The sequence below is a fragment of the Lolium perenne genome, chromosome 4, assembly GCF_019359855.2.
Source record: "Lolium perenne isolate Kyuss_39 chromosome 4, Kyuss_2.0, whole genome shotgun sequence".
NCBI classification, from domain to species: domain Eukaryota; kingdom Viridiplantae; phylum Streptophyta; class Magnoliopsida; order Poales; family Poaceae; genus Lolium; species Lolium perenne.
The window spans coordinates 280,011,833-280,083,714 of NC_067247.2; the positions used below are offsets into that span (position 1 = coordinate 280,011,833).

Consider the following 71,882-nt stretch of genomic DNA (forward strand, 5'->3'; position numbering starts at 1 on the left):
TCGCCCGTGTCCGCCGCCGCAGTACCTCGCCGTTGAGCTTGCTCCGGCGACCAAATAGGGGCGGCGCTAGTACCGTAATGCTCACGGTGGGGTGCTCGTTCGATTGATGCTAGTGGATCGTCCGCCCGAGCCCGGGAACGGCGGCGCCGTCGCCGAATCCCGCCGGCCAGGAGCTTCCCCGGTCATCTCACCTATTTTGACCTGGTCAGCCCCACGTGGCAGCCGACTCGGCAAGAGCCCCCACCGATCATAGATCGTGGGTATATGCTGGCCGGGTACGTTTAATACTTCTGTTGTTTTAATTTCAAATTCATAAATTGCTGCAACTTTAAATTATTGTAGAAAATTCATAAAAGCTCAGAAAAATACAAATAAGATATCAAAATTTTTATAAAAGAAAAATCTATATAATAAAAATATAAAATGAAATTTATATTTTTAATAAAAATTCAATTATTTAATACTTATCATTTAAGCCTTAATTACTAATTCTAAATTCAATTAAACTTCAATAATTAAGAAAAGTTTCTAAAATAAATAAAACCAGTAAGAAAATAAAGAAAACATGAAAACTAATTTTCTTTATTTGCAATCCTATTAAATCATTATTAGGGAAATTTAAACCCTAATTAATAATTACCCTAATTAGTAAATTATTTAAAAATAATAAAAATCCAAGTGAATATTAATTTTATTTCAAAGTTATTAATAACTTCAACTTTAACATGGAGTTATTAATCATAGAATTAAATTGTTAATAGCAAACCCTAAATTCCACATGGAATGATATTATAACCCTATCATTTCATGTGACTCCTAAAACCCTAAATTAATTAGGAACCCTAGTTCCATTATTACATGTGAACCCTAATTTGCTTCTAACCTAAACCCAAGGTTAGAACAGGTGATCATGGTACTTTATTTCAAATCATAGAGCCATCATTAGCAACTAAAAGACATACCTATGTCCACATAAAATGTAGAACCCTATCACTAGCAATTTAGTATTCCATGTATGCATACCACTAAACCTAGTTGATCAAGTAGGATCAACCAAGTTTAAACCCTAGCTTCTACTGTCAAAACCATCATCTTTATTCATCCATGCTTAGCATCACACCATTGTGATGAACCCCAATCGCATCTAGGCCCAATATTTATCATTACATAACCATAGTCCACTGAACCCTACAAATACTTCATAATTATGAACCATCCTATTTAGGAGCCAATCATTCCTTACTTAGTGGAACCAATAGCCAAACCCTAGACAACCTCAACCCTAACTGATATACTTCTTATTACTTAAGAAGTATGTTCTTCAAAAGTTATTCTTTTGAAGTAAATAAAGAATCATCATCAACCCTGCTTATAAGAACCTATAAATCCTAGCTAGCCATCACCAACAAGGTATACCACCTTGATAGCCACTATTGGTAATTAAGATGTTTAGGCTTAATTGAACAATACAAGCCTAGTAGCTGATGAATCCAACTAGGTTGTGATCCATCTAATGCTTACCCCAGCAACTACAGGAAACCATAGTCAACCATAGAAACCCAACCTAATTATTATACTTGTTCTTTATCAAAGAACATGTTCTTCAAAAGTTATTCTTTTAAAGTATATGATAATCAATCATTAACCATGCCATACAGTACTAAAACTGACAACTGTTCTTTACATGTTAACATTATGCCAATTATCCTTCTTTATGTGCTCAATTGATTATTGTGCTTTATTATCTACCTGTTCATGATACCAAGTAATCACACCTGAATAAGAACCTTGTATGTGAATCACTTTAAAAGTACAACACACCCTAAACCAATCATTACAACTCACTGATCCTAAATCATCGGGATTAGGTCACGCTTAGAGCGATTGCATCTCATACTTATGCATTATTGCATCCTTGCCAATCTTTTAAACATCGTCCTTACCGGATGATGATGCTATTTCAGAATTTGGAGTTATTACGCATCGAAGACCTTGTCTGCATAATCTTGCAGCCAAGAAAGGCAAGTTCATCACTTGCTCATGTCATTTGAGTATTTCTATCAAATTACTTGCAAAGTACTATGGTTATCACTATTGCATAAAAACCAAAACCACTACTTTCATAACTATGAATATGACTATGTGGTGGGCAATGGAACCATGGATTGTGTTGATATGGTGGAGGTTCCATTGCAAGGGTTTATATCCATCTAGGATTAAACAACAAATGTCGCCAGTGATTCTTGTGCCGTAATAACCGTGTTAACCATAAGATCTGAAATGGGACAGACTAGTCAATCGTATTTCCACCTCTTGTACATCAACGGATGCGCTTACCGTAGCAGTTGTATCTTGCGGAGCAACTTGTGGGTGGGGATCCCACTCTAAGTCCCCACGGTTATGCTATGCATACCGTAGCGGTTGCGGCTTGCGGAACAACTTGAGGGTGGGGATCCCACTCTAATTCCCCACGGTAATGTGGTCTATGATGGGTTGCAGCTACCGGCGAAGGAGTTTGGTTCGATCCTGCATCATCGTTGTCGTGGTCGGGGTCCGTCCTTAAATGGTGTAAGTGGACCGACGAGGACCCAGGGTCGGGGTTTGCAACAAAGGGTGGGTGTGCGAGGTAGCGGAGGAATATGATTGACTATGACCTTATACCGGGCCTCACACCATAGGAAGTGTGGACGAGCTCGCGGCTCGGTTGGCACCAAGGTTAAGATCTCTTATGGGTAAAGCAACACACCTCTGCAGAGTGTAAAGAACCGTGACCTGTCACTCTCTGTTCCGGGATATGGAACTACGAACGCGGCCGGAAAGGAGCTCCATGAAGTTCTAGTAAACCGGTGAAGGCTGACGGACATAGTTCTTCTGAATAAAAGCAACCTTTTGAAGAAATGGTTATGAAAACCTGCATTGGTATTGGACTTTCTGGTCTAATGCTTTAGCTAGTGCATTAAACACCTCTTTCCTATAATGAACTTGTTGAGTACGCTCGTACTCATCCCACTCTTAAATCCCCTGCTTAGATATGAAGGCATCGAAGGAGGATCTACAGTACAACTCGAAGGCCGAGGAGTCAACAACTACTTCACGAGACAGGACCCTGTCAGAGGAGTCAGACACCACATCCAACAAGGAGAAAACCTAGTTGAGCCATAGAAAGAGACTAGCTTCCTAAACCTAGCTCCTACTTAGCTAGAATCTATCCATAGCCTCTATAGCTAGTCAAATACTCTACAAATAGAGTTCGTGATAGGATTAGACTACGAGTCGTTCTTCTGGAGTTTATTTGCAGATTTACCTCATTGTAAAGTAGGAGACTGTGATGATCTTATGTAACAGAGTAAATGTTGTAATTCTATAGACATGCCTTGGACCCGCATATGTTTCTGTTGTACCACTCTGAGCGATATAATACTAGTGGAACGGTGTTTCATTGGTGTTATATCAGACTTGCATACTACACCATGCAGTGGTATGCCGGGTCACCACAGCCGTCCACCCGCCGCCGCTACCCTCTCCCCATTACATGACGCCGCCGGTAGCCCCCAAGAAGATGGCCAAGAAAGTGGCCAAGAAGCCGCCGGGCAATGCGACGAAAGGGGCGAAAGCGCCGTTCGCGAAGCCGCGGAAGGCGCCGGCCCCGAAGAAGAAGCCGGAAGGATGGACCGATGATCAGTGGCATCAAGACTGTCTGCGCCGGAAGATGTCGACGGCGGAGCGGAAAGGATGGAGGGTGGCGGAATTCGGATGGGCATAAGTCGTTCGCGCTGATGCATTGCTATACCAAGCTCAAAGGGAACGAGAAATGGAGGTTGACGCGCCTGTCGCTGGCCAAGGGGAAGGACGGCATTGACCTAGACGCGCCGTTGGCAACGTCGACAGGGCGTCCTACTGGCAACAAGGCTGCCAAGGCGGCCTTGGCCGACGCCGCGTCGTGTGAGAAGACGCAGGCGTCGATCACGAAATGCCTCGCGGACGTCTCCTCGACCTTTCTCTCCCGCGACAAAAAGAACGACGAAAGGTGGGTGGAGCTGCTCAAGAGGCAAGAGGAGAAGTTGGAGCTCAAGAAACGCAGGGACGACATGTCCCTACTGAGAACGTCGACAGAGGGAATGTCTCCCCGGACGCGGGCGGCGCACAACTTCTTCAAAGGCCAGATCCTCGACGACATCGAAGCCAAAATGGCGGCGGCCGACGCGGCGGCCCAGGAAGCGGAAGCGGCAGCAACCGCGGCGCAAGAGCCGGCTGACGCGTCTTCGACTGCTATACCATCGTCGGCCTACGCGACGGCGGTGGAGCAGACGGAGCATGCACAACACCAGGCAGATCGCGACGAGGTCATCGTGATCGACGGGCCTGCGTCGACTCAGGATACGTCGCCGTCGACCAACCCCTTCTTCTAATTTAGCATGCACTATATGGTCTGTAATATGATCGCGCGCCTAGTACTTTGATCGCCGCTACTCTGATCGCGACGATTCGGCGGGAACGATCTCTTTTGAATGCAACAATTTGAATTCCTAATTGGGGACGGCGACTGGGGAGCGACGTCCCCCAAAGGCGGCACGAACAAAACACATCCCCCAAACGCTCAATCCGGCACGGTTTGGGGGACGCGGCTGGAGATGCTCTTACTGACTCGAGGTGATACTGTGTTGCACCCGACATCGAGAATGGAGACAAGCGAGTCGGTCTGTGGTGTATCTTCTTTTTCCTGCCGGACCGGCAACGGGATAGGAGTTTTGGCATTGCAGTATACGAAGAAGAGAGTTTGTACGGTTATTTTGAGGAAACACGGAGACATTAGCATCCTCTTACCTGCTAGTGCGCTACTCCCTTCGTTTCAAAATAATTGATACAGCTTTGTGTGCTACTTTCTTCGTTTCAAAGTAATTACTGCAACTTTGCCTAGATACGGTCTATATTAGTAAATAAAGTTGTGACACTTATTTTGAAACGGGGTAGTATGGTAACAGTAATGCTAACCCTTGGATCTAATTATTTTGCCAACCGAGCTAACCCCTTTTCCATTAATTGCTCAAGGGAAACAACGGGATCTTTTTACAAACAACAATTAAAGGTAGAAAGAAAAATAAGAAGATAGTGAGTTGGAGCAGTAGAAGGAAACCCGCTGAGTGTTCGATCTCGAACAGCCGGGCAAAAACCTGCTATCACTTTGAACAACTCATGGAGACAACTACAGGTCTGGGAAAGTTCAAACAAACTCGAAATATTACAAAACCAAACACGAGGGACAAAAGCATAGTTTACTGGCATTATGTCGAGTACTAGGGAACAACTCCTTCCAGGAAACCACCAGCTCAATCTCCTCGTCACTTCAGCAGCCGTTTTCATCATCTTCCTCGCTCCATCAGCTAGATTGCATTTGCCATCCCCTACATGTGAACCTTCACAATAAAGAAGGAAAGAACAGATAATGAAAACTGCCTCCACAGGGGACCTCAGCACATGTTCCTCAAAGGTGATCTTATTTCTTATTGTCCAAATGGACCAACACACTGCCGCCAAACCAACCTTATAATTTTTTTCCTCCAGGTAAAAAGGCATAAAACAACGTTATCGCTTGCTAAAAATTTCTAGGACACCTCGAAGTACCCAGCAAAGAACCCATCACACGCCAATCAATTCTAGCCACTGGACAAGTGAAAAACAGGTGTTCCAAAGTTTCAATTTGATCACAAAAGGAACAGACCGGGTTGCCAGGCCAACTTCGTTTCCTAGCATTTGATCTAGTCAGAATTGCATCCCTAAAACATTGCCACATAAAGATTTGAATTTTTAGGGGGGAGTTTAGCTTTCCAAATTAGTCTATATGAGCACCAGATAAGCTCTTCTCAAGGAAATCATAGAAAGATTTCATAGAGAACTGGCCATTTTTGTTCAAACTCCACACTATGGTATCAGGATCCACAGACAGAGAAATGAGGTCAAAACTGTGCAAAATTTCATCGCACTGGACAACAAAGTACTTAGTCGTACAGTTCTGCTGTTGGCAAATGTCAAATAGCTCAGGGTACTGATCACACAAGGGAATATCATTTTTCCAGGGGTTTCTTCCAAAAACGAATAACATCACCACTGTTCAGAATGACTTTTCTACCAACAAGGTAAGTTTCTTTCACCTGTAACAGAGACTTCCAACATGGTGAATCAGAAAACCTGGCAACCACATTAGCAACAGATTTGTTGCGTAGGTATCGAGCTTTAACAATTCTCTGCCATAACCCATCTTGGGTTTCCAATTTCCACCACCACTCAACCAGAAAACTAATGTTTTGTTTCGTCAAACCCTTAATTCCAAGGCCAACTTTTTTATTTGATCTACAGATTTTGGTCCACTCGACAGTATGATAGCTCTTTTTTCCTTTCTTCTTTTGCCAAAAAAAACTTTCTATGTTTATCAATTTTTTCCAGAAAATTCTTGTTAAAGAGAAACATAGACATAGGATAATATAGCACTGTTCACAGGCTAGCCTCTATAAGCACTTTTTCCCACCAGATGAGGTAGCTTCGCCAATCCACTATCCAGACATCCAGCTTTTTAATAATTTTTTAATCTAGAGAATCACAATCAGAATTCTTAAGGGAGGTGGACGATATGGGCCTGGAGCAAGCGCAGGCCAAGCTCGACGGTTCGGGCCAGATGAATTTGAAGAATGAAGTGACGGCAGTACCCTTTCATTAGGCAAACTGGTGGGATTAGCTCCCTTAGTGACAGCCATCAGAATGCTTTGGAAAGCGTGCAAAAAAAGAGTCGAAAAGCACAGGAGCACTCCTCAATTTATTTTGAGGCCAGACATAAGCTCAAACATATATAACAGGAGTTTCAGATTCACTGCTTTATCAGGTTCATGACTGATACAAAGCACCGTGTCGTCTACATATTGCAGCACAGCAACACCATTAGGTATCAAATCAGGTGCCAAGCCAACAAGGAGACAATTTTCTTGCTCTTTAAGCATCATTTTAGTCAAAGCTTCCGCAATGATGTTAAACCAAGTAAGAGCCGGGGGGGGGGGGGGGGGGCACCTTGCCTGACCTAGCCCGGGCCCCTTCACACTTACTGTGTGCCATCAAATAAAGGTTGTTCGATCCAAAAGAAAATCTTCTCATTAAACCCCCTTAGTTTGAGACAATCCAAAAGGCAATTCCAATCAACTATATCGTAAGCCTTCTCGAAATCCAACTTAATCACCACTCCACATTGTTTCTCAGAAATTCATGCAAAGACAGCACACCATCCAAGATATTTTTTTTTTTGATAAAAGAGTTTTGCTGGATGCAAAACAATTTCGAGGCATAAGGTTCTAATCTTATTGTCAAGGTTTTAGTTATCCATTTATAAATACAAGGCAGTAAGCAAATAGGTCTGTATTGTGAGATTTTATCAGGCCCAGAGATTTTAGGAAGCAAGGTAATAATAACCCCATAGCTCAAGCGCTTAATATCTTAGGATTCATCAAGAAACTTCTGGAAGATATGCATAATATCAGACTTGACTAAATGCCATAATGCTGCAAAAACTCAATTGGAATATTGTCAGGCCCATGTGCCTTGTGGATCTAATTCAGTTAATGGTTCTCACTGAATGGGTGCATCTTAAAATTCCTCTCCAATGACATAGCTCGCGCATACTCTGGTAGATGGGCGCTCCAGCAGGATTGTGCAAAGCCTAAAGCCTGTCGCATTGTGCCGGTACAAAAGACAACAAACTATTTGCCAGATCGTAGAGGACGTGCATGCTCTGCTGCTGGTAGTTGCCTATTATGGTCAGATCGCCCCAGGCACTAACAGCAAGGCAGGTGATGTTGCGACCAGCCTCCTCGAACTCAAACATGTAGTTCTCCCGCGGCAGGTCCAGCGTCGCGCCCTCCAAGTGCAGCACCAGCTTCGGCACATCTGGCTTGCCTTGCGGTGGCACCAAGAAGCAGAGCTGGGGCGCCGCTGTTGTCGAGTTGTACACGGGGAGCCTCGCCTGAGTGACAAAGGCGTCATGCAGGAGATTGTACACGTCTTGAGGCAGCGACGTCATGCCTGTGCCGGAGTCGATGATGGTGCCGCCCGTGCCGTCCTGCTTCAAAGCGAACACTGACTCCGGGACCTGTAGCCTCGTCGAGCCGACAGTTATGCCCTTGAGGGAGAGATAGTACGCATTCGGAGACGCGGTGTTTTGGATGAGAGGAGTGGACTGGACAACGTCGCTGGCGTTGCCGTATAGATTGGTCGGAACACCGAGCAGTACTGCGCTGGGTTCCGATCTTGTCATGGGTGTGAAACAGTGGGAGAAGTTGCCCACTTTGAGCTGCGACGGCAGGGACAGGGCACCACGGCCAAAGCCGGCGATGCCTGTCCCGTTTGACTGGAAATTTCCGTTGTTAAAGAGGCCACAACCAAAGGCCAGACCGGGCACAGATGCGCTGCTGACGCCATCAGCGGCCGCTAAGGTGAAGGTGTCGGTGTCGAGGTGGCCAGCCGTTATGGAGTTGTCGGCGTAGTCATAGACGTAGACGCAGGTTTGGTTGCCCCAGTACTGCTTGCCGCAGGAAGACCAATCCAGGTTCTGCTGGCACATGGGCTGGTGGCAAGGGAGCACAGAGAACGTGGAGGAGTTGAACGGGTCGAAGTAGGGGAGCGCTTGGTCGAAGCAGACCTGGCATGGCTGGCACTGCGTCCAAACGAGATCACTCCCTGTGTCCAGGCTGAGATGCACCGGCTGCGGCGGCGTGCCGATGGACAAGTGCACCAGGTACTCCGTGTCGGGGACGCTGTCGGCGTAAGGTCCGGGATCCACGCGCGCAGCATGGCCGGAAAGCAGGCGCATGGAACGGGCCTTGCTGCGTGCAGCCATGCGGTACAGCAGCTCCCGACTGGTGAGACCTCGGCCGGCATCGGCATGGGTGGCGTGTAGCCTCAGAGCTACTGCATCGCTATAAGAAATGGTCAGTACAAGCAACGGCAGCAAGAGAACTATTCTCCTCTGAAGCAGATTCATTTGCACCTGTTTCAACTCTTGCAAATATGGAGCAGGATACTGTCTGTTTGCATAAACTGAATTCAGGGTATCTATATATAGAGGTTTCTGGATTACAATGTTTAAGTTGTACTAATAAAGATCACGGTCATGCTAAAAAATGGCAGGTTTTTATGACATGGATTTGGTGGACATCGAGGCAAACGAGGTGTTAGAGTACGTCATGGGCCTGGGCCCGTTAGTCTTATGGTTTGCTTAGGGGTCAAGTAAGCCTTGCTTGGGAGTCAAGTAAACCTCTCTATATATGGAGAGGAGATGTATCAATCTAATCAAGCAAGAATTAAGAAGGAAATCCCTTCCCTCTTGCCCGGCCGTGGGCAAAAGGCCCCCGGCCGGCCTTCTCGCGCCCTCGCAGCCCTTTCTCTCCCTCCCAAACCCTAGCAGCCACATAACACGAGGACAACATCTAGGCCATAGGTTTGAGTTTTGAGATCTACAATTAGTGCAGTGATTTATGACTACCAGTATATGATAAATATCAGGATATAATACATGAGGAGTATTTTGCACGTAAATAAATGCTAACAAATGGATCTTTATAGCTAATAAATGATAATTCAATTCATGATAAAGTACTACCTTCGAATCTTATTCTGGATAAACTTTGACAATCATTGAAATAACATGCAAAACCATTTTTGTTTCCAACTAAAGTTAATATTTTCAAAGCAGAATTGGTAGACTTTAAGATATCTAGAATTTTGCATAGTTATATGAAATATTTGATAGTAAAAAACGTCATTTTTCTTAAATGAATTGCATGCCATTAAGTTGGCAGCACGGCATTTATGCAGTGTAGCTTAATTCTCGGTCAGTTGCAATATACCTGCAACTCATGCCCAGCATGACTTATAACGTATATTATATCTAGATGTTTTACTCAGTTGCAAACTACTTGCGACTGGACAAACTCAATTGCAACTCACAGGACATATGAATCAAGATGCAAATCCAACTACTCTAGAGGTGACCGATCTCTAAGCTAATTCTCGGTCGACCAAGAACTAGCAAAACTGTTGTTTGTCAAACATTGGCGCCCACAACCTGGCCACATTCTCTTTCAATGTTCATGTATACTTCTAAATACACACTGATGAATAGACACAACTGAACTGTACTTTCCATTTACTTGATGAAAATAAATATGTTGCTTTAGAGGTACACCTAGACCGCTAGTCCCATGTCCACTGTGGTATTTTTGGTTTGAATTTTCATAGGTTGATTCTTTTCCTTAATCAAATTTGCTATGCTGCTAGTGGTCTTCCAGCATGTTGACTGCAATCTTTACCACCTCTGTGCACGCCTGTCAACATGCACAAAAGATGTATAGGCCGTGCTTTTTGATACTATTTTTTCCTTTTGATCGCAACAAAAACAAGATACCTTTTTTTCTTTCATACCACGTTATAAACCATGTTGGTTATAAGAGCTCACACTGCATATGGCCATTGCATCAGCCAGCATTGTTTTTCGAAAGAAAAGAAAGAATGTAGAGCCAGTAAAAGGGAAGGAATCCACATATCTTCCTTCCACTTGACAACTATAGAATGGAAAAGAAAAATGTTGGGGTTTGGGATTTGGTGAAACCTTAATGCGTGATCAGACATGCAAGTTGCACCTTGAACATGTGGATTGATAGTTAACAGGATGATATGAATAAAAGTAACCTAATCTCGTCCCTTTGTTATAAGTTTTCAACAAGTCTTCAATCGTTTGCACGGACCACCTAAATGTTTGTTTGTACTAGTACAAAGTAATCTAATCTCTCTCCTTTTGAATTACTTTGGTAGCGTTCCTATTTTCACTGAATTTATGAAAACTGAAGTTTATTACCGAAGAAATCCTGAAATGCAGCAATATAACTCCAGCTTCACTATCTTGATTGGTGCCTTTTGGTTTGCACAGAAAACTAGCACACACCCTCGGCAATTTCATGAAACTGATGCCTGGCTGATTCAGTCAACAAGATAAATTCAGTTTTAGCATCCAATTTTGATGTGAACTAATTTTAAAGGTGAACGCTAGGGATCAGCCAGCTGTAGCTACAGCCGGTTATGGTACAAAAATCCCCATAAATGGTACTCCCTCCGGTTCATATTAATTGACTCCAATATAGATGTATCTAGACATCTAGATGTCTAGATACATCTATATTGGAGTCAATTAATATGAACCGGAGGGAGTACATTTTGTTGCCAAATGTAATATTTTTTCTGTGTGTATAACATTTTTGAAAATGTTACATCGCTTTGCAACGTTTCACTGCACTATATACAACATTTTCTTCTACCTTATCCAACATTAAAGAACACGTATGTAATATTGGTGCAATCTCTCAGCATAATATACACAGATTATTGTATCAATTTGACCGTATAACATTGAAAAACTTCCCCGGACCTTGATCTTCCCAACAACAATGGAGGCAGCACCATCATTGGATTTGAGCTGCCGACAAGAAACCCGCTGAGAAACATCTAGTGAATCCCCAGACCCATCTTCCCTGAGCTCAGACCACCGTCCATGGTGACATGGGCGAGCTCGGCCATGGCCGGCTCGGGAGAAGCTTGCGTCGAAGGAGACGCAAGCTCACCGCGGCAGCAGCTTGCGGCGGTGGAGGAGCATCCGCGACCGCAGGAGAGGAGGAGCAGCGGCGGCAGCCACGCGTCGGGAAATTATCGATGGTGGGCGGCTGGTCGCGGCGGCCGGTGGTCGTGGCGAAGGCTAACGCCGGGGCGAGCGTCGTGCCGTCATCGATCTCACGAGCTTGTGGCTGGATCCTGGCGGCAGAGCCTCGTCCGCAGAAGCCATCGACGACTTCCATGCCGACCACCGACGGAGCGTATGGGAGAGCGCCGCGGAGGGTGGAGGTGAAGTGTAGGACTTGGGGCGTCTGGCATCGGACGGCGGAAATCCTGGCCGCGTGGCGCGTCGGCGGGCAGCGGGGCGTGGTGTCAACACCCGGATTTTTAAGTCCAGATGCCTGTCATGCCATACATCGCAATCCCAGGAATATTGTTGTTGCGAGACATAACAGTTGAATATCATAAGTCATCATTCATTACATACCATAGTCGTCTTACAAATAGAGATCACACGATCCCATATTACACACAGAGTTGATCTAGGGATCAACATTCACCAAGTTCATAGTTTCATAGCGGAAGCGTAAAGTAGAAGGGACTCTCTAGTCCACAGGCCAACGTCTGACGTCAGAAGGCTCCCTAGTTGTCGTGGGCGTCCTGCGGGTCGCCTTCTTCAAACTGTTGCTCGTTGAATCTGGCCATTTGAATAGCCAGGGGACACGGTGAGTACTTTAAGGTACTCGCAAACTAATACTAATGTAAGGGCTAACAATTCTAGTGGGGGGTGCTAAGCTCTAGTTTATTTGGCGTAAAGCTAATTTTATTTCACAAACATTTTTGTAAACCACTCTTCATGTGCTAACTAACTCAAGTGGGAACATTAGTGTCATTCCCACAACCAGGTTGTGATTCCAAGTCAAAGTCTCCATTCAAGTTCAAAATCATAAGTCATCCTTGACATTCATAGTTTTCGAAAAGTTCGATGACGGAACAAGATGGCCTTTCCAACTCGTCCATAACCGAGGACGCGGCTATTCGAATAGGTTTAACTCTGCAGAGGTTGTACACTTGTGCCACAACAATTGCAATAGCTCGTCGGGGGTAATCGGCCCCGATTTATCGTACGCAGACGCGAACTACCAATCATAACCTTTCATTTACATACCCTAGTATAGGCACCTCTCCCCATGAGCTTGGCCTCCCAGTGAAGACAGATACCACTGGGAACCGCACAGTGGCTTGGGCCGGACATTCACCTCATTTCGCATCCTATCGTATCGTTTCTTTTGTGGTAGAGGCGACTTTCGCATAACCCCGATGATGCTTGTTTAGAGGGAACCCATACTAAGACACACAAACTTCCAGGTTAAGCCCTACCCGTATTCGTGTATTGTGGGGGTACGGTAAAATTGGAATGGTATCGCATCCGAACCCAACCATCGGTGTTTTTGTAAAATTCACCGAGTCATTCACCGGTCATATTCACCTTCAAAAATCATTCAATGGAATGCATCTCCATTCCAAGGTTTCAAGACTCCTTCAAAATCTTTCAATAGAATGACTCGTCATTCCAAGGTTTTCGAATTCATTTCAGTTCCCGATTTCCCAAATGGAGGAGTCACTTTCAAATCAAAGACTAGCATCTATGTATGAGGGGTGCTAAGTATTTTGCTTTGCTTCTAGGCTAAATTTGATACTCTTGTACTAGTCCAATACTAGCCAAGTGAATCATGAATCAAAAAGTACTTTGATAAAACCAAAGTAAAAAGGCTTGTAAAGTAAAAGCTGGAAAATTGGATCAAAAGCCTAAAGTAAAATAGGGAATGCTCGCTCATAGAGAGCTTAGCAAGTTGCAAGAGTATTATTGTGCAACCCAAAATGGTTTGCCTCAAGCTAGCTTGCATTGGTGGTAGCTTGCTAAGCGTACTACTTTAGTAAACTTCTTTACCTTGACCAAAGTTAACTATAAAAGCAACTTGTTGAGAAAACAAGTAAACCTGTAATGTATAAACTTGGGATAGGCTATGTAGGAAAAGGGTAAGATTCATGGTGCCTTGCCCCAAGAGGGCGTTGCACCTTGCAAGAATATTAGTTTGCAAACTACATATCTTAGCTTGCAAACAATATCACCTTGCAAAGGTAATTTCTATCGTTGCTAACTTGCGTTGGTAATAACTTGCAATACTATCACCTTGCCTTGGTTGAAGTGAGGGTCCAAGTTCTCTTCTCCTTCCTTGTTGTAGAAGTCCTCCTCTTCCCGATGGTCTCCGGTACTAGCGTCTAAAATACGAATACGGGTACACGATCATCATACCAAACTTACATACTAACTAATCTCATACAAGCTTCACACAACTTAACTCGTATCACACACTACTATTAAGTGAGTGGAGGTGTTCTTCCTATTTAAGAAAATAATTTTCTCTCATACTAACTTATGTGTTACTTTTAATTACTTAGAGAAATACTTTCCTCTCATATCTTATTAAGATTTAATTTCTCTTATGAACAAAATATGACCTAGGTTGACTAAAGTCAACCTCTTCATACTCATCATTTAAGAAAATGATTTAAATGAGGTTCCATACCTCATACAATTTAATACTAACTCGATAGTGATTTAATGTCACCAAATACTCAACATAAGATTATATAGACCATGGTCCATACCTCATGTTGAAATACTTGAGAACAAGATTTAAATGAGAGGGAAAGCCTCTCATAAGATTTAACACATAGTTGTAACTAGGTTAACAACTACCATTGAGGTGATTTCACATCCTCAACAATTCATTGGCTATTCTAACATTGCTTGTACTTATACCAATTATTCTATTCACACAAATACTACAATTAGGGTGCATTGGTTGTGTGGTTTGGGAAAATAATTTCATCTCCCTACATATGTAAGTGATAGTTTTCCATCTAGTGTTTGAGAAATACCTTTCTCTTATTGAAAACTTCTTAAGATTTAATTTCTCAAACAATCATGCATGAAATCATGTTGACCCAAGTCAACCATTCATCATTATCATTTGAGAAATAGATTTAAATGAGGTAGAGTACCTCATGCCATTTATTAACACTACAAATGATTTAAATCTCTAAGGAATTCATATAGATGAGTTTGGGCCAGGGGTCCAAACATCACATGAATTCATTTGAGACAAGATTCAAATGAAGCATAAGACTTCATATGAATTACTTAATAGTTTTGGACAATATCAACTTGTTAAACTAGCCATATTACCCACTACTTAAACTAGGGCATGATCATGCAAGGTGACCACACCATTTTATTTCATAAACAATTAGTGCAAGTCAAAAGTGAGCTAAAGGAGTTGGAATTTACTCAATAGCTATTTTGGTTGATTTTTAAGAATTACTCTAAATGAAAAGTCCCTGTCTTGTTATTTTTGTTAGATTAATTCTACAAAGAGATTGACCATGAGGCCGGTGGCATTGGATAGATCTTTTCCTAAGCTTTCCGTAAATATAAAATTCCCTAGATTTGGTTTAGCCAATTTGAAATGGTTAAATTTCAAAGTGGAGGCAAGATTGAAAAAGTTTGAAAAGGATTTAAATAAAATTTCCTAGGCAATTTGGCGGGAAACTAAACAAAGCCGAAATTATTTAAAACGCAGCGAAGACGAGTTGGGCCGGCCCGATGGTGCGTCCAGCAATGTCACTGACAACGGGCCCCACTAGTCACGGGTCTTACTTACCGAAACGGTACGGGGCCGAGGGGCGTAGGATCGAAGCGGATCGGACGGGCTGGGATCGTCGTCGTCGCCGACGAGAGGGCGTACGCCGGCACGGCGGCGTAGGGGGTCGACGGCGAGTGGAACGTCGGCGAGGGGCGGCGTTGATGCAGGGAGGAGGTTGTCGATGACGGCGGTGCTTCTCGAACAAGTCGCAGTCCCGGGGTGGCTTCTAGCTCCGGCGGCTTCTGCGACGGAGCACGGGCGGCGATGATGCAATTGAGTGGGCGTGGTGCGCAATGTTGAGGGAGAGAGTGCGAGGAGGATCGGGGAGAGGAGGGAGGTCGATTGGTGTGAGAATCGGAGTAGGAGGAGCGCTCCTTTTATAGGTTGCAAGATGGCGGGCGGGCACGGCAGTCGACATCGACACGGCGTTGCCGGCGATGGAGAGGGTCCGGAGGGAGCAGGGCGAGGTAGGTGGTGTCCGGTCGGTGCTAGCGAGCTAGACGGCAAGGTGGGGACGGTTGGGTTGGCGCGCGTTGCATCCAGGTTTGCGGCGGCGCCGCGGAAAATGGCGAAGGTGTCGACGGCGGCGGGTGACGCGAGGACACGGGACCGTGTCGAGCGGGTTCGGTGTGGCGGTGATGCTCGACTCGTCGCCGTGGGGTCCGGGAGGCGGCGTTCCTCGGCGTCGCACGTGGCCGAGTTGGCGGTGGACGCGCCCACGACGTCCACGGCATGGTCCCGGGCGGGCCGGGGCGCGTGTCCTCCGGCGAATGTAGTCGTTCATCTCGACAGGGGGGCAAGGCTAGGGAGGTAGAGGGAGGTGAGGTGGAGCCGAGAGACATGGGGGGCCGAGCCGAGGATGAAGGAGGAGAGGGAGCACGGCATGGCCGGCATGCCATTGGCATGGCCATGGCTAGGCCATGTCTTGCCCTTCCCTAGGGTTCTGTGGTGGTGTGAGGCAAAGAGGGGGCAAGGGGACAATATGGTGTAGGTTGGGGAGATTATGGGTAGTAGAACACTATTTCAAATAGTGTTGCATTTATGCCATATTTGTAATTTGCAATATTTGCTCAAATTTGGTTGAGTTCAAAAGGTTGACCAAATTGATAAGAGTGGGTTTGGTTTGGTTCTAAATGACCGAGAGGCAAGGAGAGGTGGTGGTGAAATTTAGGAAATTTAAAGAATGACAATTTTCACTAAGTGGAAGATTGTTCCCCTTAATTGAAAGTGCCAACTTTGGAGGAGCATAGCAATTGATCAAGAAGGATTGGGGCCAGGTGGTCTTTACAAAAAGTGTTCATCTTGATGTCCTCTTGGATGACATGCAAGGAGTTGGGAAAGTTTAGTTTGAAAAACTTGAAATGGAGAGGCTCAAAGTAGGGACCAGAATAATTATGGCAGATTTGACCATTATTGCATGTGATCCCCAATTGAGTTTGAATTTGATTTGAAAAGGGTTTCTTTGATTCCAAAAGTTGTAATATATGTTTAGTAACATTATTCAACTAATGGTGAAGGCCAAAATGGGCTAGGGTCAAGTTTTAGAAAAATGGCATAAGCCATCTGTGAGGGTTTTGTGATTTTCTCACCTTTATCCTTTCTCTTTTTATTGGCTTCAATTTGACAAGAGGGAGGTTTGTTTGATGCTAGGAGAAGTTGGATGCAAGGTTCCAACCATTTTGAGGCAAGGTTGGTGCCTAGGTCAAGAGTTGATAAATTGGCCCTATGTGTGTGTGAGGAAAATGGAATTATCCCACTATTGGGTTTCTCTCCATTTGGGTTGACTTTGTTGACTCTAATGTGATTCCTATTAGTTTAGAAATGTTTTCAAACCATTGAAACCATTCCAAAAGGTCTAGCTCAAAGATTTGTAAAATTGGCCAAAACACAGGAGAGGGAACATGTCAAATTTTCTTATTTTTGTAAGATGCTCCCCTTGCTTTACTTGAGCAAGGAGGAGGGTCAAGTTAGGGTTAGATTGGGTTCAGAGATGGTTTCACACCATTTTGGTAAAGGTAGAAGTGCATAGGACAAGAATTTGTGAAAATGGCTAGGGGTCACATATGCCTCTATGCATATGTGGCATTTGATTTTTAATAGAACTTGGCTTGACCCAAAGATGTTGTTGGGTGCTGAAATGGCATATAGGAGTGATCCAACCATTCAACTTCAAGTCTAGGGTCAAGATCCTCAATTTCACTAATTTGATATTTTGCTCTCATATGCCTCTATGGCATTATTACTCTCTTTTTGAAAACCTTGTGTTCCACATTTGGATTGCGTTGAAAAAGCACTAACTAGGGTTCAAGAAGGTTTTCCAATTCTCTACATCAAGTAGAAAGGCCTAGGGAAAGTTTTACAAAAAAGGGCCATAGGCATATCTGCCTCTTTTCTTAAATAAGATTTTTCCTTTTTATTTTATTCTTCCCAGATTGAGGACAAGAGGGGTGAGGTTGAGGGTTTAGTAACTTTGGCAAAGGTTCACCACTATTTAGCAGAAGAAAAGGGGTAAGGTTTCAGATTCACATATTAGGGCTATAGGCCCACATATGGTTTTTCCTTTATTCAGGGTTTCTCAAAATAGATCAAAGGAGTTTTGAAAAGGTTAGGGCTTAGGGTTCTTCTTATTTGATTTCTTTCTCTTTTTGTTTTTATTTGGTTTGTGATCTTTACTTGATCACTCTAGGGTTTTAGGGTGGGTCACATAAGCATACTAACACTCATCAAGGCAAGAACACAAGTAATAGATAGGAGCAATAAGCCTAATACCTTATATAAGAAAAGTTTTTGTTGGTTCTCATTTTTGGAAAAAGTAAATTCCTCTTTGCTTTGTTTTGAAATTTGGGGTGTTACAAACCCTTCCCCCTTAAACAAATCTCGTCCCGAGATTTTAAGAGGAGTTAGGTTCCTAGGAGAGATTGGGCGGTTTGATTTAGTATGAAACATACTTGTCATGTTCCGAGATGCTTCTTGTGCTTCGGCGGTCTTCAGGTGGTAGTAGCGACCGGTGCGGTTGTTCGGGTAGTTTGGAGCAAACTTTCTTCTAGTTGCGATATGGTGTCTTTCTTTGTGCGGTGCAGAGGGGTTGGCGGCGATCTTGGCAAGCTTCTTGCGGCATTCATTGGAGAAATGACCCACAGTTCCACATTCATAGCAGGTTACCATTGACTTGCTTGTTTGGGCGATGGGTACAGCATTGCTTCCCGTCCTGGGGGCATTATTGGCGGCTTTCATCGGGCACTTGTTAGAGTAATGACCAGTAACACCACATGCGTAGCAGGTCACATTGGACTTGGCTCTGGGGGCATGGTGGAGTATTGGGATGAGCCGTTCTAGTGATGCTATCTTCACGCGGAGGCGGGCAATGAGGTAGTCCTTCTTGGCGTGTTGGTGGCGAAGTGCCTTGCGCTCCATTGCAAGGATCTTGATGGCTTCGATCATCTGGCGTGCTCGGGTGTATCTGCTTGGCTTGGGCACGGGAGTTGTTGCGGGTAGGAGGGGCCATCTGAACATCGAAGTAGATAATAAGGTAAGAGGGAAACTTCTATGGTTTGTTTGAGTTAAAATTCAAGAATCGAAAACTTGAAAACTTGAGGAGTGTTGAGGGGGTAAAAAACCAGCAACACTTTTTCATTCATACCAAACATCACACATTACAAACCTAACACACCGTTGGTTTGAAGAACCATTCATTCGTTCTACGATACAAGGGGATCCTGATACAAATCACACCTACTTAAGTGCTGGAGTGATACTATTCTCTTGGGTGGACTCTTCTTCTTCACGGTTGAGGTGCTTGGCGTGAGGCGAGGGCGTTGTCCAAATCCCTGCGGGTTTTGTACCGCTCGAAGTCCCGAGGTGCTTCGTAGGGGTTCATCCTTGGTTGCGGGGGCATGGTCATTGGTTCTCCCCGGGGGTCATGTCTTGGGTAGTAGATGAAGCGAGTGTTCTTGATCTTGTCCTTATTTTGTCCACACAGACGAAAAATTGCTTCTTGCATCGCTTCGCTAGTCCTTCCTTCCAAGTGTTTCCCGTTCTGACAATCCAAATGGTTTCCCATACCGGGGCATCAAGCTTCCTTCGTAGATCGCAGAAACGTCCCACTGAGGTGGTTCTCCTGCCTTAGCCTTGAGTGGCATTCCGAAGAACTTGGGGTACGGGTGTCCGAGATAATCCACTAGTTGCTTCAACTCTTTTTCGAACTTGAGGTCGCCTTCGGGACCAAGCTGATAGGACTCCCATTGGTACGTCATCTGGGAGCAAAGAGGAGTAAATTAGAGAAGTAGTCAAGTGTGCAAATTTTTGGTGTAAGTTTGCAAAGGAAGTAGAGATTGCTCATTTTTTTTGAAAAAGGATTTCAAGGATAAGAGTAAGAACAAGTTTTCCCAAATATTCACTTCATTGGTTTTTGAAACTAAGTTTTTCAGACGTCCATTCTAACTAGGGTCTCCTAAGGTCAAACAATGGCTCGATACCAACTTGTCAACACCCGGATTTTTAAGTCCGGATGCTGTCATGCCATACATCGCAATCCTGGGAATATTGTTGTTGCGAGACATAACAGTTGAATATCATAAGTCATCATTCATTACATACCATAGTCGTCTTACAAATAGAGATCACACGATCCCATATTACACACGTAGTTGATCTAGGGATCAACATTCACCAAGTTCATAGTTTCATAGCTAAGCGTAAAGTAGAAGGGACTCTCTAGTCCACAGGCCAACGTCCGACGTCGAAGGCTCCCTAGTTGTCGTGGGCGTCTGCGGGTCGCCTTCTTCAAACCGTTGCTCGCTTGAGAATCTGCCATTTGAATAGCCGGGGGACACAAACACTCGTGAGTACTTTAAGGTACTCGCAAACTAATACTAATGTAAGGGCTAACAATTCTAGTGGGGGTGCTAAGCTCTAGTTTATTTGGCGTAAAGCTAATTTTATTTCACAAACATTTTTGTAAACCACTCTTCATGTGCTAACTAACTCAAGTGGGAACATTAGTGTCATTCCCACAACCAGGTTGTGATTCCAAGTCAAAGTCTCCATTCAAGTTCAAAATCATAAGTCATCCTTCACATTCATAGTTTTCGAAAAGTTCGATGATGACGGAACAGTATGGCCTTTCCAATCGTCCATAACCGAGGACGCGGCTATTCGAATAGGTTTAACTCTGCAGAGGTTGTACACTTGTGCCACAACAATTGCAATAGCTCGTCAGGGTAATCGGCTCCCGATTTATCGTACGCAGACGCGAACTACCAATCATAACCTTTCATTTACATACCCTAGTATAGGCACCTCTCCCCATGAGCTTGGCCTCCCGAAGACAGACGGTCGGCACAGGGAGCCGCACAGGCTTGGGCCGGACATTCACCTCATTTCGCATCCTATCGTATCGTTTCTTTTGTGGTAGAGGCAGCTTTCGGCATAACCCCGATGATGCTTGTTTAGAGGGAACCCATACTAAGACACACAAACTTCCGGTTAAGCCCTACCCGTATTCTGTATTGTGGGGGTACGGTAAAATTGGAATGGTATCGCATCCGAACCCAACCATCGTTGTTTTTGTAAAATTCACCGAGTCATTCACCTGGTCATATTCACCTTCAAAAATCATTCAATGGAATGCATCTCCATTCCAAGGTTTCAAGACTCCTTCAAAATCTTTCAATAGAATGACTCGTCATTCCAAGGTTTTCAATTCATTTCGGTTCAGTTTCCCAAATGGAGGAGTCACTTTCAAATCAGCACTAGCATCTATGTATGAGGGGTGCTAAGTATTTTGCTTTGCTTCTAGGCTAAATTTGATACTCTTGTACTAGTCCAATACTAGCCAAGTGAATCATGAATCAAAAAGTACTTTGATAAAACCAAAGTAAAAAGGCTTGTAAAGTAAAGCTGGAAAATTGGATCAAAAGCCTAAAGGAAAATAGGGGACTGCTCTGCTCATAGAGAGCTTAGCACGTTGCAAGAGTATTATTGTGCAACCCAAAATGGTTTGCCTCAAGCTAGCTTGCATTGGTGGTAGCTTGCTAATCGTACTACTTTAGTAAACTTCTTTACCTTGACCAAAGTTAACTATAAAAGCAACTTGTTGAGAAAACAAGTAAAACCGGTAATGTATAAACTTGGGATAGGCTATGTAGGAAAAGGGTAAGATTCATGGTGCCTTGCCCCAAGGGCGTTGCACCTTGCAAGAATATTAGTTTGCAAACTACATATCTTAGCTTGCAAACAATATCACCTTGCAAAGGTAATTTCTATCGATGCTAACTTGCGTTGGTAATAACTTGCAATACTATCGCCTTGCCTTGGTTGAAGTGAGGGTCCAAGTTCTCTTCTCCTTCCTTGTTGTAGAAGTCCTCCTCTTCACGATGGTCTCCGGTACTAGCGTCTAAAATACGAATACGGGGTACACGATCATCATACCAAACTTACATACTAACTAATCTCATACAAGCTTCACACAACTTAACTCGTATCACACACTACTATTAAGTGAGTGGAGGTGTTCTTCCTATTTAAGAAAATAATTTTCTCTCATACTAACTTATGTGTTACTTTTAATTACTTAGAGAAATACTTTCCTCTCATATCTTATTAAGATTTAATTTCTCTTATGAACAAAATATGACCTAGGTTGACTAAAGTCAACCTCTTCATACTCATCATTTAAGAAAATGATTTAAATGAGGTTCCATACCTCATACAATTTAATACTAACCTGATAGTGATTTAATGTCACCAAATACTCAACATAAGATTATATAGACCATGGTCCATACCTCATGTTGAAATACTTGAGAACAAGATTTAAATGAGAGGGAAAGCCTCTCATAAGATTTAACACATAGTTGTAACTAGGTTAACAACTACCATTGAGGTGATTTCACATCCTCAACAATTCATTGGCTATTCTAACATTGCTTGTACTTATACCAATTATTCTATTCACACAAATACTACAATTAGGGTGCATTGGTTGTGTGGTTTGGGAAAATAATTTCATCTCCCTACATATGTAAGTGATAGTTTTCCATCTAGTGTTTGAGAAATACCTTTCTCTTATTGAAAACTTCTTAAGATTTAATTTCTCAAACAATCATGCATGAAATCATGTTGACCCAAGTCAACCATTCATCATTATCATTTGAGAAATAGATTTAAATGAGGTAGAGTACCTCATGCCATTTATTAACACTACAAATGATTTAAATCTCTAAGGAATTCATATAGATGAGTTTGGGCCAGTGGGTCCAAACATCACATGAATTCATTTGAGACAAGATTCAAATGAAGCATAAGACTTCATATGAATTACTTAATAGTTTTGGACAATATCAACTTGTTAAACTAGCCATATTACCCACTACTTAAACTAGGGCATGATCATGCAAGGTGACCACACCATTTTATTTCATAAACAATTAGTGCAAGTCAAAAGTGAGCTAAAGGAGTTGGAATTTACTCAATAGCTATTTTGGTTGATTTTTAAGAATTACTCTAAGGCAGAAAAGTCCCTGTCTTGTTATTTTTGTTAGATTAATTCTACAAAGAGATTGACCATGAGGCCAGTGGCATTGGATAGATCTTTTCCTAAGCTTTCCAGAAATATAAAATTCCCTAGATTTGGTTTAGCCAATTTGAAATGGTTAAATTTCAAAGTGGAGGCAGATTGAAAAAGTTTGAAAAGGATTTAAATAAAATTTCCTAGATTTGTCAAGTGGAAACTAAACAGGCCGAAATTATTTAAAACGCAGCGAAGACGAGTTGGGCCGGCCAGTGGTGCGTCCAGCGCGCAGCGGGCCACTGACAACGGGCCCCACTAGTCAGCGGGTCTTACTTACCGAAACGGTACGGGGCCGAGGGGCGTAGGATCGAAGCGGATCGGACGGCCGGGGATCGTCGTCGTCGTCGACGAGAGGGCGACGCCGGCACGGCGGCGGTAGGGGGTCGACGGCGAGCCGGAACGCTGGCGAGGGGCGGCGTTGATGCAGGAGGAGGTTGTCGATGACGGCGGTGCTTCTCGAACAAGTCGCAGGTCCTGGGTGGCTTCTAGCTCCGGCGGCTTGCGACGGAGCACGGGCGGCGATGATGCAATTGAGTGGCTGTGGTGCGCAATGTTGAGGGGAGAGAGTGCGAGGAGGATCGGGAGAGGAGGGAGGTCGATTGGTGTGAGAATCGGAGGAGGAGGAGCGCTCCTTTTATAGGTTGCAAGATGGCGGCGGGGCACGGCAGTCGACATCGACACGGCGTTGCCGGCGATGGAGAGGGTCCGGAGGGAGCAGGGCGAGGTAGGTGGTGTCCGATCGGTGCTAGCGAGCCAGACGGCAAGGTGGGGGACGGTTGGGTTGGCGCGCGTTGCATCCAGGTTTGCGGCGGCGCCCGCGGGAAAATGGCGAAGGTGTCGACGGCGGCAGGTGACGCGAGGACACGGGACCGTGTCGCGGGTTCGGGTGTGGCGGTGATGCTCGACTCGTCGCCGGGGGTCCGGGGAGGCGGCGTTCCTCGGCGTCGCACGTGGCCGCAGTTGGCGGTGGACGCGCCCACGACGTCCACGGCATGGTCCCGGGCGGGCCGGGCGCGTGTCCTCCGGCGAATGTAGTCGTTCATCTCGACAGGGGGCAAGGCTAGGGAGGTAGAGGGAGGTGAGGTGGAGCCGTAGAGACATGGGGGCCGAGCCGAGGATGAAGGAGGAGAGGGAGCACGGCATGGCCGGCATGCCATTGGCATGGCCATGGCTAGGCCATGTCTTGCCCTTCCCTAGGGTTCTGTGGTGGTGTGAGGCAAAGAGGGGACAAGGGGACAATATGGTGTAGGTTGGGGGAGATTATGGGTAGTAGAACACTATTTCAAATAGTGTTGCATTTATGCCATATTTGTAATTTGCAATATTTGCTCAAATTTGGTTGAGTTCAAAAGGTTGACCAAATTGATAAGAGTGGGTTTGGTTTGGTTCTAAATGACCAGAGGCAAGGAGAGGTGGTGGTGAAATTTAGGAAATTTAAAGAATGACAATTTTCACTAAGTGGAAGATTGTTCCCCTTAATTGAAAGTGCCAACTTTGGAGGAGCATAGCACTTGATCAAGAAGGATTGGGGCCAGGTGGTCTTTACCAAAAAGTGTTCATCTTGATGTCCTCTTGGATGACATGCAAGGAGTTGGGAAAGTTTAGTTTGAAAAACTTGAAATGGAGAGGCTCAAAGTAGGGACCAGAATAATTATGGCAGATTTGACCATTATTGCATGTGATCCCCAATTGAGTTTGAATTTGATTTGAAAAGGGTTTCTTTGATTCCAAAAGTTGTAATATATGTTTAGTAACATTATTCAACTAATGGTGAAGGCCAAAATGGGCTAGGGTCAAGTTTTAGAAAAATGGCATAAGCCATCCGTGAGGGTTTTGTGATTTTCTCACCTTTATCCTTTCTCTTTTTATTGGCTTCAATTTGACAAGAGGGAGGTTTGTTTGATGCTAGGAGAAGTTGGATGCAAGGTTCCAACCATTTTGAGGCAAGGTTGGTGCCTAGGTCAAGAGTTGATAAATTGGCCCTATGTGTGTGTGAGGAAAATGGAATTATCCCACTATTGGGTTTCTCTCCATTTGGGTTGACTTTGTTGACTCTAATGTGATTCCTATTAGTTTAGAAATGTTTTCAAACCATTGAAACCATTCCAAAAGGTCTAGCTCAAAGATTTGTAAAATTGGCCAAAACACGGGAGAGGGAACATGTCAAATTTTCTTATTTTTGTAAGATGCTCCCCTTGCTTTACTTGAGCAAGGAGGAGGGTCAAGTTAGGGTTAGATTGGGTTCAGAGATGGTTTCACACCATTTTGGTAAAGGTAGAAGTGCATAGGACAAGAATTTGTGAAAATGGCTAGGGGTCACATATGCCTCTATGCATATGTGGCATTTGATTTTTAATAGAACTTGGCTTGACCCAAAGATGTTGTTGGGTGCTGAAATGGCATATAGGAGTGATCCAACCATTCAACTTCAAGTCTAGGGTCAAGATCCTCAATTTCACTAATTTGATATTTTGCTCTCATATGCCTCTATGGCATTATTACTCTCTTTTTGAAAACCTTGTGTTCCACATTTGGATTGCGTTGAAAAAGCACTAACTAGGGTTCAAGAAGGTTTTCCAATTCTCTACATCAAGTAGAAAGGCCTAGGGAAAGTTTTACAAAAAAGGGCCATAGGCATATCTGCCTCTTTTCTTAAATAAGATTTTTCCTTTTTATTTTATTCTTCCCAGATTGAGGACAAGAGGGGTGAGGTTGAGGGTTTAGTAACTTTGGCAAAGGTTCACCACTATTTAGCAGAAGAAAAGGGGTAAGGTTTCAGATTCACATATTAGGGCTATAGGCCCACATATGGTTTTTCCTTTATTCAGGGTTTCTCAAAATAGATCAAAGGAGTTTTGAAAAGGTTAGGGCTTAGGGTTCTTCTTATTTGATTTCTTTCTCTTTTTGTTTTTATTTGGTTTGTGATCTTTACTTGATCACTCTAGGGTTTTAGGGTGGGTCACATAAGCATACTAACACTCATCAAGGCAAGAACACAAGTAATAGATAGGAGCAATAAGCCTAATACCTTATATAAGAAAAGTTTTTGTTGGTTCTCATTTTTGGAAAAAGTAAATTCCTCTTTGCTTTGTTTTGAAATTTGGGGTGTTACACGTGGTCGCCATGGGGCCGATATGTTTTCGTTCTCGTTGACCATCCCTTTTCCGTTTCAGGAGAGAGAAACATGGGGAAGAAGATAGAAAAGTGAAGGCAGAATAGACAAGTGCGGCCGCGTCAAGAACCGGCTGATGCCACGTCAAGAACCGGTCGTACAATAGACTTTTCAAATTTTAAATGCACCAAATTAATTAGTTGTCTCTTTTCGAAACTTCTTGTATTCATAGATAATAACAGTAGTACAAATGACTAGGACTACATTATTTGGTGCGAAGCTGGATGATTTACCTGGATCCTTTGCTTGCTAAATAAACTGTTGAGGTGCTCATAAGTGATACCGCCCACAGGATATGTCAAACACTGAAGGTTATGTTCCACGCTCAAATCTCCACAATATGTGATCAGACCACCAAGGCGCCAACACAGCACCCAATTTTTGGTGTCTACCAAATTTATCGCCATAGATGAATCGCAATGCTTCACCAGTCTGCGAAGTGAAAGTTGTTAGAACGAATCTTGATATGTACATCTTAGTTAACAATGTATGTTGCATGTCAAGTATGTGCATGCGTGGTGACGTGAGATATGGCAGTATTGCACATAGGGATATGGCTACATGCAAGTAGTAGTTCGCTGCATGCATAGATAAATCAGGTGAGTGGTACATGGCTGGTCAAAAGTTTAGCCTATTCGTGTGGTTCCTGGAGAGATTCTAGGAAGAAGAGGCCATGGTGTTAGTGGTCGGTGTGGTGCTCATATTGTTAGCGTGTGAGTTCCTATGTTGTATGGCTATTTAAGGCGAGCAAATGAATGAGGAAAATAAGCTGTGAGGGAAAGAGACAATGTAGCCACCGTGTTCCCAAGGAGGGTCTCATGGAAAAGTCAGTATCTTCCCCTTGGTGGTGTGTGTGTATGTGTTCTTCATAGTTACTTCCGTGGTGACGTGAGATATGGCAGTTCAATACTATTACCCTTGTTAGAATATTCCACCAAGTAGTTAGCAAAGCATTGAAGAAAATTGTTCATATAAAAGCTAAGGTTAGGCATTACATACGTGGATAGCATCCTCCGTGCATGACGCGGCTTCGTCTCCCATAGAAATCGAGGGCCTCGGTGCCGATGGGATCCCCACACTGGAGGTGGCTGGAGCTACCAGAACTCACGGGGATTGAGTCGGCGGCATGCTGTCGACGATGTGGGGACTTAGAGGAGGAGAAACCCATGGCCTCCATGGTTGGCGGCGCCTGATTCCACGGCAGCGGGTGACTGGGAGGACGCATGCACCGTCGCCAGGGCTGGGGAGGACGGAGGGAAAATATCTAGTGATACCACACCTCACATGATACCATGATACCACTTCATAAAATTTAAATTGTAAGCATTAAAAAAATATGAAACAAATTTGTGGTTGTTGACAAGATGTGTGTTTACCTTCTCTATACTTTTCACATTCAAATTTAAAATACACCAAGAGAAAAAAAAAGACAAATGCTATGTGAATAGTGACATTTTGTGTTTTTGTCTTTATGTGACACTATTCATGCTTGATTTCTCATTTTTGCTTCTCTTAGGGTATCTTGAATTTGGTTATGAAAGTTACACGGTATGTAGACACACATCTTGTGAACACCCAAAATTTTGATTTTGAATTTTTTGACATTTAAAAATTAAAATTTAAAGAGTGGTATCATGGTATCAAATAAGGTGTGGTATCACTAGATATGTTCTCTGCCGAGGACGTTAACATGTACCATCATCACCACCTCTTCTCGTAGGATCTCTCACCCACATCTCCAGACTCTCTCTCCTGCCATCCTACTTGCAGCTTTGGAGATGAGCTTACAGGCAGAGTTGAGTGGATAAGAACCGTCTTGATGCAGCACCTGATGGAAGGGAAAGCGAGCACACTGTAAGAGGAAACCGTGCACATTTAGATTTTGCGAGATAATAATATGCTCCTCTTGAGAAATAAGAACCCTGCACTAGAAAATGATTTGTGCTTGCAGTCTTATCTCTGTAATAGGTGAGTTCCTAGGTTTTAGTTAAACAAAACTTTGAACTATAAGAAGTGATCTCACTTAGAGCAACAGTCGCATCATTCGACCATCATGAGTTGCAAACATACCTCAAGGGAACAAGTCCATCATGTGCAGTTTGCTTGTAATAGATGATGAAATCATGTTCAGATGAAACCCCAGATTATGAATATGTTCCCTATAAGAAAATTAAGATGTCATTAAACTAGTTATCCTAAAGCCGTCAATGATGAACTCAACAGGATCTGCATATATTGCCAAATGGAATTATTATTTGATAACCCAAAAGTAACAACTGTCATGAGAGACAGAAAGCAGAAGCATCATCAAAAGGAGGATTTCTGAAACCAATGCCCAAGGGTAACTGTACCAGATACTGTGGCTTACCAGATAGAAGGATGAGATGATGTAGAGGAAGGAATTGACCTAGCCATTCACCTCACCAATAGTCCCTGCATGAACACAATCCATCTTTGAAATGATGGAACCTATTAGCATCTCTGAGTATGATTTCCCGGGAAGTTATCTTTGCAATCAGCTTCATTGCAGCATGGCAGTCACCACACACTCTAAGGTTCTTCATGACACGAATGGGCATTCCTTCTGGGACTTTTAAAAGTCCATATGCTACAGCCTGCCTCTCACTATGATATCTCAAGCTATGAACTTTTTGCTCCTCATCAATATCATGCAGCACAAAGCTTCCGTCAGCTGAGTAACCAGATTCCATCAATAGACCATCTAGCTTCTCCAACATCTTAGTGATAATAGCATGCTCTGGGTGTGTTAATACATCACCAGATGTGAAGAGATGCACCCTCTTGTCGTACTCTATCCAACTACAGCCTGGTGACTTGTTTAAATTCCTTGAGCTAATGAACTTCCGCAACTTGGAAGCATCTTCCCACCTCCCAGTGGATGTATAAATGTGAGAGAGCAAAACATATGGTCCAGCACTCTCAGGTTCTAGCTCCAACAGCTTCCTAGCAGCAAGTTCGGCAATCTCAGCATTCTTGTGCATCCTACAGGCTCCCATCAGAGCTCCCCAGATGATAGCATCCGGTTCAGATGTCATGTTGTTAATCAAATCCAATGCTTCATCTACAAGTCCAGCTCGACCAAGCAAATCAACCATGCAAGAATAATGCTCGGCTCCTGGTCGGATGGCAGAATTCCTACACAAAGAATTAAAAAATTCCCTACCCTCTTCAACTTTCCCGGTATAGCTACAAGCAGTGAGGACCCCTATATAAGTAATTGAATCAGGTGCCATTCCCGCAAATTGCATGTCATTAAATACTCCGAGTGCTTGCTCCCCCAACCCGTGTTGAGCATAACCAGTGATCATCGAGTTCCACATCACAACATCTTTGGGCTCAAACATACTGAACACCCTATTGGCCTTATCCAAATTTCCACATTTGATGTACATCGTGATCAATGCTGACACAGCAAAGACATCCATGTCAAAGGAGCATCTCAGCATTGCAGCATGCAACTCTCTTCCAGAGTTGAGAATAGCTAGTGCCGAACACACGGTAAGGATGCTAATGACCGAAGGGTAGTTTGGACGGATACCTCTCCAGGACATGTCACGGAAGGTAGAGAGCGCCTCCACCAAGAACTCGTTCTGCTCATACGCTTTAATCATCGCACTCCACGTGCCACCATCCCTCTCTCGCATCCTCTCAAACACTGCCCTGGCAGCATCCACCTTCCCGCGCTGGCCAAACCCGACCATCATCGCGTTGCAGGCAGCCACTGGGCGGCGCTCCGGCATTGCATTGAACAGATCCTCGGCGTCCTCGACCTGGCCAGCCTGTATGTACCCGAACAGCATCGCGGTCCACGACACCTCGTTGCGATCCGGCATCACCTCGAAAAGCTTCCGCGCAAGGTTGACCTTCCCGTTCTGAGCGTATCCAGATATCATGGCAGTCCACGATACAACGTTCCTCTTGGGCATTTCATCAAACAGAACGCGTGCCTCGGCGGTCCGGCCAGCCTGGCAGTACCCGGAGAGCATGGCCGTCTGTGCGACCACGTCCTTGTCCGGCATTTCGTCGAACAGCCTGCGGGCCTCGTCAACGCGGCCGGCGTCGAGGAAGCCGCCGAGCATAACCGTGTAGGAGATGTGGTTGCGCTCGGGCATCTGGTGGAAGAGGCGGGTGGCGTCGTGGAGGAAGCCGTGGCGCACGTACCCACGCAGGAGGGAGGTGAAGGAGACGACGGAGGGGGGTACGGGGATGGAGGCGAGCGCGGCCGCGGCGTCGGGGAGGGTGTGGCGGCGGAGGGAGAAGCCGGAGATGAGCGCGTTGTAGGAGCCGAGGTCGCGGGAGGGCATGGCGCGGAAGAGGCCGAGCGCGGCGTCCGGGAGGTGGTTGCGGAAGTAGCCGGCGATGAGGGCGTTGTAGGAGGCGGTGGTGCGCAGGGGCATGGCCTCGAAGGCTGCGCGCGCGCCCTCCATGTTCCCCGCGCGCGCCAGCCAGGCGATGCGCGCGTTCGCGGCTGCCACGGCGGGTGCCGTGCTCGACGGCAGGAAGCGGACGGACGGGAGGCGCATGGCGAGCGGGCAGTGGGGATTGATCGGCGGCAGTGTACAGCCGTCAGCCACTGTAGCCAGTACGGATCGTCGTAAGCTCTGACGGCCTGTCCGGCGCGTGGCACTATTGCTCCACAGTGCCCCGCGCTTTACGGAAGATGGAGTCAGCGTGGACTTTGGGAACCCGGATCACCAACCCGGTTCCTTCCAGTGCAAGACTCGCCAGCCTCGAGTCGGTCTGAGGTACAAACCCCAGTCGGATATGGCTTGTAGAAGCCGGCCCAGCTACAGCATTGGTGGCCGTAGCAGGCCGACTAGGATCTAGAGCTGCCGGACCGGCTCGACCACGGCGGCCGCTGCTCCTCGGCCGGCCTTGCCGCCACCGGCCGGTGGTCACCGGCTGCTCCGCGTCCATTGCCCTATCCGGGTCTTCCCCGACATTAGCCCCGGCCGGCAAGGTCCTGCGTTTAGAAGGACCTAGGCAGGTTTTCCCGGCTTCTCGAATATATTTGATGGCACTTGGAGGGGCCGATCGAGAATTTCCATTCGGCCGCGCCTCATCCGGCTCGTTCTGCCGTGCTCCCCAGCCGGCCGCGTTTTACACTTGTACAATTTTTGCTTTCTCGCAAGATCTGATGGCGCCTCCGCCTTGCTGATGAATTTCGGCTCGAGTGGAACTTTTGGTCCGGCTCCGGCTTGCGGCGCGCCGGAGCCTCCGCCGCCTCGGGTCCTGCGCCCGACTTGACGGGTCTGACGCCTGGCCCGTCGGCCGGTTCGTCTGGTCACATCAATGTTCCCCCGGATCCGGTGCGGTAGTGGGCGACGTGGTGTGGCCGTTTTCGGTAACCGTCGTGGACGTGGGAGGAGTTACGGCGCAGTTACGGCGCAGTAAATCCGGCGACGTGGGAGGAGTTACGGCCCACGACCGCCACTTGGAGGCCAACCGCCCGCGTCGGGTGGCTATATATGCCGCGGGGGAGCGCCTCGAGGCGGCCACTTGCCATTTCTTCCTCCTCGCGCTCCTGCTTCCCTCTTCTGCGCGCTCGAGCTTGCTGTTGCTCCGGCGAACTTCTTCCGCTGGCGAACTCCGGCGGGCAAATCTTCACCGATCCACCGCCGCCACTCCGTCAATCCGGCGCCACGGGGCCGCGCATCTCGACGGAGCGTCCTCAGCCGCCGTTGTCGCCGCCGCGGTCGCAAGGTTCTTCCTCGCCGTTCAGCCTCTCCTGGTCATCTTCTTCCTCGTCCTCGTCAATGGCGTCCCCCAGCGGATCGTGGAGGGGCTCCTACATGCGGGAGGACGACATCGAACGCCTGGTGCGCCTCCGGCGGATCCCGCAGTCGGTCATCACGCGGGTGCCCGCCGAGGAGGTGGAGCCCAATCCGGAGCCCGGTGAGCGCGTCGTCTTCGGCGCGCATCTTGATCGCGGGCTGGGTCTGCCGGCTTCGCCGTTCTTCCGGCAATTCCTCGACCACTTCGGCCTCCAGCCGCACCACCTGCCGGCCAACGCGTGCGTCCTCCTGAGCTGCTTCGTAGCGTTCATGGAGGCTTACGCCGGCTTGTGGCCCGACATCGACTTCTGGAGCCGGCTCTTCTTCTTGAAGGCGCACCAACGACGGCCGTCGCGAGCCTGCGGCGCCGCCTCGATCTACACCCGGCCTGGTACGCCTTTCCCCAAGATCCCCACCGTCGACTCGGTGAAGAACTGGCAAATGTCATTCTTCTACGTGCGCAACGAGGGGGAGCTTGTCGACCGGATCAACCTGCCGGAGTTCAATCCGGCTCCTCCAGTCAGCCGGATCAACTGGAGCCACAACGCCCGCTCGACGGACCCGGACGCGGAGGTGAACCTTCTCTGGGACCTCCTGGGGACAGCCACCAAAGGCGGGCTGACTGCCGAAGATCTCCTCTGCACCATCGCCGAGCGCCGGGTGCTGCCGCTCCAGATGCGCACCCACAAGATCGGGCACATGTCCGGCCGGTTCGATCCGAACCGGACGTCCAAGGTGCCGCTCACCAAGGCCCAGGTGGCCAGCCGGGTGAACCACATCACCAAGGCGAACCTGGCGGAGGACTGGAGCTACGGGCTGGTGCCCTGCGACAGGAACCATCCACCGGCGCGGGTAAGCTTCGTGTCTTTGCCATTTTCCGGCTTGCGGCTGCGAGGCCGACTTCCCTTTTTCTCCTGCCGACTTCCGGCTTGTCATATGCTCATGTTTTTTCTGTCTTTCTAGGTTTTTGAGCGCCAGAACGCCGAGGACGGCGACCTGGCGACGAAGAGGTGGACGCCGGATCTCGTCGATCCGGCTGACCAAGCCGGCGACCATGCCGGCGACGACGACCTGCCGCAGGCGCCCGATCTAGGCGGCCAGGGGGAGCACAATCCGCCCCCTTCACCAGAGCACCAGGAGGAGGAGGAGCCGGCGACGTCCGGCACGGGGCCAATCCCCGCCGTGCCTCTGCGCACGAGGCCGCCAAGCACCACGGCGACTTCGGCGCCCAAGGGCACGAAGAGAGCCGGCTCCACCGCCGCCGCGGAGTCGAGGGCGAAGAAGCAGCGCCGGCAGCAGCCGAAGAAGGTCCCGGAGCAGGCCGGGTGAGTTCTCTCTCGTTTTCTTGTTTGATTCCTTTTCTTTCCTTACTTTCATGCTTACCATCTTTCTGTTTATCCGGCTAGGGCCCCTATCAAGTTTGCCCAGGCGGCGGCTCCGGCAAGCTCCGCGCGTTGCGTCGCCGCTTCCGCGCTGCAGGAGGGAGCAGACGCCACAGCCTTCCTCGCGCGCACCTACGCCGCCGCCGCTGCGATGTGGGCGTCTTCCTTTGCCGTGCCGCTGGCCTCCGCGCCCGATCGCGGCATGCGGGTCGAGCCAACGCGGCAGCCGACGCCGGACGACATGTTCCCGCGCCGGACACCTCTTCCGGACCCAGCCGCCGGGGCCGGCGGGGCATGCCGCCTTCGGGGGCCGGAGCCGGCGGGGCTGCTCCTAGGACCGGCGCCGGCAGGCCGCGCCGCTGCGGCCGGAGCCGGCAGGCCCACCGTGGTGGAGTTGGACGAGAGTCCGGAGGGGCGCCTGTGCGCCGGAGACAATCGGGCCGGCCGGGCCATCCGCTGCGCCGAGCGACGCCGCCGCCGCAGCCGACGAGGGACGAGCCGACTGTGCAGGAGCCGGCTAGGGACGAGCCGGCGCGCACGGAGGGCGCCGACTCGCGCGCGCTGGTGAGGACGGAGGGCGCAGCGGGCCCGTCTGAGGGCCTTCATGTGGCCAAGGGTGCCCGGCTGGTGGCTGTGCCGTCCGCCTCCGACTCCAGCTTTGGCTCGGCAGGAACCATGGAGAAGGCATGGCATCAGGCGAACTCCTGCGAGGTACTCAGCCGGGAGGGGCAGCCTGGCACGGCGCCCATGAAGATGCTTTTCTCCGGCTATCGCGCCAGCCTCAAGACCAAGGCCGCCGAGACCCTTGCCCAGCTGGCGACGCTGGAGGATGCTGAGAAGGTGTGTTTTCTTTTCTTCTGCGATTTTCTTGTCCTGGTAGCCCTCCGAGACGTGGGCCGGCTGCCTGAAGCCGGCTCAGGTTTCGTCTAAACAACTGATTCTTTCAGACGGTTGAGGAGCGGCGCACCCTCTTGTACAACCAGGTGGTGACCAGCTACCACCGGGCCAAGATCGAGCGGGCCGCCTTGGCTCGTGAGCTGGAGGTCGTCAAGGGTGAGCTCTACGCTTCTTCCGACTTGATGTCTTATTTTCTTTTTAATCTTGGTTGGCTGATATTTCTTTCCGGCCGCCCCGCAGCTGAAGCCGCCAAAGTCCCGCAGCTGGAGTCGGATCTCCGAGCCGCTCGCGCGTAGTGCGCCGAGAGCGAGGAGGCGGGCCGATCTGCCGCCGGCAAGCTCAAGCTGGCTGAGCAGGAGCTGACACGACTGCGCCTGCTGGAGAAGAACCACATCACCGAGCTCAACTCCCTCAGGTCGGCGGAGAAGGAGAAGGTGGATGATCTGAGCCGGCGGCTGTCGGAGGTGGAGAAGCAGCGGCTTGCGCTGCAGGAGGAGGTCACTGCCAAGTCCACAGAGCTGACGGCTACCGCCAAGCGTTGGACCGACGATTTTAGCGCGCTTGATCGCGGCTTGGCGGGTGAGTGCATCTTTATGTTCCTTCCCTTTGCCGGCTTTCGGCTGTCGACTGCCGGCTTTTGTTGGCAGCCGGCAGCAGAAACTTCTGATTTCTTCGTTATCCTCATCTTTGGGCTGGTGGCAGTCGGTTCTTGCCGGCTGCCGCCAGGCTTTTCCTTTTGGTTTAGGACTTCGAAAATTTGCATTTTTTCAGCTTATTTCGGCTTTGATGGTTTCTGACTTGCTTCTTCTTCTTGCAGCGGCCTTCCCGGAGACGCAGGAGGCGGCTTTGGCAGCCGTTGGCGTCGCGCGCGATTCCAGGAGGCGGGAAACCGGTGAGGGCAGCTCGGAGTACTTCTCCATGGAGGACCATCTGGCGTCCATGGCTGCCCGCATCGAGCCCGTCACCAAGCTCGGCTGGGAGCTGCGGAAGGCGGCCGAAGAGCTGGTGCCCATGCTGTGGCCTGGGGAGGCGGCGCCGCAAGACATCTCCGGCCTCATCTCCTCGATGGAGCAGGCGCCGGACCGCTTCCTCGATCGGAAGGAGGCGGCCACGCGCGCCGGTGCCGATATGGCGCTGTCCTTCGTCCTCTCCTGGTACAACGAGGTGGACCTGGGGCAGCTTGAGTTCCGGCGAGCCGGCGTGGAGGACAAGCTCCCAGCCGACTTCAAGGCCGCCCGCCTTGCTCGAGCCAGCACCATCGCCGACTTCGTCGACAAGACGCTCTTCGTCGCGGACCCGAACCCTCCTCCATCCGATGGAGAATACATGGATGATGAGGAGGCGGAAGATGTGCCTGAGGACGACCCGGCCGCCGGCTCCACCGATGCCCCTCCGGCTTAGATTTCTGCTTTCGGTTGTTCCTTTGCAAGACAGTTTATTAAATCCCGGGATGCGGGTGCAGATGTAAGACAATATTATCGCCTTTTAATTATGCCACACTTTAATGTGTTTGTTAACCAATTATGTGCCGAGTTGCTTTCTTTCGACTCGTTCGCTTTTTCCCATCCGCCCCACTCTTTGGCTGTGCCCTTGCCGGTCGTACGTCCGACTTGCGGTCCGTCGCCGGATCAAGAGCGGGCCGCCGGGTGAGGCCGACGATATTTCGGTCGAACGAGCTGAATTCGGCAATCCGGCACTTTTGTGAAAAGTTGCAAGTCAACTCGCTTTTACTCTTTCTCTTAGTCGTTTTTCGCGTGTCGGCTCCCTAGGCCTTACTCCCGCCAATGGACAGCCGGGTTGCGGTCCGTAGCTGGATCGGAAGCCGGCTGTCGGAAACCGGATCACGTTATCGAGCCGGCCGCGTGAGAGGGTTCAAGCCAATTGGCGAAACAAGGTAAAATACGCGAAAAACTTGTCGGAAACGGCGCTCTTGGCGCAAGCTTTTTCATAACTCACAAAAGGGATACAAGGGATACATACATTCCTCCTCTCATGTGTAAAATGGGCGGAGTAACCTGACATTCCAGGGACGTTTAGTCTCCCTCGTCAGCCTTGTCCGGCTTGTTTTTCTTAGCCTCTTGGGCATCTATGAGATAGTAGGAATCATTGCCTACTTGCCTTGCTCACGATGAAGGGACCCTCCCATGGGGATGACAGTTTATGCTTGTCCGGCTGTCCATTGGATCAGCCGGAGCACTAGGTCTCCTTCTCGGAATGCTAAGGGCTGGACCTTCCGGCTGTGATAGCGTCGGAGGCTTTCTTGGTAGATGGTAGATCTAGACTCGGCCAGCAGCCGGGCCTCTTCGACCAGGTCAACTCCATCTTCGCGAGCTTCTTTGGCTTCGGCACGTGTAGAGCTTGATCCTTGGCGCGTCGTGCTCGATATCGCCGGCAGACGGCTTCGGCCCCGTATACGAGGAAAAATGGTGTGAAGCCGACCGAGCGATTTGTCGTTGTGCGCAGCTCCACAAAGACATTGGGCAATTCTTCAATCCAGCAGCCGGCTGCTCGCTCGAGCGGCTCCACCAGCGGGGCCGGATGCCGGCTAGGACTAAGCCGTTAGCCTTTTCCACTTGTCCGTTGGACTCGGGTGTGCCACGAAGATAGGGCCATCCGGATCCCCATTTCCCGCAATAGCGAGAGAAGTTGCCTTGGGAGCAGTTGGTGCCGTTGTCGGTGATGATGGTGTGGGGGTAGCCGAATCTCACAATGATTTCCTTGAGGAATGTGACGGCTGTGGACCCGTCCAGTTTCTTGATTGGCTTGGCTTCGATCCACTTGGTGAATTTATCAATCATCACCAAGAGATGTGTCATGCCGCCTCGCGCTGTTCTGAATGGGCCCACCATATCCAAGCCCCATACGGCAAATGGCCATGTGATGGGGATGGTTTTCAAGGCGGAAGCCGGCTGGTGTCTTTGCTTTGCGAAGCGCTGACAGCCGTTGCACTTCATCACCAAATCTTCTGCGTCTACGAGCGCGGTCGGCCAAGAAAAGCCGTGCGGAAGGCTTTGGCCACTATGGCTCTGGATGAGGCGTGATGTCCGCACTCTCCTTGATGGATTTCCCGTAGGAGTTCAATCCCTTCAGCCGGCTCGACGCACCGCTGGAACACCCCACTTACGCTGCGTTTGTACAGCTGGTGGTTGATGATGGTATAGGCCTTGGCCCTTCTCTCAATCTGCCCGGCCCGGACTCTATCATCAGCAAAGACACCGTCGGTGAGGTAGGAGAGGAATTCTTGTGCCCATGAAGGTACGCATCTTATCTCGAATACGCCGACCAACAGGGCCTCTGCGTGGGAGCTTCCGGATTCGACCGCATGGTCGCCGGGTCCGGCTTGCTAGCCGGCGGGTTCGGCTTGCTAGCCCCGAGTTTGGCGATGAAGCCCCCGGGTTGGACTGAGAAGTCCCCGGGTTCGGCATGCTAGCCGGCGGGTTCGGCTTGTTAGCCCCCGACTTGGGCGATGAAGCCCCCGGGTTCGGCTGAGCAGCCCCCGGGTCAGCCGGCACGAATATTGAATCCGAGTCCGGTGACGGTATGATGGACGGCTTCTTGAGAACCGCCAAGGTGACACCCGGCGGGATGGCTTGCCGGGTTGAGCCAATCTTGGATAAGGTATCAGCCGCTTCGTTGTTTGCTCGTGGCACATGGTGGAATTCGCAGCCGTCGAAGAAGCCGGATAGCTGCTGGACATGGAAGCGGTACGAGGCCATATTGGCGTCCTTCGTGTCCCGATCGCCGATGCTTGTCGTATGACTAAGTCGGAGTCGCCGAAGCAAAGTATGCGACGCACGCCAATCTCCTTGGCCAGCTTCAGCCCATGAATGAGCGCTTCATATTCCGCCACATTGTTGGATGCGGCGAAGTGGATCTGCAGGACGTAGTCCAGCCGGTCTCCCTTGGGAGAGGTGATGACGATGCCGGCTCCCAAGCCGTTGCGCATCTTCGAGCCGTCGAAGTGCATCTTCCAATGTGTGGAATCCGGCAAGAGCGGCGGTGCACGCATCTCAGCCTGGGCCGACGAAGAAGTCCGCGAGGATCTCGCGACTTGATGGCTGTGCGTGGCTCGTAGAGGATGGTGTGGGCGGCTAGCTCCAGGGCCCACTTGGCAACCCGGCCGTTGGCATCCTTGCTGCCTATGATTTCCGCCAAAGGCGCTGTGGCAACCACCCTGATGGGATGTTCTTGAAAGTAATGCTTGAGCTTCTTGGCCGCCATGTAGACGCCGTAGGTGACCTTCTGGTAGTGGGGGTAGTTTTGCTTCGACTGGGAGAGCACTTCGCCGAGGTAATAGACCGGGCGCTGGACCAGCTTCTCTCTTTTCGGCTTCTTTGCGCTCCACCACCAGGACAACGCTAACCACTCGGTTGGTGGCTGCGATGTACAACAGCATCGGCTCCATTGAAGCCGGCGTTGCAAGGATTGGCGCGGTTGAGAGCACGCGCTTTAAGTCACGGAAGGCTTCGTCCGCCTGCGGTGACCAGACGAACTTGTCCGCCTTCTTCATTAGTTGATACGGGGGCGGTGCCTTCTCTCCCGGCCCGGTGACGAAGCGACTCAAGGAGGCCAGGCAGCCGGCAAACTTCACGGACGTCCTTGAGGCAGCTGCGGCAGTTCCATCTTCTCCAGGGCACCGATCTTGTCCGGGTTGGCTTCAATCCCTCGGCGAGAGACGAGGTAGCCGAGGAGCTGGCCGGACGGCACGCCGAATGTGCACTTGGCCGGGTTGAGCTTCATCCGGAATTTTCTCGATTGGTGAAGGTTTCTCTCAGGTCGTCAAGGAGGGTAGGCATCTCCTTGGTTTTTACAACGACATCATCCACATATGCGTGGACATTTCTGCCGATTTGATCCTGCAAATACTTTTGCATGCACCTTTGGTAGGTGGCGCCTGCATTTTTCAAGCCGAATGGCATAGTCGTGTAGCAGTAAGCCCCGTACGGGGTAATGAACGAAGTCTTTATTTGATCAGCCGGATTCAAAGGAATCGGTGGTAGCCTGAATAGGCATCTAGAAAAGACAACAATTCACAGCCCGGCGATCGAGTCTATAACTTGATCTATGCGCGGCAGGGGAAAGGGATCCTTTGGGCACGCCTTGTTCAGGCTGGTGTAGTCGATACACATGCGCCAGGAGCCGTTCTTCTTCAACACCAGGACCGGGTTCGCCAACCAGTCCGGGTGCAGCACTTCCATGATGAAGCCGGCAGCTAGGAGCCGGGCGATTTCTTCACCGATGGCCTTCCTTCGTTCTTCGGCGAAGCGCCTGAGAGGCTGCTTCACCGGCTTGGCTTCAGGCCGGACGTGGAGGTGGTGCTCAGCCAACTCCCTCGGCACACCCGGCATGTCTCTTGGAGTCCATGCGAAGATGTCCCGATTCTCACGGAGGAAGCTGGTGAGCTCGCTTTCCTATTTCTTGTTCAAGCCGGCACCGATGGTGACGAACTTGAGCCGGCTGCGCCGGGTCCAGCAGGATCTTCTTGGTGTGGTCGGCCGGCTGGAAGTGAGTCGTCCCAGCCGGGTTGCTGCGCAGCCGGCATGTCCGTCATGCGCGGCTTTGGCGAGGGCAACGGCGTCGTGGATGAGCTGCTTCTCGGTGGCGATGACCAGCGTGCGGGCTATCTTGGAGCTCTGCGTGGCGCAGTCCATGGAGCGGCGATAGTCGCCGGCTACGGTGATGACCCCTTGGGGCCGGGCAGCTTCATCTTCGGGTACCCATAGTGGGGCACCGCCATGAACTTGGTCGGGCCGGCCTGCCCAGGAGCGCGTGGTAGGGACTCACGAGGTCCACCACCTCGAACTCGATTCTTTCGGTGCGGAAGTGATCCGGCTGCCCGAACATCACCTCCAGCGTGATCCGGCCGATCGGCTGGCAGCAATGGCCTGGCACGATGCCGTGGAAGACGGTGGGGGTGGGGCGCAACTCGGCCTCCCCGGATGCCCGGCTTGCGGGCGGTGTCGCGGTAGAGGATGTTGATGCTGCTGCCGCCGTCGATGAGGACGCGCGAAAACGCACGCTGCGCCGGGTTGTGCCGATGGTGGGGTCGAGGACCATGGCGTAGCTGCCCGGCTTCGGCAGACAGCCGGTGTGTCGCGGCGATCAAAAGTGATGGCCTGCTCGACTCGCTTAGGTACCGGGGGACCGGCGGTATGACCGCGTTGACCTCGAGGGAACGGCGCTCTTGGCTCGTCCTGTCCTCGGGCTCGGAGGTGAAGATGATGTAGGTGGCGTCTTCGGCCAGATATCGGCCGCCATGGTGCACTTGGTTAGCCTCGTGGTGCTCGAGGTTGGCGTTCTCTGCGCCGGCTTGGCTGCCCGGCCCGCCGGCCGGTGGGGGCGGAGGGGAGGCGGTAGAGGTTCACCGCTTGTCGCCGCTTCATGAAGTGGCGGTCGCGGGTGGTGTGGTTGGAGGGGTTCTTGCCGCTGTGGTACTTGCACGGCGAGTCGAGCATTTGCTCAAAGGTGTACTTCGGCTTCCACTTCCGGTCTTTCTTCGGCGGCGGCTGCGCCGCCTGCCGCGTTGTTCCGCCACGGCGGCTACGTGGGCGGAGCCGCACGGCGGTCCGGCTGGTCGCTGTGACGCTTGCCGCGGTAGTTGTCCCGCCGGCTGCCATGCGAGCCGCCCTCGGCCGGCTTGTGCTCAGCCGGCCTGTTGTTGTCCCGCCTTCTTGGAGCCGGTGAAATATCAGCCGGCGCCTTGCCGGCTTCCTCTGCCCGGCGCGTACTTGTCGGCGATGGCCATCAAGGCGGCCATCGACTTGGGGTCACCGCGGCGCAACTTGTGCCACAGCATGGTGTTGGGCCGACAGCCTCCCATGAAGAAGCCGATGGCCTGGATCTCGTGCACGCCCTCGCAGGAGTTGCGCATCTCGCACCAACGCGTCGGTGCACGCGCGATCCGTCTCGTCGGGGCCCTGCTTGCACATCTCGAGCTGCCGGGCGACCCGGCCGGCGATAGGTGCCGGTGAAGTTGCTGATGAAGGCCGCTTCGAAGTCGAGCCAGCCGTTTATGCTGCCGGCTGGCAGGTTGTTGAGCCATGTGCGGGCGGAGCCGACCAGCATCAGGGGGGAGTAGCGCACGGCCCAGCGCTTGTTGCCTTTGGCGATGCCGACCGCGGTGGAGTAGTCCTGCAGCCAGTCCTCCGGCTTAGCGGTGCCGTCGTACTTGGGGGTGTCGCGGGGGAGCGTGAAGCCTTCGAGTGTGGGCTCGTTGGCGATGCGGGGCCCGAAGCACTTTGGGCCGGCTGGAGCTTCTTCTTCCGCAATGCGGGATTCGACCAGCCGGCCGAGGCGATCTCGGGCGTCGGCGGGCTCGATGCGCGGGCCCAGCCGGGAGTGTGCCGCTGGCGCGCGCCGCTTGTTTCGGAGCCGGCCGGTGATGACGGCGGGGCCCGGAGTCTTGCTCCTGGTTCCGGCTGAGGGGGCCGGCTGCGGCCGCCGCTCGCTGGTGGTGGCTTGGCCGGCCCGAGCCGTGCGTGGCCCGGGAGTCATGGCGTCGGCTTGGTCCCGGGGAGGCGGACTCGGCCGTGTCCCCGGCGCCTTCCCTGTCGTTGCTGCAGCTCCACGAGCGTGAGAAGCTCTGGGGCGTTGACATACCCGGGGTCGGCGATCTGCTGTTGGCTGCGTTAGCGCCTCGGTCACCCGCTGGTCTGCAGCGGCGTAACTCTTCGCCTTCAAGGCGGTTCAGCTCTTCCGCGGCGGCTTCGCCGCGCGCACGTTCTTGTCGGGCGTGTTGTAGACGGGGAGCTCCATGGACGGAGCCGGCGAAGGAGCGCCGTCGCGGGCGATCTCAGCGCCAAGGTCGCGGCCCTCGCGGCGGATATGGCCGGCTCGGCTTGGCTCGTCGCCGCCCGGAGTGAGGCCGTGGGCGCGGTTGTACTCGCGCCGGGTGATCTCCATCCGGCGCTTAGCAGCAGCCAGTTCTTCGGTTTGCTTGAGGAGGAGCTGGCGGTGCGCCTCCAAGTCCGCCTCGACGGCGGTGGGATCTCCGCCGTGCGTGAGCGGGGTGCTCGGTTTGCCCGGACTGCATCCGGCCGGGACGGTGGTGGTGGCGCTTTCGGGCCCGAGCCGGAGGCGTTGGGGTCGATGTTGCGCTCCAGCCGGGGCCGCGGGTGCGCGGGTTCTTCTCGGGGAGCTCCTCGCCAGCCATCATGACTTGCACGACGGCGGGGCTGGCGGGAGCGCTGCTGCCGGCTCGCGGAGGAGGGCTAGCGCAGCGCAGCACCTGCCGCGGGTAGCGCGGCGGTGCGACGGTGGCGACGTAAACGTCGAAGCCGCCGAAGGAGATGACGCTGCCGCCGGCTGGGAAGGGCCGGTCAGCGAAGCAGCCAGCGTTGTCGGCGACGCAGCTTGAGGGAGCCGAATCTCCAGATCAAGCCTGAAGCGACTCGCTCGCCGGTGGTGATGGTGAGGCCCGTCCGGATGAAGACACCGGCCGAGGATGCTGAAGGCCCCACGGTGGGCGCCAAATGTCGTGGTATCGTCACGGCATATGCCATAGGGTGGCTAATCGAAGTGGTTCCTGAGGGATCTCACGGCGGTATCCGGAAGCGGGTATGGGCACGAGCGACACGGCGACGTACCCAGGTTCGAGGCCCTCCGATGGAGGTAAAACCTCTACTCCTGCTATGAGTGTATATGATGATCACACAGTACAGTGGTGCTCCTAGAGCTGTGTCCGGCTGGCCCTGAGAGGCTAAGGGAGACGATGGTCTCTCTCACAGGGCAGCTCTGCAGGTAGGTGAAAGCAATAAATGATCGATCCTCCCCGCACTAGAGGGGTAGTGCGGCTTATATAGGCACCGGCACTTTACACATAAGACCCTATAGTCTACTGGCCGGCTTGGCCGGCTTCGACTTCCGCTCCTTCCCGAGGTGGTGACGTCAGGAGTGGTTGAGCATCGTGGCCTGTCCCATCCGGCTGCCACGGTCAGCGGTATGGAGGAGGTGTCCCTGTCGCCGTCAGCCACTGTAGCCAGTACGGATCGTCGTAAGCTCTGACGGCCTGTCCGGCGCGTGGCACTATTGCTCCACAAAGGTGCCCGCGCTACGGAAGATGGAGTCAGCGTGGACTTTGGGAACCCGGATCACCAACCCGGTTCCTTCCAGTGCAAGACTCGCCAGCCTCGAGTCGGTCTGAGGTACAAACCCCAGTCGGATATGGCTTGTAGAAGCCGGCCCAGCTACAGCATTGGTGGCCGTAGCCAGGCCGACTAGGATCTAGAGCCAGCCGGCTTTCGGACCAGCCGGCCACGGCGCCAGCCGGCTGCTCCTCAGCCGGCCTTGCCGCCAGCCGGCCAGTGGTCAGCCGGCTGCTCCGCGTCCATTGCCCTATCCGGGGTCTTCCCCCCGACAAATAGGGAGCCGGGGGGATGCAGCAAGCTCCGGCGGCGTACGAGGACCAAGCGGCAGCGGCGGCGGCGGCGGCAGGGAGATTACAGTAAGAGAGAAAGTCCAATTTACCCCTAAACTCGTCTAAAACTCGTCTGCAACCTCAACTTTATTTTTGGTTCAATCTTCAACCCTGAATTCTATAAATCGTTCGAAATTAAATCTTCTACCCTTTTGACAAGTTTTAAACCGATTTTTCTTACCAGTTAGCGGTTTTTCTCTCCTAACTCATCAACATACAACATACACGATACATGTATTTTCTGATGCGGGCTAAGCCCGAGGGTGTGCCCAATCTTCACGGTTTGACCCGAGTGAGTGTGATTGCGGAGGGGGATTCGCGGGGAAGTGGATGAACGCGAAGAACTCGATACAAACACACGCACACAACACAATCGGTTTGTTCTCGTTGGCCCGAACCACCAACTCGATAGAAGTTGCAAGGAAAAGACCTTTCGGTAGAAGTCCCGCAAAAAAGATCGACGAATCGAAGATCCTATGAATCTAGAAGGGTGAAAAGACCAAACTCAATAGAAGTGCAAGCAAAAGACCAAATAGGTAGAAGTGCAAGCAAAAGATCAAGATTGGTAGAAGTCACCAAAGAGATACAATAGGATTCGATCGGAGCCCGGGTGGTACAATAGGAATTAACCTAAGGTGGGGGTTTCCCAAATCCACAAAGGGATAATAGAGGCATAAGCCAATTCATCTAAACATGATCTCTCCCTCATGAAGGTGGGGGTAGGTGTGTATTTATAGGCAAGCGGATGAAGGGGTAAGTTACAAGCCAAAGGGGGCTGAGATCTGGCTGAGGTTCGATGGGGCGGAAGTTCCGGCCGTCCTGGTCGGAAGTTCCGGTCCTGGGCGGAAGTTCCGGCCATCAGGGGCGGAAGTTCCGGCCGCAGCTCTTCAGCATGAGCATCTTCAGTCTTGGATGGAATCTGGGCGGAAGTTCCGGCTGTGTCGGGCGGAAGTTCCGGCCTGGAGCGTCCAGCTCCTCTTTCTCCTTCTCTTCCATGCTTCCGTGACATCGGCCTTGCGTCCTCGGGTCTCCATGGCATCCTCTCTTCCCTCCGTACTTGTCGTCGAGTTCCTATCATCAAGGTATGACGGAGTATGAAGTAGTATATCATCCCAAATAGGCGATTCGAGGCACGCGTAAAGGAGAAGATTCACCTTAGCGTGCCGTCTTGGCGATGAAGCACATGATGCGGTGAAGACCGAAGGTTGCCCCGTATCACTTTCTCTCTCTCCATATCGCATGATCACCACATGCCTCATCATGATCCTCTTCCTCCCTGGAACGAGGCCATGGCGACCACAGAGAGGTGCCTTCATTGGACAATAACATCCGGTGTCTGCCCTCTATATCATCTGTCGTGTCCAGCCTTAAACTAGCACGGGGCAACCACCACGCAGCGCAGCGAGCCGCGGGGGAGGCATTTTTTTCCGGCGGGTGAAGAGTTGAAGATGAAGAGTTAAAGACATAAAATACATGTACGCACTATTTTACGAATACAATACATTATGTGACAAGATAAACCGGCTTAAGACAATGCAAGGGGTGATTCTGAACCGTTTTTATTCAGGGTTGAAAGTTGAACCAAAGTAGTTCACGGTTGTAAGCTAAACCTTGAGACAAGTTTAGAGGGGTAAATTAGACTTCTCTCTTTCAGTAAAGCGTTTCCACGCCCTTTTTTGAGACCTCGAAGGAGTGCTGTCTTCTGCGGCCTAGTGGATTAGTTCAAACCGCTCAAGGAAAAAAATCGTTTGGATTTTTCGCTGACACACGAAATGAAATTTCATAGTAAATTATTTTGCGCACGAATTGATGCATATTTATTTGAATATAAATAAATTTGAACTAAAATTAAATGATATAAAAATACTTTCTCCCTATATAAATAAATATTTGAGGTTTGTCTAAATCTGGATTATCTCGACGCTATTTAGTGTCTAGATACATCTATATTTAGACAAATCTCATACATGTAGTATATATCATCAAATTTTCATAGAAACGTTACTGATCAAGTGGTTTGTCCACTATAGCCATCTTGTTTGGCTTAATATTTTAGCAACCTTTTTCTTTTATTAGCATAAATGTGAGATTTAACCCAAAAAAAACGATAGATCTGAGATTTGAACTCAATATCCCTATCTTGAAATTCAGAAGATAACCACTCTAGCAGGCATCTACTTGTTTCAGCATTTAAAATTCATAGCTTTTCTTTAGTACAGTTAAATGTACCATGAAATGCAAGAAGTCTTACAATTTTTTGTGAAATTTTAAACCCTTCCTGGGCCAACTTCATCTTTTCACCAATAGTGTGAATTATCCGGTAGAAAAAATCCAACTCTAGTGGGCTCGCCCTGATTCTACTTGGTCTACTCAAAGCCATATTCACAAAAAGCTAGCACTTTTATAACACTCCGTTAGAAAAAAGAAGTAATGATCCGTTATTAGAATAAACGAAGAGTATTGTGCGGAACTATATGATTGCAAGAAAAAAAAAGCACAAGCAAGGTAGATAGAATGTTGGAAAAAGAATCTCCTGAAGGTATACTAATGATCGACGTTGATGCAGCGTTTCATTTGGACTTTGGAAGAGGAGCTACATGTGTGGTTGCGAGGGACTATACAGGGCAATGTATTGCACCTGCTCAAAGTTTTCTATCTCATGTAGTTGATGCACCCATGGCACGGGCATATGCTTTCCATGAAGGACTGGTGATTGCTCAGCGTTAGGAAGCAATAAATTCATTCTTCAAACAGATTGTGTGCAGATAGTCGACGTACACAATGAAGAATGGAGCCTTTTTTCACAACTTTATGAGACTATGAGTTCAGTTAAAGCATCAACGACCGAATACAAGACGGGAAGTAGGAAGATAGCTAAGAGCATGTCTAACAGATCTCCTATTTTTCTGCCACGTAAAACGCGAGTAAAGGGCCTTGTATTAAAAAAATTGTCAAGCACGAACCATTCCGTCTAACAGACTCCTTATTTCACCCCGTATTTTTGAAAATTGCAAAACCCGGGAAAATTCATAGATAGTTCATCACGTTCGTAGATAGATCATCGATAGGGATATACAAAATTGCGCGATCCTACTGGATCGCGACTTCTACAATGCCACCTAGTCGTCGAGGATGACGATTTTCGCACTAGCGGCGGCCTCTCGCGCCTTCATCTCCTCGACGGCGGCGATGGCCTGCGCAGCCTCCTCCGCCTCCGCCCGAGCCTTGTCGGCGGCCTCCTTCATGGACGAGGCCACCGCCTCCAAGTAGAGGGGGTCCTCCCCCTCCTCCGCCTCCTCTTCCTCGTCGCCGGCTCGCGGTGCTCCGCCGCTGGAGCTCCCCTCCCATGCGGCCTTCCACGCGCGCTGCTGCTCCCACGCGCTCCACCATTTGTCGAAATCGTCGCCGCTCATCGGCTTGAGCGGCGGGTCGATCTTGTGGTAGCGGCCGCCCGCCGCGAAGTCGCGGAGCATCGGCGGCACCCAGTCGGCGCCGGTGTACTTGCAAGCCGCACTTCGACTCCCGGCGGCGGAGAGCTTGCAGTGGCGGCGCCACGCCTCCTCCATCGTGTTCGGCGAGTAGGATCGCTTCGATCCGGCGGCGGGCGAGGCGCTACTCCTCCGATGTGCGCTCATGGCCGGCGGCGGTGCAAATGATGCGGCGTGCGGCTGCGAATTGCTCGCCGGAGTGTGTGCGGGGAGGCGGCGGTGCACGGCGGGGCTAGGGTTGCGAGTGAGGGGTTGGACCCCCACTCGCACCTACACCCTGTATTTGTAGGGGGCGGCGGGGTGGGTTTGACGGGGGCCGTATTCCGCCGATACGGGCCGGCCCGAATACAGGGCCTGCTAGACGGCCCAAAATTCCCTCACCCCCTATCCTGCTGGCATTATACGGGATGCGCGCGTTTTGAGGGGCCTGGTAGACATGCTCTAAAAGTATATCCCAGCACTGCGCTAAAGCTGCTCCTCGCAAATAGAGATGGACAAAACAAATATTGAGATGATGTCTGATCCAAGAGAAAAAATAGGCATATAGTCTGGGACTGGGCTAGGTGAAATTAAACTGGGATACCAGCTACAGGGAAGAAGAGGGAAGATGAAAACAGAGGAGGATGGGACATGGGGTGCTATCTAAAGGTATAATTGATGCCCCCAAAAGAGGATTCACAACGATCTGAGATTGTAAACCCTGGTGAATTCGGATGTAGCTTTTTCCCACGATCATTTTGATATATTATACGTTTTTTTCGACGTTGTATGCAAAAGTTAATGTCGTTTTACCTTTTTCTAAACTTTTTTTTTTGCAAAAACAGTCGAAATTCTTTCCTAGACCGCTGGGATTGCAGCTAGAATGACCAAGGCTGTACGTCTTTGATACAAGCGATATATGTTGGTGCCTGCCCATGGAGCGATCGATCGGCGGAGCTAAACTCCACGACGTGCACGCACCGGCATCCCTGTAAAATCCAAACAAAATAATATTCCTTGAGCGTATATATGGCTGGGGAAGAAGCCATGTAAACTCAGCTCAGCTCCGCATGCAGCCTGTTAGCGGCGACCTACAGGCCGGTGTGGTGGAGGTATTTACTGTTGTTCTGATCTGCTGGGTTTATCCTGTCGGGGTATGTTGCTGTGAACTATACTGGATGACAAATTGCCAACTTAATATCCTCGATCAGTTTCATGACACCCCTGCTGTTTGCACCGTAAAACCACGGTACTGCTGCGGTACGCGTAGTATCTGGGTACCCGTTCGTTGCTCCGGCGCCAAGTTAATTGGCGTATCTAAGGTATAATTGATTCCCCCAAAGGAGGATTCACAGCGACCTGAGACTGTAAACCCTGGTGAATTTGGATGTAACTTTTCACATGATTATTTTGATATATTACACGTTTTTTTTCGACGTCGTATGCAAAAGTTAATGCCGTTTTACCTTTTTCTAAACTTTTTTTGCAAAAAAAAAAGTCGAAATTCGTTCCCAGACCGATGGGGTGCAGCTAGAATGACCAAGGCCGTACGTTTTTGATACAAGCGATATATGTTGGTGCCTGCCCATGGAGCGATCGAGCGGCGCAGCTAAACTCCATGACGTGGACGCACCGGCAACCCTGTAAAAGCCAAACAAAAAATATTCCTTGAGCGTATATATGGCTGAGGAAGAAGCCATGTAAACTCAGCTCAGCTCCGCATGCAGCCTATTAGCGACGACCTACAGGCCGGTGTGGTGGAGGTATTTATTGCTGATCTGATCTGCTGGGTTTATCCTGTCGGGCTATGTTGCTGTGAACTATACTGGATGGCAAATTGCCAACTTAATATTCTCGATCAGTTTCATGACACCCCTGCTGTTTGCACCGTAAAACCACGGTACTGCTGCGGTACGCGTAGTAGCTGGGTACTCGTCCGTTGCTCCGGCGCTAAGTTAATTGGTGTATCTAAAGGTATAATTGATGCCCTCCAAAGGAGGATTCACGGCGACATGAGATTGTAAACCATGGTGAATTCGGATGTAACTTTTTCCCACGATCATTTTTATATATTATATGTTTTTTCCGTATGCAAAAGTTAATGCCGTTTTACCTTTTTCTAAACTTTTTTTTGCAAAAAAAAAGTCGAAATTCGTTCCCAAAACGCTGGGGTGCAGCTAGAATGACCAAGTGACATAGGCATCCCCAATGGGCCTGCCGAAGATAGTACCCATGGTTTACTGAGGGCCCACGACCCGAAGAATAAGAAGAATCGTAAGCCCAAGTTGATATTAAGGAAAGCTAGAGTTGTATTAAGAGATGATGTTTGTAATCTTGCGGATGAGTTGGAAACCCTCCCGGACTCTGTAACTTGTACAATACGAATCCCTCGACTCCACCTCCTAAGGTGGAGTCGAGGGACAAAGAAAGGATGGAATCATTGTCTCACAAACCCTAGTTTTCATAATCGTCGAGTACTTTTCGGCTGAAACCTTCGAGATCTACTTGCCCTCTACTTCCAACTAAACCCTAGTCTACCACCCGTAGGCATTGACAAGTTAATCCCTTGTCAATTGGCGCCGTCTGTGGGAATTAGAGGTGTCAACGATCTGATCTCGATGGCACGTTCAAAATCGTCGACTTCATCAACTGCAAGCAACGCGATGGATCGAGGTAAACAGATCGCAACTGGTCCTGTCGATTTTGTTCCTCACCCGCCCTCCTGTTTCGATGCATATGCGTATCTGGAGGAGCCTATGGAGATGACGTTCGGAAGTTTCCACTTTTGCGTCGAGAAAGAGGGAACGTATCGTCTCGAAATTCCGATTTCGTCGGGATTGTCAGCGGTCGATTCCGATTTTTCGAGCTCAACATCGTCGATCGAGTCAAGCGAAGAGGAGACTTCATCGCCACGCTTCATCAGCACCAGGGAAAGCGAAAAGCTCGCCAAGATCTTCAGCGACATGTCCTTCGAGTCATCTGCGGACTCCTATATAAGCGATGACTCGAGCAGTGTCGACAGCTTCAACTTCATCGACAAATCCACTACAATGGGCAAGGTCTTCACCAATCTTTATGATGGTGTCACCAAACCCAGCACAGATCTGAATACAAAATACCATCAGATTTATGCCCTCGGAGAGCCAAGCCGCGATCAGGAGGAAACATCTGAGGCTTTCGATGATTTGGGAAATCCATATGTCGATCCCTCTGATTTACGATGAGGTCTAGGCAACAAATATATCGGATCTGAGCCTCGTGATAGAGTTCAACTCCCGCAAGCAGCATGGGATAGAGTCGCAAGAGCTATGGATGGCTCAGAACCAATGGCTACAACAGCCACGCCAGAAGAGCTGCAAGCATATCAATATAGGCTCGCACGAGCTGCGAGGGAATTGGAAAAACAGACAGCTGCCCTGAACAGGAGAAAGGAGGCAGCCTCCGCGTCAAGCAGGCGAAGGGCAGAGCTGAGTCGACAATCTGGAACCTCGGCAGATAGCCACATGGAAGCTCGGAATAGAGCAAGATCAAGGTTGCAACATATACCTGAAGGAGAAAGAGAGCACTTGGTTCAAAACCTCGACATGTCTTTTATGTCGATAGACACGAGAGGGAATATTATCCCCAAGACACCAGAAGCTGGGTATATGGCGACACAGGCCTTTATCCTTGCATCCAGGCCACCTCCAGGAGATCCAAGGGAGGCACTGTACAACATGGCAATGGCAGGAGTTGGAGCCATGGGAACGGCGTTTGCATCAACACCTCCCGAAGGAACAGCAAGGCAAAATAGTCCACGACCTGCGGCAGCAGCGACTCCCGAAGGAACAAGTGGAGCAAGAGACACGGCAGCGCAGGCAAGGGTGGACAGAGCACGGCAAAGTAGAAGGGAACATCGGCACTCCCCAGAACTAAACGACGAGGATATGTGCGGTTTGCCATGCTTCACGAGGAGAGTACGAAAAACTTGAGTCCCTTCGGGATTTAAGTTGCCTGATAACTTCAAGAAATTTGACGGCCTGCAAGATCCAGAGGACTGGCTAGTTGATTACCTCGAGACTGTGAAGCTCACTGGAGGGACCAGAGCAACAGCTATGCAAAGTATCCAGGTGCATTTAAGTGGAGCCGCGCGATCTTGGATTAAGAAGCTTCCTCCAGGATCTATCGATAGCTGGGATAGCTTCGAGGACATATTCGTCAACAATTTCCGGTCCACCTGCAAAAAACCCGCATCGCTAGAGGAATTGAGGGCGTGTCGATAGAAGCCAGACGAATCAATGAGAAAATACATCCAAAGGTGGAATATTATCAAAAACTCGGAAGAGAATATTGATACGTCTCCGACGTATCGATAATTTCTTATGTTCCATGCCACATTATTGATGCATACTTTATGTCATATTTATGCGTTTTCCGGAACTAACCTATTGACGAGATGCCGAAGGGCCAGTTGCTGTTTTCTGCTGTTTTTGGTTTCAGAAATCCTAGTAAGGAAATATTCTCGGAATCGGACGAAATCAACGCCCAGCATCCTATTTTTCCACGAAGCTTCTAGAACACCCGAGAGTCTCCAGAGGGGAGGCCTGGTGGGCCCAGGAGGGTGGCCGGCGCGGCCCAGGCCCTGGCCGCGCCGCCATACCCCCTCACCGCCTCTTCGACCCTCCGATTCCGCCTCTTCGCCTATATAAAGGTCCCTGACCTAAAACCTCGATACGAAAAAGCCACGGTACGAGAAACCTTCCAGAGCCACCGCCATCGCGAAGCCAAGATCTGGGGGACAGGACTCTCTGTTCCGGCACGCCGCCGGGACGGGGAAGTGCCCCCGGAAGGCTCCTCCATCGACACCACCGTCATCTCCATCAACGCTGCTGTCTCCCATGAGGAGGGAGTAGTTCTCCATCGAGGCTCGGGGCTGTACCGGTAGCTATGTGGTTCATCTCTCTCCTATGTACTTCAATACAATAATCTCATGAGCTGCCTTACATGATTGAGATTCATATGATGATGCTTGTAATCTAGATGTCGTTATGCTAGTCAAGTGAATTTTACTTATGTGATCTCCGGAGACTCCCTGTCCCACGTGTGTAAAGGTGACAGTGTGTGCACCGTGTGGGTCTCTTAGGCTATATTTCACAGAATACTTATTCACTGTTATGAATGGCATAGTGAAGTGCTTATTTATATCTCTTTATGATTGCAATGTGTTTTGTATCACAATTTATCTAAGTGCTACTCTAGTGATGTTATTAAAGTAGTTTATTCCTCCTGCACGGTGTAATGGTGATAGTGTGTGCATCCGTGTTAGTACTTGGCGTAGGCTATGATTATGATCTCTTGTAGATTATGAAGTTAACTATTGCTATGATAGTATTGATGTGATCTATTCCTCCTTTCATAGCGTGAAGGTGACAGTGTGCATGCTATGTTAGTACTTGGTTTAGTTGTGTTGATCTGTCATGCACTCTAAGGTTATTTAAATATGAACATTGAATATTGTGGAGCTTGTTAACTCTGGCATTGAGGGTTCGTGTAATCCTACACAGTTAGTGGTGTTCATCATCCAACAAGAGGGTGTAGAGTATGCATTTATCTATTCTGTTATGTGATCAAAGTTGAGAGTGTCCACTAGTGAAAGTGTAATCCCTAGGCCTTGTTCCTAAATACTGCTATCGCTGCTTGTTCTTGTTTTTCTTTGCGTTACTACTGCTGCGTTACTACTGCTTGTTTACTGTCCTGAGCAAAGCACTTTTCTGGTGCCATTGCTACTGCTTATATATATTCATACCACCTGTATTTCACTATCTCTTCGCCGAACTAGTGCACCTATTAGGTGTGTTGGGGACACAAGAGACTTCTTGCTTTGTGGTTGCAGGGTTGCATGAGAGGGATATCTTTGACCTCTTCCTCCCTGAGATCGATAAACCTTGGGTGATCCACTTAAGGGAAACTTGCTGCTGTTCTACAAACCTCTGCTCTTGGAGGCCCAACACTGTCTACAAGAATAGAAGCACCCGTAGACATCAAATATATCTGACGAGAGAGCGATAGATGCGTTTGTCGCAGGAATCAGGCGAGGAGATTTTGTCGAGGATTTGGGGAGAACCAATCCAAAGACAGTATCAGCATTGATGGAGATAGCAAACAGATGGGCAGATGGAGAAGATGCTGTTCACAACAAACGGCATAGGTCACCAGAGGAGGACCGCGGCCGAAATTATCAAAATAGGCGACGATTTCCTCGGCAGTACTCGGGCTATGATGCACCTGGGCAAATTTCGGCTGGCTTCCGAGCAAGCGCCGGAGGAAACAATAGAGATGATTACCAAAGGAGCAACGAGCAGTGAGGCGACAATAGAGATGACTCTCGAAACAACAGGCAAAATACCGGGTCGAGGTTTCAGAGGCCTTTCGTGCCTCCCGAGGAGATGATGAACGGACCGTGTCAAATGCATTTTTATCTTGAAAACAACGGAAAAAGACAGTCGGGACACTTGCAGAAGGATTGCCGAAATTTTGAGGCAATGTTAAGGTGGGCAGGGCATGCCAATGCTCAGGAAGCACCCAGAAATCCTCAAGGACCCAGGAGTGAGATTCACCTGCCACCTCCTCCCGCAATTACGGACGATAATCGACATCAGCTCAGAATTGCGGCAGCACCTGCACCACTGCCTTATGTTGATCCCAATTCCAATGGAGCGGTCTCGATGATTCAGAAAGGCAGGCCATCCAATAGAGCTCAGAAAGTAATCTCGCGACAGGTGTTCATGGCAGAGAAGATGCCTCCACCAACAGTCGAGTATCTTAATTGGTCAGGGCAAGATATTGGCTTCACAATAGCGGATCATCCACAGCAAGTTCCTCGACCAGGGCAATCAGCACTTATCTTACCAGCAGTAATTGCAGGATTCGACGTATCTCGAGTGTTCATAGACGGCGGCAGTAGTTTAAACCTTATGTATGCAGATACATTAAGGAAGATGAACATATCCCTAGCGAATCTGAAACCAACCGACACACGATTCCACGGCATTACACCGGAGAAGCCAAGTTATCCGCTGGGGAAGATTAATCTCGATGTTCAGTTTGGAACCCGAGAAAACTACAGAATAGAGAGGCTGGAATTCGAAGTCGTGGATTTCCCATCACAATACCACGCTTTGTTGGGATGACCAGCATATGCTAGGTTTATGGCGGTACCACATTACACGTACCTGTTGTGGAGGATGCCTGGGCCTAAGGGACCAATCACAGTCAAAGGAAGCTTTGCGCTAGCCGATAAGTGCGATAAGGATTTTCATCGACTGTCAGAAACTTTCGGGATGCAAGCAGAATACATGGCGTCAAGACTCACGACTGACTATGATGTGCTGCCAGATGTAGGAAGGCCAAACGAGAAAAATTCTAAGGAGGTGCAGATTCACCCGACAGACCCGAGAAAGACGACGTCCATCGCAAAAGACATGGACCTCGCATAGGAAAGCGCGCTCGTCGAGTTCCTCCGTGAGCACTGGAAAATCTTTGCATGGTGTCCAGCTGACATGCCAGGAGTACCCAGGGAACTTGCCGAGCACCACCTAAACTTGGATCCATTAGCGAGACCAATAAAACAACCTTTGCGGCGTTTTTCGGAGCCAAACCGCAAAGCTATGCTGTCAGAAATAGATCGACTAACAGAAGCTGGTTTTATCAAAGAGCTGCATACAGAGGCCACATGGGTAGCAAATCCAGTGTTGGTGCCGAAGAAAAACACTAAAGTCCTTCGCATGTGCGTCGATTTTACGTGTCTCAATAAACATTGTCCAAAGGATCACTTTCCCCTCCCGAGGATCGATCAAATCATCGACTCCACGGCAGGATGCGAACGTCTTTCCTTCTTGGATGCATACTCTGGTTATAACCAGATCAGATTGAAAGAAGAAGATGAGGTCAAAACAGCGTTCATCACTGATACGTCTGCGACGTATCGATAATTTCTTATGTTCCATGCCACATTATTGATGATATCTACATGTTTTATGCATACTTTATGTCATATTTATGCATTTTCCGCCACTAACCTATTAACGAGATGCCGAAGAGCCAGTTGTTGTTTTCTGCTGTTTTTGGTTTCAGAAATCCTAGTAAGGAAATATTCTCGGAATTGGACGAAATCAACGCCCAGGGGCCTATTTTCACACGAAGCTTCCAGAAGACCGAAGGGAAGACGAAGTGGGGCCACGGGGCGTCGCCACACTAGGGCGGCGCGGCCCAAGGGGGGCCCGCGCGGCCCTAGCGTGTGGGCCCCCCGTGACGCCCCCTGACCTATCTCCTCCGCCTACTTATAGCCTTCGTCGCGAAACCCCCAGTACCGAGAGCCACGATACGGAAAACCTTCCAGAGACGCCGCCGCCGCCAATCCCATCTCGGGGGATTCAGGAGATCGCCTCCGGCACCCTGCCGGAGAGGGGAATCATCTCCCGGAGGACTCTTCACCGCCATGGTCGCCTCCGGAGTGATGAGTGAGTAGTTCACCCCTGGACTATGGGTCCATAGCTGTAGATAGATGGCCGTCTTCTCCTAATTATGCTTCATTGTCGGGTCTTGTGAGCTGCCTAACATGATCAAGATCATCTATCTATAATGCTATATGTTGTGTTTGTTGGGATCCGATGGATAGAGAATACTATGTTATGTTGATTATCAATCTATTACATATGTGTTGTTTATGATCTTGCATGCTCTCCGTTATTAGTAGAGGCTCTGGCCAAGTTTTTACTCTTAACTCCAAGAGGGAGTATTTATGCTCGATAGTGGGTTCATGCCTCCATTAAATCTGGGACAGTGACAGAAAGTTCTAAGGTTGTGGATATGTTGTTGCCACTAGGGATAAAACATTGATGCTATGTTCGAGGATGTAGTTATTGATTACATTACGCACCATACTTAATGCAATTGTCTGTTGTTTTCAACTTAATACTGGAAGGGGTTCGGATGATAACCTGAAGGTGGACTTTTTAGGCATAGATGCATGCTGGATAGCGGTCTATGTACTTTGTCGTAATGCCCAATTAAATCTCACAATATTCATCATATCATGTATGTGCATGGTCATGCCCTCTTTATTTGTCAATTGCCCAACTGTAATTTGTTCACCCAACATGCTATTTATCTTATGGGAGAGACACCTCTAGTGAACTGTGGACCCCGGTCCATTCTTTTACATCGAATACAATCTACTGCAATACTTGTTCTACTGTTTTCTGCAAACAATCATCATCCACACTATACATCTAATCCTTTGTTACAGCAAGCCGGTGAGATTGACAACCTCGCTGTTTCGTTGGGGCAAAGTACTTTGGTTGTGTTGTGCAGGTTCCACGTTGGCGCTGGAATCCCTGGTGTTGCGCCGCACTACATCTCGCCGCCATCAACCTTCAACGTGCTTCTTGGCTCCTACTGGTTCGATAAACCTTGGTTTCTTACTGAGGGAAAACTTGCCGCTGTACGCATCACACCTTCCTCTTGGGGTTCCCAACGGACGCGTGCTGTACGCGTATCAAGCTCTTTTTCTGGCGCCGTTGCCGGGGAGATCAAGACACGCTGCAAGGGGAGTCTCCACATTCCAATCTCTTTACTTTGTTTTTGTCTTGCTTTATTTTATTTACTACTTTGTTTGCTGCACTAAATCAAAATACAAAAAAATTAGTTGCTAGTTTTACTTTATTTGCTATCTTGTTTGCTATATCAAAAACACACAAAAAATTAGTTACTTGCATTTACTTTATCTAGTTTGCTTTATTTACTGTTGCTAAAATGGGTACTCCTGAAAATACTAAGTTGTGTGACTTCACAACCACAAATAATAATGATTTCTTATGCACACCTATTTCTCCACCTGCTACTACAACAGATTTCTTTGAAATTAAACCTGCTTTACTGAATCTTGTTATGCGAGAGCAATTTTCTGGTGTTAGTTCTGATGATGCTGCTGCCCATCTTAATAATTTTGTTGAATTGTGTGAAATGCAAAAGTATAAAGATGTAGATGGTGACATAATAAAATTAAAATTGTTCCCTTTCTCATTAAGAGGAAGAGCTAAAGATTGGTTGCTATCTCTGCCTAAGAATAGTATTGATTCATGGACTAAATGCAAGGATGCTTTTATTGGTAGATATTATCCCCCTGCTAAAATTATATCTTTGAGGAGTAGCATAATGAATTTTAAACAATTGGATAATGAGCATGTTGCGCAAGCTTGGGAAAGAATGAAATCTTTGGTTAAAAATTGCCCAACCCATGGACTGACTACTTGGATGATCATCCAAACCTTTTACGCAGGACTGAATTTTTCTTCACGGAACCTATTGGATTCAGCTGCTGGAGGTACCTTTATGTCCATCACTCTTGGCGAAGCAACAAAGCTTCTTGATAATATGATGATTAATTACTCTGAATGGCACAAAGAAAGAGCTCCACAAGGTAAGAAGGTAAATTCTGTCAAAGAAACCTCTTCCTTGAGTGATAAGATTGATGCTATTATGTCTATGCTTGTGAATGGTAGGACAAATGTTGATCCTAATAATGTTCTGTTAGCTTCATTGGTTGCTCAAAAAGAGCATGTTGATGTGAATTTCATTAAAAATAACAATTATAATAATTCTAGGCCATATCCTGCTAATGGTAACTCTTATGGTAGATATGCTTCACCTAAAGAGGAAAAGATGTTAGAAATTGAAAGATCCACCAAGAACTTTATGCAATCACAATATGAGCAAAATAAATTGTTTACTAAAACTATGAATGAGCAATCTACCTTGTTGAAGAATATAGGAAATCAACTTGAAAATCTGAATATGGAGATCTCTGGGTTGCAAACTAAACTTGCAAATGCTGAAAACCGAATCTCATACATGTCTGCGTCACAATCTTCTTTAATTAATAAAATGGCTGCTAAACCTGAGGATATAGATAATAAAATTGTTACTACAGCAAATGCCATCCAAGTTAGAATTAATGAGAATATAAGATTGATGGCCGAATTGCGTGCTAGGTGGGAAAAAGAAGAAAATGAAAAAGAAGATAATATAGCTAAAGTTTGGACTATTACCACCACTAGTAATGCTAATGCTCCACATGTTGCTGCACCTCCTACTATTAATGGTAAAATAATTGGTGTTGGCAATGTTTCCACTTCTAATGCAAAGCTGAAAAACCGCTCTCGAAATCGCTAAATCATTAAATCGCTCGTGATAAAACTGCTGAAATTTTTTCCAACATTGGGGACAATGATCCCATTGCTTTAGATCATAATGGTTTGGATTTTGATGATTGCCACATCTCTGAAGTTATAAAGTTCTTACAAAAATTTGCTAAGAGTCCTAATGCTAGTGCTATAAATTTGGCTTTCACGAAACATATTACAAATGCTCTCATAAAAGCTAGAGAAGAGAAATTAAAATGCGAAGCTTCTATTCCTAGAAAGTTAGAGGATGGTTGGGAGCCCATCATTAAGATGAAGGTCAATGACTTTGATTGTAATGCTTTATGTGATCTTGGTGCAACTATTTCCGTTATGCCTAAGAAAATCTATAATATGCTTGACTTGCCACCATTGAAAAATTGTTATTTGGATGTTAATCTTGCTGATAACTCTACAAAGAGACATTTGGGGAGAGTTGATAATGTTCGCATTACCGTTAACAATAACCTTTTCCCTGTTGATTTTGTTGTCTTGGATATTGAATGCAATGCATCTTGTCCCATTATATTGGGAAGACCTTTTCTTCGAACTGTTGGTGCTATCATTGATATGAAGGAAGGTAATATTAAATATCAATTTCCTCTCAAGAAAGGTATGGAACACTTCCCTAGAAAGAGAATGAAGTTACCTTTTGACTCTATTATTAGAACAAGTTATGATGTTGACACTTCGTCTCTTGATAATACTTGATACACACTTTCTGCGCCTAGCTGAAAGGCGTTAAAAAAAGCGCTTATGGGAGACAACCCATGTTTTTACTACTGCACTTTTATTTTATATTTGAGTCTTGGAAGTTGTTACTACTGTAGCAACCTCTCCTTATCTTAGTTTTGTGCATTGTTGTGCCAAGTAAAGTCGTTGATAGTAAGGTTCATACTAGATTTGGATTACTGCGCAGAAACAGATTTCTTTGCTGTCACGAATCTGGGTCTAATTCTCTGTAGGTAACTCAGAAAATTATGCCAATTTACTTGAGTGATCCTCAGATATGTACGCAACTTTTATTCAATTTGAGCATTTTCATTTGAGCAAGTCTGGTGCCTCAATAAAATTCGTCTTTACGAACTGTTCTGTTTTGACAGATTCTGCCTTTTATTTCGCATTGCCTGTTTTGCTATGCTTGATGGATTTTTCGATTCCATTAACTTTCAGTAGCTTTGTGCAATGTCCAGAAGTGTTAAGAATGATTGTGTCACCCCTGAACATGTAAATTTTAATTGTTCACTAACCCTCTAATGAGTTGTTTTGAGTTTGGTGTGGAGGAAGTTTTCAAGGATCAAGAGAGGAGGATGATACAATATGATCAAGGAGAGTGAAAGCTCTAAGCTTGGGGATGCCCCAGTGGTTCACCCCTGCATATTTCAAGAAGACTCAAGCGTCTAAGCTTGGGGATGCCCAAGGCATCCCCTTCTTCATCGACAACATTATCAGGTTCCTCTAGTGAAACTATATTTTTATTCCATCACATCTTATGTACTTTGCTTGGAGCGTCGGTTTGTTTTTGTTTTTGTTTTATTTGAATAAAATGGATCCTAGCATTCATTGTGTGGGAGAGAGACACGCTCCGCTGTTGCATATGGACAAATATGTCCTTAGGCTTTACTCATAATGTTCATGGCGAAGGTTGAATCTTCTTCGTTAAATTGTTATATGGTTGGAATCGGGAAATGCTACATGTAGTAATTGATAAAATGTCTTGGATAATGTGATACTTGGCAATTGTTGTGCTCATGTTTAAGCTCTTGCATCATATACTTTGCACCTATTAATGAAGAAATACATAGAGCTTGCTAAAATTTGGTTTGCATAATTGGTCTCTCTAAGGTCTAGATAATTTCTAGTAAAGAGTTTGAACAACAAGGAAGACGGTGTAGAGTCTTATAATGTTTACAATATGTCTTTTATGTGAGTTTTGCTGCACCGGTTCATCCTTGTGTTTGTTTCAAATAAACCTTGCTAGCCTAAACCTTGTATCGAGAGGGAATACTTCTCATGCATCCAAAATCCTTGAGCCAACCACTATGCCATTTGTGTCCACCGTACCTACCTACTACATGGTATTTCTCCGCCATTCCAAAGTAAATTGCTTGAGTGCTACCTTAAAATTTCTATCCTTTACCTTTGCAATATATAGCTCATGGGACAAATAGCCTAAAAACTATTGTGGTATTGAATATGTACTTATGCACTTTATCTCTTATTAAGTTGCTTGTTGTGCGATAACCATGTTCCTGGGGACGCCATCAACTACTCTTTGTTGAATATCATGTGAGTTGCTATGCATGTCCGTCTTGTCTGAAGTAAGGGAGATTTACCACTAGAATGGTTAGAGCATGCATAATGTTAGAGAAGAACATTGGGCCGCTAACTAAAGCCATGATCCATGGTGGAAGTTTCAGTTTTGGACAAATATCCTCAATCTCATATGAGAAAATTAATAATTGTTGAATGCTTATGCATTAAAGAGGAGTCCATTATCTGTTGTCTATGTTGTCCCGGTATGGATGTCTAAGTTGAGAATAATCAAAAGCGAGAAATCCAATGCGAGCTTTCTCCTTAGACCTTTGTACATGCGGCACCCCTTTGTGACACTTGGTTAAAACATATGCATTGCGATGATAATCCAGGTAATCCGAGCTAATTAGGACAAGGTGCGGGCACTATTAGTATACTATGCATGAGGCTTGCAACTTGTAGGATATAATTTACATAACACATATGCTTTATTACTACCGTTGACAAAATTGTTTCTTGTTTTCAAAACCAAAGCTCTAGCACAAATATAGCAATCGATGCTTCCCACTACGAAGGGCCATTCTTTTACTTTTATTGTTGAGTCAGTTCACCTATTTCTCTCCATCTCAAGAAGCAAACACTTGTGTGAACTGTGCATTGATTCCTACATACTTGCATATTGCACTTGTTATATTACTTTGCATTGACAACTATCCATGAGATATACATGTTACAAGTTGAAAGCAACCGCTGAAACTTAATCTTCCTTTGTGTTGCTTCGATACCTTTACTTTGAATTATTGCTTTATGAGTTAACTCTTATGCAAGACTTATTGATGCTTGTCTTGAAGTACTATTCATGAAAAGTCTTTGCTATATGATTCATTTGTTTACTCATGTCATTTACCATTGTTTTGATCGCTGCATTCATTACATATGCTTACAATAGTATGATCAAGGTTATGATGGCATGTCACTCCAGAAATTATCTTTGTTATCGTTTACCTGCTCAGGATGAGCAGAAACTAAGCTTGGGGATGCTGATACGTCTCCGGCGTATCGATAATTTCTTATGTTCCATGCCACATTATTGATGATATCTACATGTTTTATGCATACTTTATGTCATATTTATGCATATTCCGGCACTAACATATTAACGAGATGCCGAAGAGCCAGTTGTTGTTTTCTGCTGTTTTGGTTTCAGAAATCCTAGTAAGGAAATACTCTCGGAATTGGACGAAATCAACGCCCAGGGGCCTATTTTCACACGAAGCTTCCAGAAGACCGAAGGGAAGACGAAGTGGGGCCACGGGGCGCCGCCACACTAGGGCGGCGCGGCCCAAGGGGGCCCCGCACGGCCCTAGCGTGTGGGGCCCCCGTGACGCCCCCTGACCTATCTCCTCCGCCTACTTATAGCCTTCGTCGCGAAACCCCCAGTACCGAGAACCACGATACGGAAAACCTTCCAGAGACGCCGCCGCCGCCAATCCCATCTCGGGGGATTCAGGAGATCGCCTCCGGCACCCTGCCGGAGAGGGGAATCATCTCCCGGAGGACTCTTCACCGCCATGGTCGCCTCCGGAGTGATGAGTGAGTAGTTCACCCCTGGACTATGGGTCCATAGCAGTAGCTAGATGGTCGTCTTCTCCTAATTATGCTTCATTGTCGGGTCTTGTGAGCTGCCTAACATGATCAAGATCATCTATCTGTAATGCTATATGTTGTGTTTGTTGGGATCCGATGGATAGAGAATACTATGTTATGTTGATTATCAATCTATTACCTATGTGTTGTTTATGATCTTGCATGCTCTCCGTTATTAGTAGAGGCTCTGGCCAAGTTTTTACTCTTAACTCCAAGAGGGAGTATTTATGCTCGATAGTGGGTTCATGCCTCCATTAAATCTGGGACATTGACAGAAAGTTCTAAGGTTGTGGATGTGCTGTTGCCACTAGGGATAAAACATTGATGCTATGTCCGAGGATGTAGTTATTGATTACATTACACACCATACTTAATGCAATTGTCTGTTATTTTCAACTTAATACTGGAAGGGGTTCGGATGATAACCTGAAGGTGGACTTTTTAGGCATAGATGCATGCTGGATAGCGGTCTATGTACTTTGTCGTAATGCCCAATTAAATCTCACAATATTCATCATATCATGTATGTGCATGGTCATGCCCTCTTTATTTGTCAATTGCCCAACTATAATTTGTTCACACAACATGCTATTTATCTTATGGGAGAGACACCTCTAGTGAACCGTGGACCCCGGTCCATTCTTTTACATCGAATACAATCTACTGCAATACTTGTTCTACTATTTTCTGCAAACAATCATCATCCACATTATACATCTAATCCTTTGTTACAGCAAGCCGGTGAGATTGACAACCTCGCTGTTTCGTTGGGGCAAAGTACTTTGGTTGTGTTGTGCAGGTTCCACGTTGGCGTCGGAATCCCTGGTGTTGCGCCGCACTACATCTCGCCGCCATCAACCTTCAACGTGCTTCTTGGCTCCTACTGGTTCGATAAACCTTGGTTTCTTACTGAGGGAAAACTTGCCGCTGTACGCATCACACCTTCCTCTTGGGGTTCCCAACTGACGCGTGCTGTACGCGTATCAATCACACCTTACGACGTGTTTTGCTACAGAACAATGCCTTTTGGTCTAAAAAACGCGGGAGCAACATACCAGAGGATGATGCAAAAGTGCTTGGCGACACAAATTGGGAAAAACGTACAAGTGTACATCGACGATGTCGTCATAACATCAAAGAAGGGGACGACGCTAATTGAGGATCTGAAGGAAACTTTCGACAACCTTGACAAATTTTGCCTCAAGTTGAACCCGACGAAGTGTTCCTTTGGCGTCCCTGCAGGAGAACTTCTTGGTTTTCTAGTTTCAGCAAGAGGGATTGAAGCGAATCCCGAAAAAATCCAAGCTATCGTAACCATGAGGAAGCCAACAAAGTTGAAGGAAATACAGCAGCTAACTGGGCGAGTCGCAGCTTTAAGCAGATTTGTCGCCAGGCTGGGAGAAAAAGCGTTACCGTTCTATGCTTTAATCAAGCAAGGGAAGAAATTCCAGTGGAACGAAGAGGCCGATAGAGCCTTCGAGGATTTGAAGCGCACAATTTCGACACCACCAATCCTGGTGGCGCCGAAAGAGAAGGAACCTCTCCTGCTATACATCGCAGCCACACCTCAGGTGGTTAGCACGTTGCTAGTCGTTGAAAGAGAAGAAGAAGGAAAACTCCATGGAGTGCAAAGGCCGGTATATTTTATCAGTGAAGTTTTATCTCCTTCCAAACAGCGGTACCCGCAGTACCAGAAGTTAGCATATGGAGTATTCACGACAGCAAGAAAATTGCGCCACTATTTTTCGGCACACCCGATCATAGTGGTCAATGAAGCACCTCTATCACATATACTGAACAATCCAGAAACTACAGGACGTGTCTCCCTTTGGGGAATAGAACTTTCCCCTCGGAACATCACGTACGAAAAAAGAAAAGCAATCAAGTCACAAATTCTGCCAGACTTCATTGCAGAGTGGATGGAGCTACAAAATACAGGACCCCCAGATTTGTCGAGAACTTGGACCATGAACTTCGATGGATCCAAGAGAGTAGAAGGAGCTGGTGCAGGGGTGATACTCATATCACCTGAAGGTGACAAATTAAAGTACGTCCTACGGATGACGTTCCCGAACGCATTTAACAATGAAGCAGAATATGAAGCCCTTATACACGGGATGAAGATGGCGAAAGCTTGCGGCGCAACTCGACTAAAAATCTTTGGCAACTCACAATTGGTAGCTCAGCAGGTTATGAACCAATGTGATGCAGTCAACGACAGTATGGTGGCATACAAGGAGGTGTACAACGAGCTCGAGAAGCTGTTTGATGGATGCGAAGTAAATCACATCAGTAGGCTGAGCAATGATGAAGCCGATGTTCTTGCAAACATCGGGTCGCAGTGCCTTGCAATATCGCCAGGAGTGTTTTGGGAAGAAATAGCTGAGAGATCCACAAAGCCAAAGAAGGCGCAGAAGAAAACGAAGGAGGAGAAAACTTCGGCGCCTCTCAAAGAAGCTCCAGATGAAGAAGAGGACCAGGAGCTGGTGATGATGGTAGAAGTTCCATGGATACAAACGTACATATCATATATCCTAAGGAAAGAAATACCCGACGATCCAGTGGAAGCAAGGCGAGTTATTCGACGATCCAAAGCTTTCACAGTGGTCAAAGGGGAGTTGTACAAGCGAAGTATTTCGGGCATGCTGCAAAGGTGCGTTACACCCGAAGAAGGAAGGAAAATCTTAAAGGACGTACACAAGGGAATATGTGGTCACCACGCGAGCAGTCGAGCTATTGCAGCCAAGATTTTTCGGGCTGGATTTTACTGGTTGACAACGATCGAGGATGCAAAAGAGATAGTACGAACCTGCGACGCGTGCCAAAGATTTGCCGCAAAACCCCACTCTCCGGCGACAGAGCTGATGCCAATACCATTGTCTTGGCCTTTTGCCCAATGGGGACTCGATATGGTGGGAAAATTGCACAAGGCTTCGCCAGGAGGATACGAGTACATGTTGGTTGCTGTCGATAAATTCACCAAGTGGATAGAAGCGAAGCCGATAAATTCACCAGATGCAGCGTCAGCAATAAAATTTGTGAAGGGCATCGTTTTTCGGTTCAGAGTACCTCACAGCATTGTCACAGAAAATGGTAGTAACTTTACGTCCAAGGAGTTCAAGGCATACTGCGCAGAAGTAGGCATCAAATTGCACTTCGCGTCAGTTGGGCACCCGCAAACCAACGGCCAAGTCGAGAAGGCCAATGGTATCATCTGCAACGGTATCAAAAAGCGCCTGCTAGGACCGCTTGAAAAAGCATGACATACCTGGCCAGAAGAACTGCCAAGTGTTTTGTGGAGTATCCGAACAACACCAAATACGACGACACAAGAAACTCCGTTCTTCCTCGTCCACGGAGCTGAGGCAGTACTACCAATTGAAATAGAGCATGACTCCCCAAGAGTGACAGAGTATGACGAGGAAACTTCAAGAAAAGCTCTGGAGGACGATGTAGATGCACTCGATGAAACTCGAGATGAAGTACTCTCACGAGTCACCAAGTACCAGCAAGACTTGAAAAACTACCACAGTCTACGATTGCGGCCAAGATCTTTCCAGGTCGGAGATTTGGTCCTACGACTCAATCAGCAAAGTACTGTAAAGCTCGAGTCGCCATGGCTGGGCCCTTACGTCGTCACGGAAGTAATTGAAGGAGGAGCGTACAGGATCAAGGACAAGAAGACAGGGGTTCCCGAGAAAAACCCCTGGAACGTGGCGCAACTCAGGCGGTTCTATGCTTAGAGTCAAAATATAGTCCTCCTTTGTAAAAATACAATGTACTGAAACGCCCGCGAGTTTTCAGACGCACTCTTTTCCTTTTCAGGGCACCGAGTGGGGCTAAAAAGGTTTTTAATGAGGCGGGCTCGCGGTGCTACAATATAATAAAAATAGTGGAGATATACTTCTTGTTCTTCGACATGCTCGGGGGCTAAATGCCTTCAAGGTTACAAAATATACACAACATAGATGAACTCAACTTGTAAAAATATTTCGCCTTGGTACAAAATACCTCGCCAAATAAAAAAAATGTCAGGGGCTGACACCCATAAATATAGTATACTCGTTACAATTCTATTGCTTTGGTTTAAAAACCTCGCGACAAAAATGTAGAACGTCGCCACCAGAACACTCGGGGGCTTGACGAACAGAAATAATAAAAAAAATACATATACATAGTTGGCGGCTTTACAATATAGAAGACGCAACAATGGAGAAAATACATCAAGATAAAAGAAAAACCCTCAGTGGATGCCTAGCACATGATCTATGGTTATTCGTTCATTTGTAGTACGAGTACTGTGCTCAGCATAGCTACCCTTCACGAAGAACTCAACATCCATCCGAAGAAGTTCATCCATCATATCTTCTGCTACAGGAGTCACAATATCGTCAATTTTGCCCATGTTTCTCTTCTTTTTTGACATCTTGGCCAGGCACTTGGAAACAATTTGATTCATGGGCAATTTTGGATAGCAAATCTTTATCATCATCATAGCAAATCTTGCGCCAGCAGAGAGTTGAGCCCGCACAAAGCCATGGATTCGAGGGGCATCTTCTCCATCAAAGCAGGAAGAGTTTCTGGCATCTTGTTGCGCGGGAACATGGTCCCATAAACTAAAAACAAGGTCCTTGTACAGAAGTCGAGGAAATCACGGACCTGAGCCGCGCGATCTTGGAATCTGACAATTTGGCGGGTACGCTCAGGAGTAACCCAAAAGTTAGAACCATGTTGTGCAGCAAGTCTGAGCAGAACATTGGCTCGAGCTTCAACGCGTTGATCTTCGGCAGTAGTATCCAAAAATGAGCCTGTTCCAGCGAAGAAATTATTAAGGAAGGAAAAATAGCAAGAACAACATCAAGCATGGTTATGTACAGGAAGCATACCTGTCATGTCCAGGCTGGCGTCAGTCATTAGTTAAAGCATATAATTTTCTCGGGAAGAAGCTTCGGTAGCCTTAGCAACAGCGGCATCCTTTGCGGCCATAGCATCCTGAGACTGTTGAAGAGCAACTTTTTCCCTCTCCGAAGATCTTCGAGACTGTTCCATTAGTACAAGCATTTGTTTTTTCATGGATTGAAGTTGCTGGCGAAGTTCTTGCAAATCTTGCGAGGAGTGTTTACTCGAAAAACCTTCGATAAGGTTATCATCGACGAGTGTTTTCTTCGAGAAGGAAGAAGCAGGAGAAGTTTCGGCAGGACAAGGATTGGCGGAGTAGTTATCAAATATCAACTGGAAAAGAAAATTTCAGTATCAATGATCATGCAAAATAGAATTTCATTGATCTTCGAAAAATTTACACAAATATTACAGAAAGGGGTCTTCAAAAGGATTGCTACAACAATTGTCGCCAAAGCTACTATGGCGACAACTTCAAAAGAAACACGAAAATAAAAAAGATAGAGCATTCTACTAGACCTCCGGCTTCGACGAGCTAGGAGCAGGAGTGGGCTTGAATCCAAGATAAGCAAGGATTTTCTTCGTGTTGGGCTTCGCAGCCTTGATCAGCGATCGCCACTTGGTGGTCTCCATCTCCTGTGTGTCGCCAACCTTGGTCCAGTCGATGTTTTGTTGACTGTCAGCAACCAGGGCGACAGTGCTTTCAACGGCAACCTTCATGTTTTCTTGGCGCAGCTTCAGTCCAAGATCTTCTGGCGGATTAAAATCCTTGGCAAGAGCAAGGAAAGTCGCGGGTTCCTTTTTCTTCGGGAAGAAGTAAGGATAGAGCCGCGACAATCCCTCCTGGGCCTGCTCAATACCCTCACGGGTTTCTGTTCCGTGAAACTCAAGGAAAGAAAGTGCGTCGAGAAGGGGATCATTGTCAGGATCTTCAAGTTCAAATTCTTGGTTTGTTTTCCCTGTCGAGGAAAAATTATGTTGGTCAGCAAACAAGTGAATAAGAGCAAGTCCAAGGAATGCAAAATAGGTCGACTACTTACTGACAAAGCGATGGTTTTGTGAATCCAAGCGCTTGAGAATCGCCTCTTCACGAGCAGCTTGTGCGGTTTTATGCTCGCTCAAGGCAGTCTCGGCGTCATGAAGCCTCTTCTGAAGCTCTTCGACACCAGCAGCTTCTGCTTTGGCCTTGTCAGCCTCTGCCTTAGCCTTACTAGCATCAGATTCGGCCTTCTTACGAGCCTCCTCACTTTGCTCTAATTTCTGAGCAAGCGTGTCGGCGCGTTTGTTGGCCTCCACAAGTTTTTCTGCCAAAATAGTCAAAAGTAAGTAAAAATTATGACAAGAAAGAAGCAAGAAGTCATGGGCAAAGAGAAGCAGGAAGTCAATCCCTTCAGTTTTGCTAGCATACTCGCGGTACCCAACGAATTGGGCACCGAAGCGGATGAACTCCTTAATTAAAGGCTGTTAAAGAAAGACAAAGAAAGAAAGTGTCGGTAGGAGACAAAATGCGATAGCACAAAATAAAAAGAAGCAAACAGTGAAAATATCGACAGGATCAGAAAGCGTACAAGAACTTACATCATCCAGAAGAGGAGTCGAGGAGCTACCCAATTGCAGGGTAGGCTCTGTGATTGTTTCAACCCTCGCCCTTTTTGGTGAAGGGACAAGGGGGCTCACAGGATGAGCAGGTTCGTCGGTGTTTTGTTGAGGAGGCGAAGATTCTTCTCCTTCAACTTGCACTTCAGAAACAACTAGAGTATGCGACGTACTCGTTCGAGCAGTCGCATCAAAAGCTGGCATTTCTTCCTCTCGCCACTACGATTAAATGGCGGCAGTATAAGAAGCAAGATAGACAAAAATCTTCACGTAGCAAAACAGTAAAAAGCAAAAGGAGACTTACGAACTGACGAGGGCTTCAAGGTATGGATCGAAAGCTGCCTTCTGACGTGAAGGAGCAGCTTCTTCGGCCTTGGAGGTGCCGGAATCTTCGACATCCGCCCTTTTCCTTTTGGTCTTTGGAGAAACAGCAGGAGGAGGAGACTGTGCCGATGTAGTAGCCTCAGAGGCAGCCTCCTTTTCAGAAGATCCCGCGGATTTTCGAGAACCTGCGGGTTCATTCTCAAAAGAAGGGGCATCTTGGTTGTCATCCGTGACAACAGCTCGTTCTTCGACTTCTCCACCTTTAGGAAGGGGAGGAAGCGATACAAGATCTGGATGGTTCTATACAAAAATAAATGGAAGCGTCAACAAAAGAGTTATGTAAAGGATGGCAAACAAAAAGGAGCCAGTCGATAAAGGTTACCTTGGGAAGCGCATTGGTGGCGCTTGATGCGCGTGGTTGATGTATTGTCTTTCCGTTCGACACGCGTCCGTTGGGAACCCCAAGAGGAAGGTGTGATGCGTACAGCGGCAAGTTTCTCTCAGTAAGAAACCAAGGTTTATCGAACTAGTAGGAGTCAAGAAGCACGTGAAGGTTGATGGCGGCGAGATGTAGTGCGGCGCAACACCAGGGATTCCGGCGCCAACGTGGAACCTGCACAACACAAACCAAGTACTTTTCCCCAACGAAACAGCGAGGTTGTCAATCTCACCGGCTTGCTGTAACAAAGGATTAGATGTATAGTGTGGAAGATGATTGTTTGCAGAAAACAGTAGAACAAGTATTGCAGTAGATTGTATTTCAGTATAGAGAATTGGACCGAGGTCCACAGTTCACTAGAGGTGTCTCTCCCATAAGATAAACAGCATGTTGGGTGAACAAATTACAGTTGGGAAATTGACAAATAGAGAGGGCATGACCATGCACATACATATTATGATGAGTATAGTGAGATTTAATTGGGCATTACGACAAAGTACATAGACCGCTATCCAGCATGCATCTATGCCTAAAAAGTCCACCTTCAGGTTATCATCCGAACCCCTTCCAGTATTAAGTTGCTAACAACAGACAATTGCATTAAGTATTGCGCGTAATGTAATCAATAACTACATCCTCGGACATAGCATCAATGTTTTATCCCTAGTGGCAACAGCACATCCATAACCTTAGAGGTTTCTGTCACTCCCCCATATTCACGGAGACATGAACCCACTATCGAGCATAAATACCCCCTCTTGGAGTTACTAGCAAAAACTTGGCCAGAGCCTCTACTAATAACGGAGAGCATGCAAGATCATAAACAACACATAGATATAAATTGATAATCAACATAACATAGTACTCTCTATTCATCGGATCCCAACAAACACAACATATAGCATTACAGATAGATGATCTTGATCATGTTCGGCAGCTCACAAGACCCGACAATTAAGCACAATGAGGAGAAGACAACCATCTAGCTACAGCTATGGACCCATAGTCCAGGGGTAGACTACTCACACATCACTCCGGAGGCGACCATGGCGGCGTAGAGTCCTCCGGGAGATGATTCCCCTCTCTGGCAGGGTGCCGGAGGCGATCTCCTGAATCCCCCGAGATGGGATTGGCGGCGGCGGCGTCTCTGGAAGGTTTTCCGTATCGTGGCTCTCGGTACTGGGGGTTTCGCGACGAAGGCTATTTGTAGGCGGAAGGGTAGGTCAGGGGGCGTCACGAGGGGCCCAGGAGACAGGTCGGCGCAGCCAAGGGTGGGGCCGCGCCGCCCTACCTCCTGGCTGCCTCGTGGCCCCACTTCGTTGACTCTCCGGTCTTCCGGAAGCTTCGTGTGAAAATAGGCCCCTGGGCGTTGATTTCGTCCAATTCCGAGAATATTTCCTTACTAGGATTTCTGAAACCAAAAACAGCAAAAAACAGCAACTGGCTCTTCGGCATCTCGTTAATAGGTTAGTTCCAGAAAATGCATAAATATGACATAAAGTATGCATAAAACATGTAGATATCATCAATAATGTGGCATGGAACATAAGAAATTATCGATACGTCGGAGACGTATCAGCATCCCCAAGCTTAGTTTACGCTCGTCGTCCAGCGGTAAACGATAAACAAAGATAATTTCTGGAGTGACATGCCATCATAACCTTGATCATACTATTGTAAGCATATGTAATGAATGCAGCGATCAAAACAATGTATATGACATGAGTAAACAACTGAATCATAAAGCAAAGACTTTTCATGAATAGTACTTCAAGACAAGCATCAATAAGTCTTGCATAAGAGTTAACTCATAAAGCAATAATTCAAAGTAAAGGCATTGAAGCAACACAAAGGAAGATGAAGTTTCAGCGGTTGCTTTCAACTTATAACATGTATATCTCATGGATTTTGTCAATGTAAAGTAATATAACAAGTGCAATATGCAAGTATGTAGGAATCAATGCACAGTTCACACAAGTGTTTGCTTCTTGAGGTGGAGAGAGATAGGTGAACTGACTCAACAATAAAAGTAAAAGAATGGTCCTTCAAAGAGGGAAGCATCGATTGCTATATTTGTGCTAGAGCTTTGGTTTTGAAAACAAGAAACAATTTTGTCAACGGTAGTAATAAAGCATATGTGTTATGTAGATTATATCTTACAAGTTGCAAGCCTCATGCATAGTATACTAATAGTGCCCGCACCTTGTCCTAATTAGCTTGGATTACCGGGATTATCGCAATGCACATGTTTTAACCAAGTGTCACAAAGGGGTACCTCTATGCCACTTTGTACAAAGGTCTAAGGAGAAAGCTCGCATTGGATTTCTCGCTATTGATTATTCTCAACTTAGACATCCATACCGGGACAACATAGACAACAGATAATGGACTCCTCTTTAATGCATAAGCATGTAGCAACAATTAATTTTCTCATATGAGATTGAGGATATTGTC

At 47.9% G+C, this 71,882-nt stretch overlaps 2 protein-coding genes and 1 long non-coding RNA gene across 4 annotated transcripts; all 3 read right to left on the reverse strand.

Moving 5' to 3' along the window:
• Window positions 1-5,022: 5,022 nt before the first annotated feature.
• Window positions 5,023-27,340, reverse strand: LOC127295536 (uncharacterized). The gene is made up of 3 exons (XR_007847909.2): window positions 27,092-27,340; window positions 26,326-26,524; window positions 5,023-5,414 (listed from the first exon to the last, which is right to left on the reverse strand). It is a non-coding gene; the product is annotated as an uncharacterized lncRNA (long non-coding RNA).
• On the reverse strand, window positions 7,087-11,130 carry LOC127295535 (aspartic proteinase nepenthesin-1-like). The gene has a single exon (XM_051325499.2). It carries the CDS (start codon window positions 9,017-9,019, stop codon window positions 7,700-7,702), a length of 1,320 nt encoding a protein of 439 aa, XP_051181459.1. The 5' UTR covers window positions 9,020-11,130; the 3' UTR covers window positions 7,087-7,699.
• A 442-nt stretch (window positions 27,341-27,782) lies between the features above and the next one.
• Window positions 27,783-30,673, reverse strand: LOC127295537 (pentatricopeptide repeat-containing protein At1g56690, mitochondrial). Of its 2 annotated transcripts, none has more exons than XM_051325502.2 (3): window positions 28,461-30,673; window positions 28,163-28,251; window positions 27,783-27,920 (listed from the first exon to the last, which is right to left on the reverse strand). In XM_051325502.2, exon 1 carries the CDS (start codon window positions 30,634-30,636, stop codon window positions 28,513-28,515), a length of 2,124 nt encoding a protein of 707 aa, XP_051181462.1. In that variant the 5' UTR covers window positions 30,637-30,673; the 3' UTR covers window positions 27,783-27,920; window positions 28,163-28,251; window positions 28,461-28,512. The 2 variants fall into 2 exon arrangements, with proteins under 2 accessions (XP_051181462.1, XP_051181461.1); XM_051325501.1 differs by having other exon boundaries at window positions 27,854-27,944.
• Between the last annotated feature and the right edge of the window lie 41,209 nt (window positions 30,674-71,882).

Coding starts and splice junctions, on each gene's coding strand:
- LOC127295535 (XM_051325499.2), bottom strand. CDS start 9,019: ATGAATCTGCTTCAGAGGAGAATAGTTCTCTTGCTGCCGTTGCTTGTA.
- LOC127295537 (XM_051325502.2), bottom strand. CDS start 30,636: ATGCGCCTCCCGTCCGTCCGCTTCCTGCCGTCGAGCACGGCACCCGCC.